Source organism: Chaetodon trifascialis (genome assembly GCF_039877785.1).
Source record: "Chaetodon trifascialis isolate fChaTrf1 chromosome 24 unlocalized genomic scaffold, fChaTrf1.hap1 SUPER_24_unloc_1, whole genome shotgun sequence".
NCBI classification, from domain to species: domain Eukaryota; kingdom Metazoa; phylum Chordata; class Actinopteri; order Chaetodontiformes; family Chaetodontidae; genus Chaetodon; species Chaetodon trifascialis.
This window is the reverse complement of record NW_027255838.1, coordinates 243,808-315,896: the sequence shown is the minus strand read 5'-3', so window position 1 is coordinate 315,896 and position 72,089 is coordinate 243,808. Positions and strand designations below refer to the sequence as shown.

Sequence of the window (72,089 nt, the reverse complement as noted above, 5' to 3'; positions counted from 1 at the left end):
TGCCGTTTGTGCTGAAGCTAAGCTAACGACAGCTTGAGTAAAAAACACCTGAAACGAGTTACTTTACCTTCAGCTGGAGTTTCAGAGGAGAAAACAAACTGTGACACACCGAAGGCAGGAAGTGAAAGTAAACTTTGAACACTCGTCCAACTGGACAAACCAGTTTACACCAATAGAAGTGATCAAACTGGCCGACCAGCCTGAGCTTGCAGGTCTGTTTGAAGCTGCTTCGTTGGTTTGGGACACTGCAGCTGCAAAGACAGCTGGTCTGGCTGCTTCTGATGATGATCGCAGTCAGACGACTTGACAGAGTCGGTCAGTGGGTCATTTTAGCTGTTTAGCAGCAAAAGGAACGACGCTGCAGACGTCAGATGGAGTCAATGGACTTCATGATATGAACCAAAGATGAACAAAACAATGAACAGCTGTAACAGACCCTCTGCTCTTCAACTGCTGTGACCGTCTGTGAGCTTCTCAGATTTGAGTGTGTATTTTCATCAGAAACCAACACCTGCTGTGTTTTGTGTGTAAAACGGCTGAAATGCTGCTTTACTGTCACTCTACAAGTGATTGAAGTTTACAGCTTTGTGAGATTTGGGGTCTCATCAAACACTCTTGTGGACCAGTGTTGTCAGGACGGACGCATGTTAGCGCCATGGTGTCTTTGTCCATTGGAATTCATTTCTGTGTTAATGACTCAGGATGATGAGACATCTTTGCTCTTTCTTGTCTATTACCTCTGAAAGAACATTTCTGCACCCCGAGTGACAAAAAGCACCTTTATATCCAGGTACAACAGTGCACCTGCTGCAAAGGTGCTGAACTGTTAGCCAATGAGCTACAGCTGGAGCCACGTGCCATGTTGAGCCTATAGGAGGCAAATGTTTGCTTACATTCAGAGACTAAATGCATTGAAAGAACAATGAAACTGAATCCTTTTTTACATGCGAACCGATCAGTTTCAGTGGATTTCAATGAGGGTGTCGCTCTGCTGGGAAACTTGTAGCACGTCACAAAAAGCAAAAGGTGGAAGGAGCCATTCGCTAATCAACAAGCGCAACAAAACTCCACTTCACAGCGTGGTTTCACACACGCAACAAAACTGAGCCGAAAGCACACCGACGACACGCAAACTCCTGATTCACATGTAAGGTTAGAGTCAGCGTTTCAGCTCTGACGCTGGAGGCATCGGGCTTTGAGACGTTCATCAGTCACTTCTGAAGGCCAGACACACATGTGGAGCACTGATTAACAGATTTAAAGAGGAAGCTTCAAATTCAGAGCCTAACATGCAGAAAATGAACACCATTCAGCTTCAGAACTCACAGACAGGATATCAATTCTGCATCAGACACATTCAGGAAATTCAAATGTGGGATGCATTTCGACTCCTTCCAGGAATTCCATCAAAGAAAAACCATGAATTGAGAAATTAGAGCTTGAAAACAATCAGTTAATGAGTTACTTCACTGCAGTTTTACTGGCAGCAAATCAGGATTTGTCAGTGTGACGCTGGAGCCTCCTGGGTTCCAAGGTTGTTCACTATGGTGACAGACGGGAAGGAGAGAGACGTCATACTTTTCCTGGCAACCAGGAACATTGACGTGAACGGGGAACTCTGATTTGACTATGGAGTAACTCAGAAATTTTTTGGTGGAGAGGGCTCAGGCCTGGCTTGGCTCCCTTAAATTTTGGACTGCCACCTTCAGACTTCAGCCCCACGATCAGAGTGCTTTTCGATGTGTTGAAAAATTGTAAATGATTCATTCATTGCATCCTAGTGACACTGGCATTGACAGCTGTCTGTGCAGCTTCTCGTCTGCGCTGTCTGCAGACAAAGGCTATTTATGTCGAAATGGTAACTCATATCAAAATAACAGCAACACAGTGTGACAGAAGACAAATTTCTCTACGTTTTTATTTATAAGATGTTGAAAGACATTTAGTGAACAGAGCTGAAGCGAGAGCGCGGGTCACGTGACAGGCGGTCGCTCTCAAGTGCAGTGTTAAAAATATTGTAGAAAAAAAATAACTAGACAATTTCCCCCTGAGAAATTTTGAAAGGGCCACGGGGGCTTCTGCCGGACAATGCGAACAGCTGCTAATGCTAAGCTAACATTAGCATGTCAAATAACACATTAAAAAGATCTGAAACACCATTAGAATGCATTCAAGAATCATTTTACCATAGGTTAGCATGTTAGCATTAGCATGTTAATCATTAGCATGTTAGCACAACAACCCGACATCAAAACTTAAACCTCCATACACCAACAAGTTAATAGGACCTAAGGATCTTACGTCACTAAGATCTACATCTCAGCAGTAATAGGGTAGGCTGTAGCTGGTTATCAAGCCACTGCAGAGCTTGATGTTGAACTGCAGCTGAAGCTACATATGAGGCTCAGAGGTTGCCACGGCAACTTGAACCGTTTGCCATCGTTTTCCCTCCCAGGCAGACTGACGCTGTGGAGCGAGGATTTTTCATTTCAGAGTTTCGTCTCCTCCGTCCTCACGTCTCTTCCTCGCATTCCTCTTTCATGTCCTCGCTGGGCGGAGCTAAGACGCGAGGAGAGGAAGCGAGTGGAGGAGACGAGGAGACCAATTTACCCAATGAAAAGCACCCAAAATGGTAGCTCCTTTCTCCCACTATGACCAATGATGTCATCCAATCAGACACAGGTGCACACGCACACACATCTGCTCTCAGTGCAGCAGACACACATGCATTCAGACAGAAAAAGCCATTTTCTGCCTCTGCACTGCTCTGACATTTGGGCTTATGCTGACAAAACGGTCGGTCCTATCAATAAAAAACACAGACCGTCATCGCTGTCAGGACTTCCTGAACAAATCGGTGTGATTTTGGTGTTTCCACAGTCAATATTTCGCAGACCCTTGCGAGTTTAAAACAGGGGTCCGTTCAGCTTCTCTCAGAAAATCTTTGTATTGGAGTCAATGAGGAGCAGAGACAGATGTGGCCGCACTTAGAGGCTGATAATTCCAATTCTGTAAGTCTCTCAGATTTTTTGAGCACATTGTGAGAGACAGAAGAAATTTGTCTACAAACCTGGAAAAAATCATGCGTGTAGAGCGTAAATTGTGGCTGGGAGGAGTGCGAAAAGAGAAAAAAATCAGGAGTAATTTTAGGCTTTCTCCCACTCTGGCAGTTGGTCTCCTCCACTCTAGCCTGAACATTCCGTGCAATACACACCCATTATAATCTCCAGCGGTCGCCATGGTGACGGGCCCCTTTGGGTCTGTGAGAGTCTGAGAAAGGTCTGAATTTGGCCTCTGCGCACCCCTCGAACAAACGCTTCTCACGCAAACAACAAAACTCCTATTGCCCAAATGTCTTCACCATCAGAGCTACAAGGCTTTGCTGTACACGCTGATCACTTTCTTTTTTCGCTGGGGTCCAAAAAGCGGATTTTAGAGTGAGTTAAATAATGTCTGGCTTCTGTCTTTCCTGTTTTTGATTTGTATTGGACCTTATGGGCCAGGTCAGAGGTACTCTCCTCGCTCAGAGGCTCACAAGTCAAACATCGGAAGTCCTATTGTTTGGCCAGGAACATTGTGAGAATCAGCACAAGCGGCACTACAACCTTGGAAAATTTCACACGCATAGAGTGAAATTTGTGCTTTGGAGGAGCGTGGAAAAACAAAAATTCACACACTTTTCAGAGCGTCTCTCCACTCTGGCAGTTAATCTCCTCCACTCTAGCACGAATATTCCGTGCAATACACACCCATTATAATCTCCAAATTTCTCCCAAAACAATCATGGTCATTGAACAGCGACTGATCAAAAACTATATGAGCTATCAAAACGCGGATTAAGACACCAATGCAGGAGACTTGTGTCTACGTTTTAAAGTTGGAATGGCGTCTCTGGGTGAACGTATGCCAGAGCAGTAGTCCTTTGAAAAAGGTCTATTTTTTTCACTTTGTTCGCCTCTTCCCATTCATTTCTTATGGGAAATTCTCTTCCTCACATTCCTCTTTCACGTCCTCGCTGGGCGGAGCTAAGACGCGAGGAGAGGAAGCGAGTGGAGGAGACGAGGAGACCAATTTAACTTACAATATAACCAGTTGAATGGTAGCAACCCATATTCATAAAGAACATAACATGGAATCACAACATACCATATCATTGTCCACACCTCATATATTTGTTAGAGGCCTATATCCACAAAGCCATAATTCAAGCTGTGCATTAATTTAGGACATATGAAGTAGATAATGTATTAAGTTGAATTTAGATCACCATTAGACACTGGACTGTTTAACTGTGGCTACTCTTCCTGGAGTACTTGCTTTTCAGTTTTAATCAAATTGGAGGACAAAAATTAATAAATTTGGACACCTCTTTATTTTAATTTCACAGCTTTATTTTTGTTTTCTAATCTCAGTAAAACCAGATGCAACCATTTGTTTTGACACAAACATGACTTCAACATGAAATGTTTCATCCTGTGTTGATTAACAAACATGTATTGATATTGTGTAACAAACTGTAACTGAAAGTGGAACATTAATAATGGGAAAAAAAGAATAGAGGAGGGGTGGGTGTCTGTGTCTGTGCCTGTATCTGTCTGTCTGTGTTTGTCTGTCTGTCTGTGTTTGTCAGTATCTGTCTGGTCTGTCTGTGTTTTTTGCACATCACAGTGGCATTTTTCTTTATTGCAGTTACAACAGCAACTTCCTGTTGCCCATGCTCTGAAAAATGTCAATGACTTCACTGAAGTTCATTGGAATGTTCTTCTCAACTGCCAGTAAAAGAAGCTCTGACAACCCCTCCTCTGTGCAAAGAATGCAAAGTTTTGTTTTCACCAGCTTCAGTTTTGAGAAAGAACGTTCCACTCAGTTGGGGGGTCCAGGCCCACTGATGCAGCCTTCTCTGGAGCCTGTTTATACATGTTCTCAAACTCCTCCTCTGTTCTGCTGTGGGCCAGATCTGATCTCCAGACACAGGAAGAATTCAAAGTTGATGCTCTTGAGAAGAATCATTGCATCACCTGCTGAAGAGTCTGGTGGGTCTTGCTGTCTCATTTCCTCAAGAAGCTGCATGACAGCTGGGAGGACCTTCCTCAGAGTGCGAAGGGCAGTTTCTCTGCAGGCCCACCGCGGTTCTGACAGCTTCTGCAGCTCCAGTGGACGCTGATCAGGGTACATCGTCTTCTGCATTTCAATAAATGCTGTGTTGTTTGGATGAGTTGGCCACAAAAGTATAAAGCTTTTCAACTAAGTTGAAAAAGCTGACAAAACAGATGTTCGACTTTGCACTTTCAGCTAACAGCAGATTAAGGCAATGTGCCTGACAGCGTACATTCAAGGCCTTTGGATTTCTTTTCAGAATTCTTGACTGAAGTCCCTTAAAGCGTCCGCTCATGTTTGCAGCACCATCATACCCTCGACCTCGGATGTTTTCCAACTTCAGATCATTTTCTTCCAGTAGAGCGATCACTACCTTTTCAAGAGCATCTCCACTTGTGGTATTACACCTGAAGAAAGCGCTCCTTGATTTGCATGTTATGCGCGTACCTGATAACAAAAGAAACCTGTTCAGTGTGTGCAGCATCTGTGGTTTCATCCATGAGCATTGAAAAGGTTTCGCTCTCTTGGGTTTCTTTTTGGATTACTCGTTTGACTGACGTGGCCAAAGCTTTGATCGTATCATTCTGACTTCTGTTGGAGAGGAATGACACAAGAGGTCTTTTACCAGGTCCCTGCTTCTCTTTTATGGATTCCAGGTGTAATTTAATTACACTGTCATATTTGGGAAAAGTGTGTCAGGCTTGTTTGTTTGTTTGTGTTTGTTTCTCTTGTCATGGGCAAAGTGCATTAGAGAGATATCGTGTCATTTTACTGTCAAGCTGTTTTTTCCTGTGTTTCTAGAGGCAATGAGGCATTTTACTAAAACTATGCAATATGCATATTCACATAACTTTGGACTATCACAGTATAAATACAACAATAATAGAAGAATTTGAGTTTTGATTTTCTCAACCTCTCATTTAAACATATCAGTATTTGTTTGTTTATAACATTTACACACAAATTAGATATAATATGCATACAAATTATATAACTGAACGTTGCTGTCTTGCGCAAAGTCGACAGTCAAACTGAATAAAAGCACAAAAATATTTAAATTTTAACTATTTTTTACTTTATTAATTTAGCACTAGGAATAATAAAGGGCAGATTATGAATGGATTAAATTCGTGGCTATACAGTACAATTTTTGAAAAGCTATGAAATGTCACTGTGTGTGTGTTTTATGTGCATCAGATTGTAGTTTAACGATCATATTTCATTCTGCAGAGAGGAGAGGAGGTTAAAGAAAAACAAAAGGAGCTGCGTGAGGCTGTGAAAGGCAGAGGATCCCTCGCCAGCTGGATGACAAAGAGCACAAGAGGTAAGAAAACACAAGTACCAGCTATTTACATCGCAGAGGTATTCAGTTAGAGAAAACAGCAATTTAAAAAACCATTTCAATGTTGTTGTTCTGTTACATTGTCTATCATTATGTATGGTGGGTTAACTATTGATTAGGTGTAAGAGGTGTTAATTAGATTAATCCAAGAACAAATTGTGCCTTGTTTCCAGATGGGGAGTGAGTGAGTGAGTGAGTGAGTGAGTGAGTGAGTGAGTGAGTGAGTGAGTGAGTGAGTGAGTGAGTGGTCAGATGAGGAGATGGAAGGAGAGAAAGAGGAGGACACTGTGCTCAGAGAAATGAGAGTTTGCTGGGAACAGAAAGCCAGGAGGAGACAGAGGCTGAAGGAAAGGGGTCAGAGGTCACTGAGGAGCCCACACACAATGCTGAGGTAGAGGGAGCAGCTAGCAGGAGACAGAGGGTGGAGTGAGAGAGGGAGAGCCTGAAGTACAGATTACACTAAATGTCGAGGTAGAGGGAGCAGCTAGCAGGAGGAGACTGACACCAGAGGGAGGCAAACATTCTCACCTACTTGGACTTACCCACCCAAATGATTCTGCCCGTGTCCTGCAATTAAACATCAAATATGATGAGGCCTTCATTCAGTTGTGCAGCAGTACTGGACCCTGTCAACCAGTGCTCTCATCCTTTCCAAAAAAAAGAGGAGGGGCGGTCATTTCAAAAGAAATGGTATGAGAACAACGCATGGCTGGAGTACTCTGACTTGCATCCTTTTCCTTGGTAAGTTGACAGTTAATGTAATGCAAACGACACACATGATCTTCTCATTCTATTTCTGTCCGTCACACACATACAGGATGATGTCTTCTTTTTTAAGGATTTGACCAAGTTCACAGGCTTTCTTTATTCAGCACTGCTTTGTCTGGAAAACAGTGATAATCAGATCAATCAACCATGTCAATTATTTCTCCTTCTCTCTCCCTCATTCTTCATCCCTCTTAAGTTTTCAGTTTCTACACTGGTATTTTTATCTTGAAGACTGACCAATAATTAAATCTCTCTCTCTCTTTCTCTCAAACATACATACACAGAGTTCAAAGTTCATTCAGGAGTTCAGCTACATTCATCCTGTTGGACTGCTATTCTTTCTCTTTCTTTTTTCTTCCTTCCTGAAACACACAGGTACACCCAATAGGATGAATTCTGCTTAAAGATCCATGACTGTGAGTGTGTGGAGTGCACTTTTTTGTAGTTAATAAATTAGACTTTTTGGAAGTATTTAAAGTGCACAGTTGGTTTACACATTCAAGAGACCGAAAAGCCCGAAAAGGTGTGCGTTATCGAATGTGGTGGGCCGGTCTGGTCCAAAATGCCAGGGCCGATTTTTTTTCTGGTCCCAGTCCGTCCCTGAAGCCAGAGAATGCTTGATTCACAGTAACTAACAGTCAGTTAAAGTGATCTCAGGTTTTAAAGCTCACTAAAGACGCTTCCTGGAGCCCAGATGAACACGCCCTCAACTTACAGTAATCTGAGGTCAGCATGTATTTTATCTTTATTTGCTCAATAAAACATGAACTTGATGATAACTGATGTCAGAGTCAGTTAGATCTGGTTAAAGTTTCTCTCTCAGGCCTCTCTGGCTGTTTGGACTTTACTTTCATTCTCTCTGGACGTTGTGGAGCAGATTGTTTTCTCTGTCTCAGCCTCCGGCTGAAGGTAAAGAATCAACTCTGAAATGTTTTACTCGCTAGCACAAGCTGTCGTTAGCTTAGCTTCAGCACAAACAGCATCGATCTGCAGCTCCGTCCATCGTTTCTCCAAACTCTGAGTTGAACTGTGAACTCTGGACGAAGGAGGTGAAAGCGGCTCCGTTAAAAACATCGGCCATGTTGTGTGGATGTTTGTGAGTGTAAACGCTGGAATAAGAGCAGAAGCAGAGCGAGCTGATCCTCAATAGTTGATGTGGAGACAGCAGGAAGGAGCATTCAGAGGCTGTGAGGAGCTGGAAGCTTTTATTTCTCAGTTCAGTCTGTAACTGTGTCACTAAATGAGCTGTCAGAGCTCTGAACTCTCCTCCAACAGCAACGAGTGTCGCTGCTTTTTCTCACTTTGTGCTTCAATGTGATCAAGAATCAAATCAAAGATTCCTCTTTTAATATGACCTGAGAGGGCTTGATCGAGACAGGCTTTTATTTTGAAAGGATCTCTCAGTGGGGGAAAGTAACTAGTTTATTCAAGTTTTGTAATTCAGTACAGTCTGGAAGTACTTGTACTTTACTTGAATATTTCTGCTATTTTATGTTTCTCCTCCATAAATATTTGACTTTGACTTCATTTTGTTTTCAAATTAAGACTTTAATCAAAATGAATGATCAGTTCATTAAACTTCCTAAAAGTTGATAAAACAGTTAAAAGTTGCTCCACGACCTGCTCCAACATTGAAGTACTCGTTACCCACCAGTGATACAGTAATACAGTAATCTCAGTGTGCAAGGAGCCGCTCTGATGGACTTTGTTCTCGCAGGTGAAATCTAATATTTGTTGCTGCCACATTAGTTTGTGTGAAGTGAAGCTTCATTTTTTATCTCAGTTGAATCATCGCGCTGCCTCTGTGGACTTTGGCTCCTTATCAAGGTTCAACGTTCAGCTTCATTGTCTTTATAACAGGATCGACCAATGAAATGCAGTTATAGCTCCTCCACACTGAACACACAGAGCACAGATACAAATATATTCAAAGATTTAACATGAGAACAAAACACTGAAACAGAGCAAAGTTTAGAAAAATGTTCATATTCATACACTGACAAGTACATATATACACAGATGATCATGTACTATGTGCAGTATGAGTGTAATATACAAGTTCTACTGCAAAACCTGAGACAGTGGGAATGAGGGCAGTGCAAAGGTGAGCAATAAAAAAATAATTTACAATCTAAAACCTCTGAAATATCCGACCTCATCTGCAAATCTAAGCCCCCCACATGCCTGCTGGACCCTATCCCCACAACCCTGGTCAAATCCTGCCTCTCCTCTCTGCTTCCCCTCATCTCTGCCATTATCCACTCTTCACTGTCCGCCGGTATTGTCCCCTCTGCCTTCAAAACTGCTGCTGTCACGCCAATTCTGAAAAAACCTGGTTCAGATCCCAACGACTTCAATAATCTCTGCCCTATCTCCAACTTACCTTTCATCTCCAAAATTCTTGAAAAAATAGTCTCCTCCCAACTCCATGCACATCTCACTCTGAACAGTTTGTATGAACCCTTCCAGTCTGGTTTCCGTCCACGTCACAGCACAGAAACTGCACTTATCAAAATTACCAATGATCTCCTCACTGCAGCTGACACCGGTTCACTCTCCATCCTCATCCTCCTCAACCTGAGTGCAGCCTTTGACACCATCTCACACCCCATCCTCCTCAGTAGACTCTCCTCAATTGGCATCACCCACACCCCCCTTCAACGGTTCCATTCCTACCTCACAGACCGCACTCAGTTCATACAACTCAAGTCTTTCTCCTCCGACCCCTCCCCAGTCACCATAGGTGTGCCCCAGGGCTCTGTCCTGGGGCCCCTCCTCTTCATAACCTACCTCCTCCCCCTCGGCCATATCTTCCGTAAATTTAACATTTATTTCCACTGCTTCGCGGATGACACCCAGCTCTACCTCTCCTGCAAACCAAACTTCACACTCCCACCCCCCTCCCTCACCTCCTGCCTTTCTGAAAAAAAAATCATGGTTCACCTCTAACTTTCTAAAATTAAATAGCAATAAAACTGAATTCCTACTCATTGGCACCAAATCCACCCTATCTAAAGTTGACACCTTCTCTCTTTCCATCGACAGCTCCTTAGTCTTCCCCTCCCCCCAGGTTAAGAGCCTGGGTGTCATCCTCGATAGCACACTCTCCTTTCAATCTCACATTAATAACACCACCCGGGCTACTTACTTTCACCTTCGCTCCATCAATCGTCTCCGCCCGTCCCTCACCACCGCCATCCTTGTCCATCGCCTTGTCACCTCCCGCCTTGACTATTGTAATTCTCTCCTCTTCGGCCTACCTCAAAAGTCCCTTCATAAACTTCAGCTGGTTCAGAACTCTGCTGCCCGGATCATCACCAAAACCCCCTCATCACACCACATCACCCCTGTCCTTCAGCAACTTCACTGGCTCCCGGTAAATCAAAGAATCACTTACAAAATCCTTCTGTACACCTACAAGGCCATCCATAACCTCGCCCCTCCTTACCTCTCCAACCTTCTGCACGTTGTCACTCCATCCCGTGCCCTCAGATCTTCCTCCTCCCTCCATCTCACTGTACCCGCTGCCCATCTTAGCGGCTGAAAGCTCTGCTCCCCATGGAAGCAGAGCTTTCAGCCGCTCTGCTCCCCAACTCTGGAACTCACTGCCACCTGACCTCCGTAACTCTGCCACCCTGCCCATCTTCAAATCCAAACTCAAAACTCATCTATTCAGACTTGCCTACTCTCTATAAACTGCTTCACACGGTCCCCCCTCCCTATTTATTGTATCTTGTTTTTTATCTTGTATTTTATATCATTGTTTATATATTTTCTGTACAGCGACCTTGGGTGTCCTGAAAGGCGCTTTCAAATAAAATGTATTATTATCATTATTATTATTAAAACCTGTCGAACGTGTAGCGCTGAGGTCCATCACAATCATTTGGGTGACACTTCTGATCCCATATAAAAATACTGTGACCTTCAGAAGAATGGCTCAGTTTCTCAATGGAAATTTTAATTGGCCATGTTAGGGATAAGGTCGAAATGAACAATACATAAGCACAGAATAAATATCTGTAATATTGGACATGATATTTGCACAGATGTAGTGGATATTACCAAAATATTAAACAGAAATAACGAAGTAGTGCAAAAACAGTAGGTTTGTGAAACAGTAGCTTTCCTTCTTACAGACTGGATGCAGCAGTCTGTTACTGAAGGAGCTGCTGAAGCCCCCCACTGTCTCATGCAGGGGGTGGGATGGGTTGTCCATGATCGATGTCAGCCTGGCTAACATCCTTCTCTCACCCACCTCCTCCATGGTGTCCAGAGGACAGGAACAAACTGGTCAGAAGAGCTGGCTCAGTCCTGAGCCAGCTCTTCTGACCAGTTTGTTCAGTCTTTTCCTGTCCCTCTCTGAGCTCCCACAGCCCCACAGACCACTGCACAGAAAACGGCAGATACAACCACAGAGTCATGAAATGTTTTGAACAGTGTCCTCCAAACTCCAAAGGACCTCAGTCTTCTGAGCAGGTGCAGACAAGTTTGTCCCCTCATGTACAAGACGTCCGTGTTGTTTGTCCAGTCCAGTTTGTTGTTGAGGTTTTTGTACTGGCCCACAATCTAAATGTCCAAACCCTGGATGTTCACTGATGGAGTCTGTGGCACCTTCCTGTGGAGGTCTGTCACCATCTCCTTTGTCTTGCTGGCGTTTGTGTGCAGGTGGTTCAGTCCACACCAGTTGACGAAGTTGGTTACAACCTCCCTGTATTGTGATACACGTTCAACGATGGATGAATCATTGGAGAACGTCTGGATGTGGCAGCTGTTGGTGTTGTGTCTGAAGTCTGATGTGTAGAGGTTGAAGAGAAAGTGGACAGCACTGTCCCCTGTGGAGCCCCCGTGCTGCAAATTACCACATCGGACACACACTCATGAAACCTCACATACTGTGGTCTGTTGGTGAGGTAGTTGATGGTCCATGCAGCCAGGTGGCAGTCTACGCCAGCTCCTCCCAGTTTGCCCCTGAGCAGTGATGGTTGGATTGTGTTGAAAGCACTGGAGAAGTCGTAGAACATGACCTTCATCATGCTCCTAGCATGCCTCAGTTGAGGAAGACATTGATGGAACTGTTGAGTGAGGTGGTGGGAGGGGTATGTAGTGATGTGGAGCGGAGGAGGGTTAAGTGGTGTGAGGAGGCTGCTGCTGGTCACAGCATCAGATCTGGTTTCTGGTGGGTGGGGGATGGAACGGGGGTAGAATCAAGTCTGCTGAAAAACAGATTCAGTTCATTTATCCGTTCCCGGTCTCCAGACCCTCTTCTTCTCATTCAGTAGGACTTTCAGTTCTGGGACACTCAGGGTTCGTTGTTTGGGAAACACTGTACCTTCCTGATAGGCACCGTCAGTCCAGTGTTCTCTTGTCTCTGGTGGGACACTTTCCAGACTGTGTGAAAGTGGGGAGAGTGGAGGACAGATAAGTGTGACTGAAGTCACCAGAGATGAAGAGGAGGGCCTGGGGGTGTGATGTCTGCAGCTGTGAGACAGTGTGTAGCAGCTTGCATGCTGCTGCTGCATCAGCTGACGGAGGGATGTACACCATTACTGTGACATGGGAGAACTCTGTCAGGAGATGATATGGCTGAATGCTAACAGCTAGCAGCTCTATGGCGCTCAGGCAGAACTGCTCCTTCACAATGACGTGCCCTTCATTGCACCATCTGTTGCTCACAAATGCTGCCGTCCGCCTGCTGACTGGAAAGAAAAGACGTGAGCACATTAGTCCTGTCCTTGCATCTTTAATTTTAGGATCCAGTTTAAAGTTTTATTAATTGTTTTTAAATGTGGAAATGGTTTGGCACCACCTTATTGATCAGAGCTTGTACAGCTGCACACCACTGCTAGGGCGCTAAGGTCGTCAAACCAGCTGCTCCTGGCAGCGCCTCGGTCCAGGCTCTCCACTCGTGGAGACAGAGCCTTCTCAGTGGCGGCCCTGAAGCGGTGGATTGACAGTCCATTGAGCACTTTCAAACACTCCTAAAAACACATCTTTTCTCTTTGGTGTTCACTCCTAGCAAGGCGAACAATCTTGGCCTTCTATGTCTCTCTCTTTTTACTCTCTTTTTACTTTCTTTTATTCTAAATTTGTTTGATATTGACTTCTTAATACACCTTGTATTGTTTTATTTCTTATAGTGTTTATGATATATTGTGATTTTAGGACTGTACAGCACTTTGGTCGACTGAGGTCGTTTTTAAATGTGCTTTATAAATAAATCGTGACTTGACTTGACAAACAATGCTTTACCCCCACTTTCCCTCTCTTAACACACTCCGTCACTTTTCTGTCTGCTCTCATAAGTTGAAATCTGTCAGCCATGTCTCCATGAAGTACACAATTAAACACTCCCGGTACTCCCTCTGCAGTCTGGTTAGCAACGTTAGCTCTTCCACCTGATTGGAGAGAGATCTCACTTTTCCTACAATAAGAAATGGTTTGGATGGTTTGTACAATCTCTTCTTGTCATGATGCTTCGCTCCAGCTCTGCAGCCCCTCTTCCTTATTTCCAGTCCTTCCACTGGGAGTACCAGCAGTGTTGCATAATGCCAACAAGTGTTTGTTTGTGTAATCAGTAAATCTGTGGCTGAATGGATCTCTGAATGTACTTTTAAAAAGTCCAAGAAACCGTAGAGAGAAAATCACTCGTCTCACCAGTTTTACATCCATATGTGAACATGAGCAACCGAGACCAGTGATGGAAAAAAAAAACACAGTCAAAGAAAGAAAAGAGGTCAGAGCTGCTGTAACTAGCTACCACTTCTTTATCTTGAAATTAAAAACAAGGATCAATTTGACATAAAGAAACTTTCAGTAATGTTGAATTTACTGAATATTCCTCAAACTGAAGCTTCCTGTCAGATTCAGTCAGTGTGTGTCAGTGGATGTCAACGCTTGTCCAGGCATCAAGTGTGTGTTCACTTCACTGCAGCTTCATGGCGCCATCTAGTGGACTGATAGAAGTACAGCAGCTCGGCCTCACACTGCTGTCTGACTGCATTCAGCTGACACTGATGTGAGAGACGAGATAACAGCCAATCAGAGGAGGAGCAGCTGATATTTGGACAGGAGAAACCATGAAAGGATGATTTCAGCTGATGTGCACATGAATGATTTGTGTTTCCTCTCCAGATCAAAGTGTGTGTGAGCTGACGTGAGTTCAGCAGCATGAATTGGTGTGAGGACAGAGAGGAGGGAGTCCGTCCCTCTAAAACCAGTCTGTGTGGGGACGATGACGTCCAGACCGAAGCTCAGAGGTGAGACGAGGATCTCTGACTGTCCAGGACTCGTCTCCATGTCAGAGCACTCAAATCTGTCCACCGTCATTATTCACACTCAAAGCTCTGTGTGTGTTGTGTTGAAGGCCAGAGCAGCAGGACCCACCAGACTCTGCTGGACCTGGACCCGAACCTGGACCTGGACCCAGCTGTGTGTGGAGCAACCAGTCAAAGGGTCATCTCTTTGACTTTAAACAGCAACATGTCTCTGACAGACAGTGAGTTGTTCTCAGTGTTGAAGTCGTGTTGGACAATTTGACCTGAAATGTCCATATGTCCTCCTCATGTTGTCCACTGCCGATGTTTGTCCTCATTAAATCCAGTCTGACCAGTTGTCCTTCTAATGTTCATGTTGTCCTAGAATGATGATGAAGGTTAGAGCTAGATTAGTGTTAAAGGACATTTGTCCAGTCTGTCCCTAAACAGCACTGACATGTCCACATGTGGACACTGAAAGCTGAGGATAATGGTGGTCTTCCTGTGTGTCTGACAGGATCTATGGCAGAAAACCCTCTGCTGGACCTGAACCTGAATCTGGACCTGAATCCAGCTGTGTGTCCTTCAGGAGTGACCGGTCAAAGGATCTCCCCACTTCTTTTAAACAGCAACATGTCTCTGACAGACAGTAAGTTGTTCTCAGTGTGACACTCATGTTGGACAATTTGACCTGAAATGTCCATATGTCCTCCTCATATTGTCCACTGCTGATGTTTGTCCTTATTAAATTCAGTCTGACCAGTTGTCATTCTGATGTTCATGTTGTCCTAGAATGATGATGAAGGTTAGAGCTAGATGAGTGTTAAAGGACATTTGTCCAGTCTGTCCCTAAACAGCACTGACATGTCCACATGTGGACACTGAAAGCTGAGGATAATGGTGGTCTTACTGTGTGTCTGACAGGATCTATGGGAGACAAACCTCTGCTGGACCTGAACCCAGCTGTGTGTCCTTTAAGAGCGACCGGTCAAAGGATCTCCCCATTTCTTTTAAACAGCAACATGTCTCTGACAGACAGTAAGTTGTTCTCTGTATTAAAATCGTGTTGGACAATTTGACCTTTATTTTCAGCATCGTTCTTCTTCTCATTCGTTTCTATCCTCACATGTGGAAGCTGCCCAGTATAACCAGTCTTCAGCTCTTGACTCCAGTTGAACATTTCCTCCACACACACGTTCTGACTGATGACTGCATGAGTATGAAACAGTGACTTGATTGAGGCTAACAGATGCTAACGAAGGCTAACCCTGATTCCACTGAGTTCCTCCATCAAATCAACATGTTGTGCTTTTCAGTCATGTGACAACACAAACACAAACATGTCAGTGATAACAGCTGGACTGAGATCAGCTGCTGTGAAACACAGAGTGAAGCAACACAGAGAGTGTGAGGAAACACACAGTCTGTTTGTGACTGATGCTGCTGATGGATTCACAAAGTCAAGAACAACACTGACATGGCGCCTCACATCAGGCTGGAGTTGTGCCTCTGTGAAGACGTCTGATGCAGAGAAGGGTGTTATGGGTAACTAAAGGCTGCAGGAGCTCAGAGAGGAGACAAAGCTCAAAGATGTGTTGTGTGTCCAAAAAGTGGACGAGAAGAAATGTTGTCCAAGAATAAAAGAAAGAGCCAGAACAAGTTGTATGAGCAACAGCTGCAGCTGTTTCCTTCATGTCGTCCAGAGAAGAACGTTCCAGCTTTCATGTGAAACACAGCTGGATGTGAAATCAGCCTCAGCTTTGCTTTGATCCAGTATTCTCTGCTTCTCTCTTTGCTTTGCTCATGTTTCACTCACTTTATTGGGACTCACTGCCAGTTTGTGCTGGACAGGCAGCATCCAGTTAGCTTGTGTGAGCTGTGTGATGCTGTCCACAGTATTATAGGATCAATGAGAACTGGAGGGACTCAACCAGACAATGTTGGAATCAACACTTCAGCTCAAAGGACCTTCAGCTGGTGTTTGTCCCTGTGTGGACGGACATGATGTGAGCTAATTCTTCATGATTCCTCCACAGAGTCCACCAGGAGAGCTCAGAGGTTCCCAGTGGTCAGTCTGCCCAGCAGCATCAGACTCACCTGGAATCCATATTTCTGGTCTGTACATGCACAACAGCTGCTTTCACATCTGTTCTGTCCACAATAATGTCCACGCTGCACTTTTTATACCAGTGGACCATCAGTCTGTCCAACATGGATCTGATGTTTGCTTCCATGATTTCACTTTGTGTCATTCATATCATCTTCTGTTCCAGCTGCTGGAGGAGAACATTGTCTCTTTTGTGAGGAACGAGCTGAAGAAGATCAAGACGGCTCTGAGCTCAGATTACCCAGAATGCTTAGAGAGTCAGGGGGAGGTTGAGGATGAGGATGCAGAGCAGAGGAGGAGCAGCAGAGAGGCATTTGTGAAGATCACGCTGCACTTCCTGAGGAGAATGAAGGAGGAGGAGCTGGCTGAGCATCTGCAGAGCAGTAAGAGGATTTCTCTAAAGGTTTAACTGCTGGATCAATGAGCATTCACTGATGTCCAACAGATGGACCAAAATATGTTCAGACAAGGACATTAAATTCTCATCTGAACTTTATCAATCACTCATTGATTTATTTGTTGTGTCTTCATTCAGAACATCTTGCTGCTGTTTGTGGGCGTAAACTTAAATGTAACCTGAAGGAGAAGTTCCAGTGTGTGTTTGAGGGGATCGCTAAAGCAGGAACGCGGACCCTCCTGAATCAGATCTACACAGAGCTCTTCATCACAGAGGGAGGGACAGGACAGGTCAATGATGAACATGAGGTCAGACAGATTGAAACAGCATCCAGGAAACCACACGGACCAGAAACCACAATCAGACAAGAAGACATCTTTAAAGCCTCACCTGGACGAGATGAACCAATCAGAACAGTGATGACAAAGGGAGTGGCTGGCATTGGGAAGACGGTCTTAACACAGAAGTTCACTCTGGACTGGGCTGAAGACAAAGCCCACCAGGACATACAGTTAACGTTCCCATTCACTTTCAGAGAGCTGAATGTGCTGAGAGAGAAAAAGTTCAGCTTGGTGGAACTTGTTCATCACTTCTTTCCTGAAACTAAAGAAGCAGGAATCTGCAGGTTTGAAGAGTTCAGGGTTTTGTTCATCCTTGACGGTCTGGATGAGTGTCGACTTCCTCTGGACTTCACCAACAATGAGATCCTGACTGATGCTACAAAGTCCACCTCAGTGGATGTGCTGCTGACAAACCTCATCAGGAGGAACCTGCTTCCCTCTGCTTGCCTCTGGATAACCACACGACCTGCAGCAGCCAATCAGATCCCTCCTGAGTGTGTTGACATGGTGACAGAGGTCAGAGGGTTCACTGACCCACAGAAGGAGGAGTACTTCAGGAAGAGGTTCAGAGACAAGAAGCAGGCCAGCAGAATCATCTCCCACATCAAGACATCACGAAGCCTCCACATCATGTGCCACATCCCGGTCTTCTGCTGGATCACTGCTACAGTTCTGGAGGATGTGATGAAGACCAGAGAGGAAGGACAGCTGCCCAAGACCCTGACTCAGATGTACATCCACTTCCTGGTGGTTCAGTCCAAAGTGAAGTACATCAAATATGATGGAGGAGCTGAGTCAGATCCTCAGTGGACTCCAGAGAGCAGGAAGATGATTGAGTCTCTGGGAAAACTGGCTTTTGAGCAGCTGCAGAAAGGAAACCTGATCTTCTACCAATCAGACCTGACAGAGTGTGGCATCGATGTCAGAGCAGCCTCAGTGTACTCAGGAGTATTCACACAGGTCTTCAAAGAGGAGAGAGGACTGTACCAGGACAAGGTGTTCTGCTTCGTCCATCTGAGTGTTCAGGAGTTTCTGGCTGCTCTTCATGTCCATCTGACCTTCATCAAGTCTGGAGTCAATCTGCTGTCAGAAGAACAAACAACCTACCATGAATCTGCAGAGACACACTTCTACCAGAGTGCAGTGGACAAGGCCTCACAGAGTCCAAATGGACACCTGGACTTGTTCCTCCGATTCCTCCTGGGTCTTTCTGTGCAGACCAATCAGAGTCTGCTACGAGGCCTGCTGACACAGACAGGAAGTGGCTCAGAAACCAATCGGGTAACAGTCAAGTACATCAAGAAGAAGATTGAAGAGACTCCCTCTGCAGAGAAAAGCATCAATCTGTTCCACTGTCTGAATGAACTGAATGATCGTTCTCTGGTGGATCAGATCCAACAGTCTCTGAGTTCAGGAAGTCTCTCCGCAGATGAACTGTCTCCTGCTCAGTGGTCAGCTCTGGTCTTCATCTTACTGTCATCAGAAAAAGATCTGGATGTGTTTGACCTGAAGAAATTCTCTGCTTCAGAGGAGGCTCTTCTGAGGCTACTGCCAGTGGTCAAAGCCTCCAACAAAGCTGTGTAAGTACAGAGATAGTGAGGTTTCTTCATCAATAAATACTCTGATATCTAACTGACTGTTAGATATCAACACGTTTATGATGGAACAGCAAAGATTTGAACACATGCTGAGAAGAGACTCAACATATTAAAATAAATGTTCTTTTTCTTCTTGTTCTTCAGACTGAGTAGCTGTAACCTCTCAGGGAGAAGCTGTGAAGCTCTATCCTCAGTCCTCAGATCCCAGTCCTCCAGTCTGAGAGAGCTGGACCTGAGTAACAACAACCTGCAGGATTCAGGAGTGAAGCTGCTGTGTGCTGGACTGGAGAGTCCACTCTGTACACTGGAAACTCTCAGGTCAGATCAAGTTACTGTTTGTGTTGACAGATTGAAGTTAGCTCTGTACATTTAGAGATTCATTTAGTTTAAACAGTCTCTCTCATGTCAGGATTTGAGTCTTTCAGTCTGGTTTCTTTATTTTCAGATCTCTGACTGAGATTGATCATTTTGAGTTTGTGAAATGATGATCAGAAATAATTTCCCAGCCTGCAGTTGTAGATCATCTTTTCTGTGCAAATTGCGAAAAATGTGCGAAAAATGTGTGCACGTGTCTGAATGTGTGAATTTAAAAATCCCCTCAAATTCAAGTTTGCAGATGTGTCACAAAGTTTTGTCGCTGCAGAAATATTTTGCATATCTGTAATTAAAATCTGTGCAGGAATATTTTCTACAGTGAGGTTTCACAAAGTGCAGCATGGCTCATTAAATCTGATGAATTTACTGATCAGAATGCTGAGTCATGGGAAACATGAATCCTGAAAGACTATGAGTCAGCAGTTTGAGTCCAGCACAGAGGCTGTCTCATGTGAAGCTCAGTGGGATGAAGGACAAAACAAATTGGACCAAGCCAGGCTTCCTTTGTGTGAGCTGCCTCAACTAAACATGAACTCTAGGCAGAGGTCACGGTATCACAATGGTGGTTATCAACTTCCTCTGTGAACTCAGGTTTCCTTCATCAGGCTCTGTGCACTTTCCCATAAAAAGAGACGTTTGCTTCATCATTTGAATCTTTGTCACCACAAAAAGGACCAATCATGTCCCCTGTCCTTCAGTCCAGAGGGACAGGTTGTTATCATGGAGAGCTTTGGAGAATGTAAAAAATAAAAGAGGAAAATCAAGACTGTTGTTGCACATAAGACGAGAGAGGACTGCTGGCAGAAAACCGCTGATCCTTTCAATCATTCACTTCATACATTCGTTTCAGCACTCAGTCACTCTCAGAGCCTCCTGTTTATTTCTAACTGCACATTCGAGAGTCTGAAACTTTAAACTTCATCCAGCAGGTTTAAATATGACACTCAGGAAGTGGATTCAGGTCTGACACTGTCCCCTCATGGAGGACACATGACTGTGTTGCTACAGACATGAAGACAATGAATGAACATTTACAACACGTTTATGATGGAACAGCAAAGATTTGAACACATGCTGAGAAGAGACTCAACATTTTAAAATAAATGTTCTTTTTCTTCTTGTTCTTCAGACTGAGTAGCTGTAACCTCTCAGAGAGAAGCTGTGAAGCTCTGTCCTCAGTCCTCAGATCCCAGTCCTCCAGTCTGAGAGAGCTGGATCTGAGTGACAACAACCTGCAGGATTCAGGAGTGAAGCTGCTGTCTGCTGGACTGGAGAGTCCACACTGTGCACTGGAAACTCTCAGGTCAGATCAAGTTACTGTTTGTTGTCAAAGCGTTGACGTAACCACAGAAGTCCACACATCCATTCATTCAGACATTCATTGATTGGCAGATGTTTTCTCTCAATGTACCTTTTATGAATGAAGTCTGGCTGAGATGGAAATCCTCATTTATGTTTTGTTGTCATGTGACTTTGATTAGTGGACATCACTTTACTCCTGATTCAGTCATGATTAATTAGCACAAAGGTGTCGCTGAGGACCTCAGGAAGTGAAGTGTTGAGTGTGAAGTTGACCTGAAAGACAGAAACTGTTGAGAATTATTATGTGTTGTAACTCCTCCCACGTGATGCTGCTCAGCCTATCAGATTTCTGCATTCTGACAGCAATGATTGGACAGACAGCAGGACCCTCAGATGATCTTCCATGTGTATTGTTGTGTGTGTTTTCAGGCTGTCAGGCTGTCTGATCACAAAGAAAGGCTGTGCTTCTCTGGCCTCAGCTCTGACCTCCAACCCCTCCCATCTGAGAGAGCTGGACCTGAGCTACAATCATCCAGGAGACTCAGGAGTGAAGCTGCTGTCTGCTGGACTGGAGGATCCTCACTGCAGACTGGACACTCTCAGGTATGAAGAGGCTGCTGCAGCCATAGTCAGTCAGTGTGAAAGAGGAGGAAGAGCTGGAAACATGTGGTCTGTCTTTTTGCTTGATGGTGGATGTGAGTGAGACATGAACAGTCAGACAAGTAGGAAACCTTTGTCCTTTGTTCACAACATAAACACTGGTTGAACATGAAAAGGACATATTGTGTTGGAGGTCTCAAGGAGAACATCTCCAGGAACAAACATGATGATGACCACCGGCGCAGTAGTATTTTCAACCGGCACAGGCAGGCGCACGGCGCACTTGGTATTTTGGTAAACCGAGGCGTACAGAGGTGCGCCAGGATGGGCGTTATGGCGCAGTAGGGGGGAGGTGTCAGCATAAGGAGAATTTTTGACCATTTCGGTCTGCGCCGCCGGCGTAAATTGCGCTGAAAGCTCGCCACCTCAGACCTGGTCAACTCTGTGCGGCGCAAGTGGATTTTCGTAAACTGGTGAAGTCGTGCGCTCACGTCACCAACACCTCACAGGCAGGTTTCCACAGTGTCTGGCATTTCACTGCGATCAATTATTAGCAACAGCCGTAGTTCAACGCAACTATCTGAGTCAGCGCATACAGTCAGACCTAAATTTATATATTTTGATCCATATCTCATCTGACCACATCGAAAGCGCGTTCGGCACGCGTAATGGTCACTCAACCTGACTGAATGTACACAGGTGACACAGGGATGTCTGGTGAACTGTGACTCAAATTGCCTGGTGACAAACGTGTATGCCACTTTCCCCGAGTCGGCATGTGACTCGTTCATCGTGGCGAATTCTAGCATCCCGACAGTTTTTCAGGGGGGACACCCCTCTGGATGGGTGGCTGCTAGGTGATAACGGCTATCCACTGAAAATGTGATTGATGACGGCATATATCACACTGTCAACAAGACAGCAGCGTGGTTTTAACGGTGTTTTCAGCAGTGCTCGGTCAGTCATCGAACGCACACTGCGATCAATAATTAGCAACAGCCACGATTCAATGCAACTATCTGAGTCAGCACATACAAGCGCGTTCGGCACGTGTAATGGTCATTCACCCTGACTGAATGTACACAGGTGAAACAGGGATGCGAACTAATCGGTTAACGTCACTGTGCCAACCAGAAACAGCCGTGGCATCCCACAGAGCAGATATACTGCATCTGTCTCAGAGCGCTGAGAGACAGAGAGAGACAGACACATGGAAAAAACGTAAGTGATGATGCTGTCCGCTATTACCCACGTCATTTCATTCCAAATACAAATGTAATCATAGTAATGCTTAACATTATCTACAAAGATGGAGTACATCATTGCTTTGAGGAGGAGGAGGAGGAGGAGGAGGATTTACCATCTAAGGACCTCATATTTAGACATCAGAATCAGAATCAGAAATCCTTTATTTATCTCCGAGGGGAAATTGTTTTTGTTGCAGTGCTCCTTACAAGAATAGAATTAGAATAAAATTAGAAAAGAAAGAAAAGAGAGAGAACTAAATATATAAAAAACAAATATAAAAACAAAATATTTATATTGAAAATATATATAAACAAAATATAGAACAGAATATAAAACTATCTATCTATCTATCTATCTATCTATCTATCTATCTATCTATCTATCTATCTATCTATCTATCTATCTATCTATCTACTGAGAAAAACTAAACAGTATATACAAACGGATGTCAGGAGATATGAGTGACGTCAGTCTCCTGGAAACTTGCCATGCGCCTGGCCAGCGGCGTTCTTAAAGGTGAGGCGAGGAGCTGCTGTGATTGGTGAAGATTTGACTCGGCTGTGTCAAACCCACTCCACGCCTTCTCCCCTCCCTCTTTCCGAGTTGCGCCGCTGGGTGGGGACTGAGATGAGAAGGAGGTGGAGATGCGTCTGTGGCGCAGCGCACGAAAATACCAAAGTCTGCGCCGCCACGCCCCATCGGCGCAGCGGACCTGACTATGCGCCGCGCCGGCGGAGTCGAAAATAGAGCCCGTCAAGTGGCTCTTCTTGTTCTGGTGAACTTCAGGAAGTTTGACATGAAAAGATTTCCACACAACAGAGTCGTGATGACTCGTCTCAGATGTTGAATTCATTGACAGTTTTCACACTTGTAATGAAGACATGAAGCATGGTCACATGTGGGACATGACGAGGACAAGCGTGTCCAACAATAAATGATTAAAGCTCTGCTGGTTTGTTGAGTGAAGACAAAGTGTAAGGGAAATTCTCCTTGTTGCTTGTTGAGAGTTGCTAATTCTCTGAAGAATTAGAGACTCGGTGTGATGAATCAGGTCTCTTTAATATATGCAGCATGGAGGGAAGACTCATGCAGAGTGTTCTCTCCAGATCTCCACAATGTCTTGGCTTTTATACTTTTCAACAAAAGGACAGATGGTTATCACACACACACCTGGTAATCATAAACCTTCCTTCAAAGACAACGACCATTTGGGGGAGTTCATTCATCCGTTTCTTTAGGGTTTGTACTATACCATAAACTCCTCAGGTACAGTGAATTGTACCTTTACCTTCCCCCTCTATCCAGTGTCCCCCACTGAATGTCCTTTGATGTTCTTTCTCCCCTCAGTGACAAAGGGCCATAAAGAGTTTTACAATTCATACTGTAGACTGATTCCCAGGATTAGTAAGTCATCTAATTCCTACAAAAGTCAGACTGATTATTGATCATCACAGGTGGGAGAGCAAGAGAGCGATCAATGAGTGAAGCAGCTCAGAATAGAAGTCAGCAACAGATTGAAATGAGGAAATGAGCTGATGAAGGCAGATTTAATGATGAGAGAGAATCAGTGTCGCTGTCAGTGTCTGAGCAGAGCTGAAGAGGGAGAAGCAGGCCGCATCAACATGTTGTGTTTGTGTGTGTGAGAGTGATGTAACGTCCATGTTTGCATGCTGAAAGAGGAGGTGCTGCTCTGACCCCCCTCCTCCTTTCAGGGTGGAGCCTGCTGGAGTCCGATGGTTGAGACCAGGTCTGAGGAAGTGTAAGTGTGTCTTTCATTTGACTGATGACAACAAAGCAGAGCACATTCAGCCATCTTCAAACTGTGACATCACTCATTCACTCTCTGATGTCATCATCAAACTGTCCATCAATCAACAGCTGATCGATCAATAACTGCAGCTGTTTTCTTCTTCTTCTCTCCATCAGATTCCTGTGAACTCAAACTGGACACAAACACAGTGAACAGATACATCAAACTGTCTGACAACAACAGGACGATGACATATGTGAGAGAGGATCAGTCATATCCTGATCATCCAGACAGGTTTGACCAGTGTCCTCAGCTGCTGTGTGGAACTGGTCTGACTGGTCGCTGTTACTGGGAGGTCGAGTGGAGAGGAGACGTTTATGTATCAGTGAATTACAGAAGAATCAGAAGGAAAGGAAACAGTGATGAGTGTTTGTTTGGAGCAAATGATCAGTCCTGGAGTCTGTTCTGCTCTGATGATGATGGTTACTCTGTCTGGCACAATAACAGTGAAACATCCATCTCCTTCTCCTCCTCCTCCTCCTCCTCCTCCTCCTCCTCCTCCTCCTCCTCCTCTGTCTCTCACAGAGTAGGAGTGTATGTGGACTGTCTTGCTGGCACTCTGTCCTTCTACAGAGTCTCCTCTGACTCACTGATCCACCTCCACACCTTCAACACCACATTCACTGAACCTCTTTATCCTGGCTTTGGACTCTGGTCTGGGTTCTGGTCTGGTTCCTCAGTGTCTCTGTGTCCTCTGTAGGAGGGACAGTCTCCTCCTGTTAGACAAACACTGCTGAACAGATCAGTTGAGTCTGTGCAGGATCTCAGTCACATCAGTCTTTCAGGTTATTGGAATAAATTGATCAATGAACTTTGTTGAAAGCGATTGAAAAGATTCCTCATTTACTTTGTGAACTTCTTCCACTTCCAGTCCTTTAAAGATGGAAGCTGTGATCATTAAAGTGTGGAAACGCTGTTGACTTGAACCTTCAGCTGTGTGTTGATTTCAATTCTGGATCTTGTTCCAGTCAAAGCTGAATGTTGCTGTGAGTGTTTGTTGTGTCTCTCAGATCAGGACTAGAGGTCCACCGATACGCTTTTTTCAGGGCTGATACAGATTATTAGAAATCAAGGAGACGGATAACCGTTAAAATATCAGATATCATCTTGATGGTTTCACTTCATGTTTTGTTTTCATGGTTCATTTCACTCAACAACATCGAGCTGAAGCAAGAATCAAGTGAGCACAAACTAATTACTGATGGCTGCCCTTACAGAAAAATTACATGAATGTCACATGTGCAAATCACATGTGGTCACATGTGATTATATGGACATGTGATTTTGCACATGTGAAATTTAACATGTGAAAACATCGTAAATCCACATGTGAAAAATGTGGAACACGTGATTTGCACATGTTAAACATGGGAAACATGTGGTTTTGGAACATTTTTCATGGTGTAACATGTGAAACCAATGTAAATTCCTGTGTGAAACCCATGTGATCACATGGGTTTCACATGTAATAACATGAGTTTCACATGTGATCAATGAGGGTGCACGATATGATCTGTCCATCCATACAAAGGCAGACTTCAAACCAGTTTTTAATATTCAGTTTAATAATTTTACAAGAAATAAAGTAGTTAAGACAAATTTAAGTGATACAAATACTGTTTATCTGCAAACATGCAATGAAAAGTGAGAGCAGAACTGTCCATAAAAAGGATCAAAATGCCCCTAAAAAATGTCTTCTGGGGAAAGGGTGTGTGTGTGTGTGTGTGTGTGTGTGTGTGTGTGTGTGTTGTCTCAGTCCTCTGGCTGTCCTCCAGCAGGCTCCCTGTTTTGGGATTGACAGACAAAATCAAAGATTAGGGCAGTATAAACACCAGTCTATTCTATCAAAGTAAAGCTTCATTTCTTTTCTATCTGGATTACTGGATTGGTTCTGTTATTTTCAAGTGATGACTGGTCTATGCAGACCCACAGCAGGCCCCTTAGAAGCCATCCAAAACTGGATTCTACGAATCAAAGTATCATCAACATTATCATATACAGTATAAAAATGTTACCCTGTTTCCCTCTCAGCTCGTCTGCTGGTGTCTTTTCATGTTTGTGTCATGCAGGCTTTGGTTTCAGTGTGTCCGATGGCTCCGTGAACTTTTTTGACATGGTCTGTAAGAAATGAAATGCTACTAAATTTACTCGGGGTTCACCAATTAATTCATGTTGTGTAAGATAGGTGTCAGTGAGGATGCTAATGAAAATAATTGAAAAAGAGCAACATCTTTGTGTGTTAACAAGCTGATACAATAGCATTTTTCCCAACCCCAACAATATTCAGGCATGCTTACCAAGTACTAGCTTCACTTTGCCTTTGTCAAGGCTCTGTCTTTTCTCCCCTCTAATCCCCTTTTTTCCTGTGATGGAGCACGTCGCCATTTCTTCCACAGTGAAGATGGAGTCCATTACAGTCCTGCTTTTTGTAGCCATCACACCTTTGAGCATAATCCAAGGCAGTTCGATTCATGAAATCCATTACAGACTCGTTCTGCAAAGATGAAGAAGTATTAGAATACATCCATGTACTCCTAGAATGCAAAAAAGTCCAGTTCTCAAAGGTGTGGCATTGGCATGGGTGCTGCTGAGAAAAAAAGATTTGAACTTTTTTTTTTACTGGTGTTCAGGTTGTGTGGCAAAGCTTATGTTTGCATCCCACATGTGCAGCTAGCTATTACTGAGTCTCTATAAGCAGTCTTAAAAATTTAGGAATTATTTGAAATCATCGTTTTGGCACAAATAGTCTATGTAGTATTACTGCGTGGTGATGAATGAGTGTGTGCTCAGTCCATTGAAAACAGGGCTAGAATTTATTTGTATTTTAAATATAACTAAATGTTGTTTCGAGAGCAGCAACAGTAACGTTTACCACAGCAAAGTTAAAAGTTAACAGCATATTTAGATAACGCAAAGCGTCATTGTAAACATGTAATATGTAAATATGTGGATTGAAGGGCATTGTATATTTCACTCTGAACTCTGCTGTCGCCGGGGTCATTTCACAGTGTCGTTTTGAATCTCATTCAAAAGGAGTTCTGCTCTCTAACATTTCTGTCAAGACGGGTTTTTAGCGTCACTCATGGCCTTGAGATACTTTTTAAAGCTACAGTAGAAAGGGTCGTTCTACACAATACGTGACTGTCAAAACAGGTCCAGACAACCACCGTACTGTTCCTCTTTGACACTAAAGTCACCTCTGGCTCGCTGGTGTTCAGTTCTGGGGGGGAGGGGAGCTGGCAACTAGCGTGCCATCACCAAACATTAATTAGAAGAAATGAAAAGACAGCAGAATTTAAGTATAGATGATCAATTCATTGCTTACAAGAGACCAAATATAATGCATGTATGGGAAACACCGCATGGTCCACAAATGAAATCACTTCTCCTGACTATGTAAGTGATACCTTTGTCTCTCCTATTTGGTTGTGAAGAGGGGCTGGGTGGCTGCGAGAAGGCACCGGGTGGCTGGGGGCAGGCTGAGCTGCCTGTATAGCGTCTTTCACAGTTTTTGTGATTGTATCTGCTAGCCAACAATTAAATCAAAGAGGGAACACTTACCTATTCAAAATCACTAATTGAGTTGTCACTTATTATAGTTGGAGCATTATTGTTATAATACTGTCATGGAAATAGGTTCAAGGTTACTGCAAGGGCTCCCCTCCATACTTACCCTCTTGCAGTTGAAGGTTCAACCTTTGCAACCGCCTGATCTCCTTATCCTTGTCATTTATCCTCTCCTCAAGCTCCTTTGGGTCATTTTTGTACTCCCTCTATCAGGAGAGAAAGAGAAGATAAAGAAAGAAGAGGCTTAATTGGATGGAGAACTTTGGCAGTATCTCGTGATATACTGTCAGCCCACTTCGCCTCTCTTGAACCAGGAGGTTCGTTGAAATTTGAACTGTTTGAAAAATTCTAAATGCCGAATTTTATAAAACACCCTACCAGTTAGTTATACATATGTGTTTATATATATATATATATTAGTGCTGTCAATCGATTAAAATATTTAATTGCAATTAATCGCAAATTAATCGCACATTTTTATTTATTCTAAATGTCCCATTAATTATCATTTTAATACTGTTATCAACATGGAAAAGTGGATAGGCTTGCTTTGTGCAAATGTTTTTTATTGAAAACAATGTGTAGTGTTATATTTCACAGTAACATTCTCACTTTGAGCAGTCATTCACATTTGAATGAATCAAATCTCACACATTTTAACGCTGTCAATAAACAGATGAGAAAAAAATAAATGCTTGGTTACAGAAAAGCCCCTTCAACAACCCTTTCTATGGGATCAAAACAGGATGATACAAGATAAAGTTACAAAGTGCACATCATTGTAAACTAGGACTCAGGCTATAGTGCAGTTAAACCATGGCTGAAACTTTCCTTTCTTAAGTTTCCTTTGAACATACAAGCAGTCAGACTATGATGCTCTTCTGTTTATTCACCAGAGGCTTATCAACGCAGCCTCTTATTTCTCTCCAGAAACAATGAACATTACTTGGCTATGGCTGCAGTAAGCTTGTTCTTAGTTGCGGTATCCATATGCCTCTGTCCAAACTTTGATCTTGTCAGTTGACCCATCGGGCAACTTTTTGAAACTAAACTTTCTATTCATCCATTTCGGCGTTTCGCGCTTGACATCCGCCTACACTTTCACAGCTAGCGAGCAGGCGAGACCAATATGCGTGGGGCGTGCCTATTGTTTTGTTTCCGGTTTACAATCAGATCCTGTAGTTTTTGTAACGTTACTAGCAGTGGCCACAGCTTATAAAAAAAGTCCAGTTCACTAGGTCACAAAGAACGTTAATCTCGCGATAAAAAAAATGACGCCGTTAAAATTGATTTGCGTTAACACCTTAATAACGCGATATTTTTGACAGCACTAATATACAGTAGAGGCTGATAATTCAAACTCTGTAAGTCTCTCAGATTTTTTGAGCGCGCTGTGAGAGACAGAACAAACTTGTATACAATCCTGGAAAAAATCATGAGTGTAGAGCGTAAATTGTGGCTGGGAGGAGTGTGAAAAGAGAAAAATCTGGAGTAATTTTAGGCTTTCTCCCACTCTGGCAGTTGGTCTCCTGCACTCTAGCCTGAACATTCCGTGCAATACACACCCATTATAATCTCCAGCGGTCGCCATGGTGACGGGCCCCTTTGGGTCTGTGAGGGTCTGAGAAATGTCTGAATTTGGCCTCTGCGCACCCCTCGAACAAACGCTTCTCACGCAAACAACAAAACTCCTATTGCCCAAATTTCTTCACCATCAGAGCTACAAGGCTTTGCTGCACACGCTGATCACTTTCTTTTTTCGCTGGGGTCCAAAAAGCTGATTTTAGAGCGAGTTTAAAAAATGTCTGGCTTCTGTCTTTCCTGTTTTTGATTTGTATTGGACGTTATGGGCCAGGTCAGAGGTACTCTCCTCGCTCAGAGGCTCACAAGTCAAACATCGTAAGTCCTATTGTTTGGCCAGGCACATTGTGAGAATCAGCACAAGTGGCACTACAACCTTGGGAAATTTCACACGCGTAGAGTGAAATTTGTGCTTTGGAGGAGCGTGGAAAGAGAAAATTTCACACACTTTTGAGAACGTCTCTCCACTCTGGCAGTTAATCTCCTCCACTCTAGCACGAACATTCCGTGCAATACACACCCATTATAATCTCCAAATTTCTCCCAAAATGATCATGGTCATTAAACAGCGACTGATCAAAAACTGTATGAGCTACCAAAACGTTATTTAATACACCAATACACGAGACTTGTGTCTACGTTTTAAAGTTGGAATGGCGTCTCTAGGTGAAGGTATGCCGGAGCAGTAGTCCTTTGAAAAAGGTCTAATTTTTTTCACTTTTTTCGCCTCTTCCCATTCAGTTCTTATGGGAAATTCTCTTCCTCACATTCCTCTTTCATGTCCTCGCTGGGCGGAGCTAAGACGCGAGGAGAGGAAGCGAGTGGAGGAGACGAGGAGACCAATTTACCCAATGAAAAGCACCCAAAATGGTAGCTCCTTTCTCCCACTCTGACCAATGATGTCATCCAATCAGACACAGGTGCACATGCACACACATCTGCTCTCAGTGCAGCAGACACACATGCATTCAGACAGAAAAAGCCATTTTCTGCCTCTGCACTGCTCTGACATTTGGGCTTACGCTGACAAAACGGTCGGTCTTATCAATAAAAAACACAGACCGTCATCGCTGTCAGGACTTCCTGAAGGATTCGGTGTGATTTCGGTTATTCCACAGTCAATATTTCGCAGACCCTTGCCAGTTTAAAACAGGGGTCCGTTCAGCTTCTCTCAGAAAATCTTTGTATTGGAGTCAATGAGGAGCAGAGACAGACGTGGCTGCACTTAGAGGCTGATAATTCCAATTCTGTAAGTCTCTCAGATTTTTTGAGCACATTGTGAGAGACAGAAGAAATTTGTCTACAAACCTGGAAAAAATCATGAATGTAGAGTGTAAATTGTGGCTGGGAGGAGTGTGGAAAGAGAAAAAATCTGGAGTATTTTTAGGCTTTCTCCCACTCTGACCGATGATGTAATCCAATCAGACACAGGTGCACACGCACACACATCTGCTCTCAGCCCAGCAGACACACATGCATTCGCCGAAGAATTTACAATGTTCAGACTCCTAATCAATTATGATGAGTGTTTTGTAATATTACATCAAGTTTGGTTCTTTGAACACACACACTGGTAATATATTAATGTATACACACATTCTTACTCTTGCAGCCTCAAACAGCACATTACAGTGGATATGGTATTGAAGTCTGTGCCACTAAAAACATAATATTAACAATGACTGAATTGTTGGAACCACTGCCATCATTTTTAGGGGAATTTAGCCTATTTTTCTTATTTAGTTTTGCCAAATCAATGTGTTTTAATTGTATGCTAAAACACACAGCTGCAAGCTCACAGCCATCAGGCTGCAAAGCTTCCAACACACCATATGACTTTACATAAAGCGTATCTGGGGGAACATGAATTATTAATATATGGGGTAAGGTTACTGTCAAAAGTTTTGTGCACGTGCACATAAAAATCGTGCACGTATTAAAAATGTGTGCGTGTTGGTGTATAGTTGTGCATAGCAGTGGCTCCTCCACCTCCTCCGCCACAGACCTGCTGCAGTCTGTTCCTGTTTTCTCTGGGGGCTGGTTTTCCCTACAGAGTGGAGGTAGGTGGGGGTTTGGTGGGGGTCTATCGCAAGACTGAATACAGTAGTAATTGTTGTCAATTTTTCTCCCCACAGGCATATGGATGGAAACCAGAAGCTGGTGAGGTGGAGGTTGGTCTTTCATGGATGTGTTGACGGCTTTAGCCGGACCATCATATACTTGCAGTGCCTCAGTAACAACAGGGCATCAAGTGTACTGGAACTGTTTTGTACTGGTGTACAGAGCTTTGGCCTTCCCTTCAGAGTACGCTGTGACCATGGCATGGAGAACACAGCAGTTGCCGGTATATGCTGGAGAGAAGGGGGTTAAACAGAGGCAGTGTCATTACTGGACGCAGTGTCCACAATCAGAGGATTGAACGGTTGTGGGCAGAGCTGAACAGAGTTGTCTCGTTCCACTTCAGTAACCTCTTCACCTTCATGGAAAATGAGGGCATCCTGGATTCTACAGATGAACTCCATCTGTTTTGTCTGCACTACATCGACTTGCCAAGAGTTCAGAGGGCGGCTGCAGAATTCTGAAATCAGTGGAACAATCATGGATTATCCACACAAGGAGGACAAACAGCTCTCCAGCTGTGGCAGAGAAGGCTTCTTAACAGTGCTGGAGCTGGTGCAATGCAGGACATTTTAGCAGGAAATGATACCTTGGAAATCAATGAAGACACCCCTCTACAGTTAGACACTGCAAACAATATTGTTGTTCCAGTAAACAACTTTAATGTAAATCAAACCGTTCTGAACAGAATTCCAGAGACAGTAGACCCACTGAGTGATGATGGTAACCACGGCAGACAATTATTTTCAGGCCTGGTGAATTTTCTTAGTGAACAGTAACAAAGCTGCTTGAGTACGAGAACACTGTGGATTGTACTGTAACAGATACATGATAAATGGCTGCATATAGTACTTTTATGCAAAGTGCTGAGCTAAACAGTTTATCTCACCACAGACTGAATAATGTAACCAACATTTAGATTTTTTTGCACTACTGGTGTTGTGGCTCTGTTTTCTGTTATATGTTTTTTGGTTTTGCTCACACTGACACACTCTCTCTCTTTCCCTCTCTCTCTCTCTCCCTCTCTCTCTCTCTCTCTCTCTCTCTCTCCCTCTCTCTCTCTCTCTCTCTCCCTCTGGTAGTGCGAGTGACGGGGGGCGGAGCGATCTCCAGGAGCGCTGATTCTCCTGGCACACCTGCAGCTTGTTCTAATCATCTGGCTTCATAAACCACCCTCTCGTAAGTCCCCAGTGTCAGATTATCCTCTATGCTTCCTGCACTTGCTACGCAGCTAGAGATCATCCGCCTCTTGTCACGAGCTAACCTCATTGTATTTTTTCTCTCGAGTTATTAGTTTATTCTGGTTGTCTTTTGTTACACTTTGTCCTGGCTTTTTCCCTATCAAGGTGATTTTCAGTTTGGAGTTTTAGTTGCTACTTTGTTGTGAGTATTTCTGTCGTTCTCACGAACTGATTTTCTGTTGTCACTTTGTAAATAAATTATTTTTTGTTGAACTCTGCTCCTGGGTCCTGGTTTCCATTGTCTGGCCGTAACAACTGGGCTTTTATTAAAAAAATAATAAATAAAAAAAAAATAAATAAAAATAACCTCCCGACCACTCCACTAGTCACATATATTAAAAATTTTAGTTAGTTGATCAAAAAAGAATGTGACAGAAAAAAGGTTTTCTATACAGCCTGTGAATGCATTGAAAAAAAAAAAAGTTCGGGCTCACGACTGAAAATGTTTTTTTTTTTTTTTGGTTTTTTCAAACTGTAATAGTTACCTGTAATATGTATGTGTATGTATGTATCGTATGTGTCACGCAGCGGCAACTTAAGGCAGTTGATGCAGGTGTTCATTGGCAAACAGCGTCTGGAGCTGACAGGCTGATCATGCAAGAAATCAACTGATGGTTGAGGGGAGATGGATGTCCAATACACGTCCAGATCATGGACAACTAAAACGTCTTTGTGCGACTCATTCTGGCTGTCTGTAGACGTCCAGAACCGGGTCAGGCTGGACATAGAGCTCTGAGCTCACGCAGAAACCTGAAATTTGACTTCAAAGTGTTCCTCGATACCGGTCGGTGAATCTTCTTTCATACATGTACACAGACAGTCAATCTGCTTGTATGTGAACGTGCAGGATAGCAGACCTCCACCTGCCCAGCAAGATCACGGGACTCTGCCGTTCACCTCAGGCGCACGAGGACATCGTTTGCATGAAACTGTGTCCAGGTAAGACTCATTATGGAAAAAGTACACATTTGAATAACACGCCTAAAACTCAGTGATAGTTTATGATCTATTTGTAAAATCTACGGAGAAATATAACTGTTTTTGACAGTGTGGCAGTCGCTTTCGTCCCGAAGTGAGGACTCCGACGGGACGCTGCGGGGCTCGCCGAATCCCAGTCAAAAATCCACTAATTTAAAGTTATCTCGCTTTTTCTCCAAAATCTGCGTCGGTCCGCGTGTTTTCGATCTGGGAAAGTAATCAGTAGGCTCTGTTGAGTAATTCGGCTTAAAAAATTACCATGAGAAGGTTTTTAAAGTGTTTTTTCAGTGCTTCATCAATTGCTTATTAGATCAGGTGAATCGAACTCCGTTCGTCTGTGGCTCATCGAAGCTATGGCTTGTTGGGTGCTTCCTGACATTAACGGATCATTAATGTCGCGTCTTAGCTGACATATTTCTGTTCTATATTTGTGTTATTTTGTATGGGGCAGCAATCTCTCCACACAATTGGCTGTTCAAGCTCAATTATAGGTAGGGTTGCCACCCGTCCCGTAAAATACGGAATCGTCCTTTAATTGACAATTAAATGTTGCGTCTTAGACGCGATTTGTTCCGTGCTTCCTGACATTCATGGATCATTAATGTAGCGTCTTAGCCAGGGACGGACTGACCATCTGGCATAGCGGGCATTTTCCCGGTGGGCCGACGTGCTATTTGGGCCGATAGTCGGCCACTTTTTATTTATTTGAAATATTGGTCTGACCAGCCCATAATACCAGACAGTCGATCAGCGGCCCCATCACATCGTTAAACACCAACCCCTTTCGCTTTGGTCCAGCCGGCATAAAAAAAAAAAAAAAAGTCTTGGATGATGTCTTTTTTTTTCAAGTTCACAGGCCTTCTTTATTCAGCACTGTCTGGAAAACAGTGATAATCAGATCAATCAACCATGTCTATTATTTCTCTTTCCCTCTCCCTCATTCATGTGTCATCATCCCTGTAACACCCGCCAATGTAATAATGCCCACAAACGTAATAAACCACCAACGTTATAAAAATATGCAGCTTTTAATGTAATAATCCTGCAAACGTAAAACATTTTCCACAAACGTAACAGCCGCTGCCTGCTACAAACGTAACACGCGATTTCCCACAAATGTAATAACTGTTACGTTTGTAGAGATTTATTACGTTTGTGGGGAAGTGAAAATCTTCAACTTTCAATGTTGTAATAACTTCCGACAAATGTAATAATGCAATGAATGATGGCTGTTGCTGCTGTTTGATTGTTGTTGTTCTTCCCTACTAATAGCCTACTGACCGTGGGTACGGAGTCCAGATGATGACTCTCTGCTCCGCGATCACAGAAATAAACCCAGGGTTTATTTCTCCATAACAATTTGACAATAAAACAACAATAAATATCCTAAATAAAATAGGCCTAAATCTATAAAAGATCGATCATCAATTAAGCATGAAATCTTTTTTTTTTTTTTCTTTAATCTGCTGCTTTGGCTTTGATCTCTTTGAAGATGTGGTACTCGGAATGTTGTGAGGTCACAACATTCCACACACCGGCTTTAAAAGCAGAGACAAACCCAGTTTAGTTATTATTAGTTTCAGCATTTCAACGGTGAATGGTGTACTTTTTGATGGTGGCAGACGACGAGCACGGATCAGTGTTGGGTCTCCAATCAACAACTTGGTGAGTAGTGAGGAGAAGTTTGGAAAGATTCAGGCTGGCTGTTTATCCATCTCCAGTTTTTATGCTAAGCTAAGCTAATTGGCTGCATACCCAAATGCCACATACGTCAAACTATTGTACTTGCGTTTCAGTCGTGGGTTTTGATTCATATTGGAAATGAGATGCTATTTTGTATAGATACAAATTATTGGAAGGGGTTTGATTTGTAAGTGTAAACAATGAATGGGCCTCAAAGGACTACAGACCTGTGGCACTGACCTCCCACATTATGAAGACTCTGGAGAGACTTGTCATGAGAAGAGCAGGTCCAGAGTTAATCACCTGCAGGCCATGCTGATGGCTGACGTGCTGACATGCTGAGGTAAGCGTATCATCTCACTTCCTCTTTCTGGTTGCTGCCTTAGGAGTAGCGTGCGTTCGTTGCTCTTGTTCCTCTGAGTGCAATTTGCTCTGTGTTTTGTTACAGCGGCCTTTTATCCGCACTCTAAAGTAACATTAGTTCTGCTCAAGCACCCATAAGTCTGTTTATTTAGCGACCGTCAATTTTATTTGTCTACGCGCTTGTCTGCTCTGCTAGCTACACCAGCTTAGCCTAGCAGCTAGCGATGGCTTCTCTGTGTCCCTCTCCAGCTCTCTCCTGCTTGGTGTGTCACATGTATAGCTATTCCTTTCCATTCTAGCACAAACTGTCACTTAGTGATTAAATATTTAGTTTGGTCTATTTCAGGCCGCGTTCAGAACTGGGTCAGAAGGTCAAATGTAGTCCGTATTAATTCACCTCTGCTATGGGTTAGCAAGGTCTGATTAACTTGAGCAATGGCTCATTTTAAACCTTAGATTCTGTTCTTTCAAATAAGTATAAGCTTTCCATTCTAACACAAACTGCTAGTTGGTAATTAAATATTTAGTTTGTTCAATATCTTGCCGCGTTCAGAACTGGGTCAGAAGGTCAAATCTTCTTTTCTGCTCCTGTTGTGCGGGAGCAGCCTCTCATGGTTTCACTTGTGTGTTGCAAGCCCCCTGTTCCGTGGTGCTACTTTCTTCTCAGTGTGGACGGCCATTGCACCGAAGTCGAGAAGAAAAGGCTTACAGCACCAGAAAAGGCTTACAGCACCTGGTATTCCCAGGCAGTCTCCCATCCAAGTACTAACCAGGCCAGACCCTGCTTAGCTTCCGAGATCAGACGAGATCGGACGTTGTTTTTTTTTTTTCTTTATTATGTAAAAAATATACAAATTATTTACACACATCATATCTTACATACTTTGCACATAGTGTACATATCAATACATCTTTTCCCATCTCCAAACACAAAAAAAAACAGCTGGCAAAATGTCTTATGTAACTTGACTTAATGTCTGACAAATTTAAATGCAAGGTCAATAACAGTGAGGCAGGTCATTGTACAAAATCCCCCCAACTCAGGACAGTGGTACATTTAATCCACCACATCGGCAAAGAGTCCATAAGCCGCCAACCTAAAACAAGATCACATAAAAAATAAATAAATAAATAAATAAATAAATAAAAAAAAAAAAAAAAAAAAAAATGTGAGACAGACTGCAGTCTGCCCTAATACAATGAAAATAACTCATACAATATTCTGTGATAACAAATCTTTAATCAAAATCAAATATCAGTGTCCTATCAGCCCCAATCTCAATAAATGTACTCCCTTCCACAAATCCAGTGACAAATTCCTCCTCCCCAACATAACTAAAAATCACCTTTATGTCCCTTTTTGTTATACTCTTGAACACTCTCCACACATCCACTCTCTTCTCTTCATAATGGGCTATATTCCTCCTCAGCTTGACAGCAAACCTTGCATGGCTCAATACATAGTTTAGCAAGTTCACATTGCATCCTTTCACCTTTCCAGTCACCCCAAACAACCACAGCTCTCTCCACTCCATTCTCTCCACCAGCCCTCCCACCCAACATCTGCTGATTAACTCTTTCATTTTCCCAAAATATTCCCCCAGCTCACCACATTCAACAAACTCGTGCACACATGTTTCTACTGCCACACTGCACACATCACATTCCCTCTTCACATTCGCATCAAACTTACTGATTATTAAATTATTAAACACTCTGTTGTGACGCAGAAGAAAATCAAAATTTTCACATTCACTACTGTTCCACTTCACTCTCAGATTCTCCCAAATTTTCTTTACATCCATATCAACCATTACCCTCTCCCATACTTTCTCTGCAGCCGGTCTCCTCACTTCTCTCCCCCTTAGGCATCTATACATCACTCTTGTTGTCACACTCATCAGACTCACTCTCCTCTCGCCTTCCCCCACATACAGTTCCATTTCACCTCCTTCCTCCACCACAGCCTCTCTCCCAATCATACTGAGCCATTCTCGCGGCATCCCATCCTTAATCTTTTCCATCACCCCTTCAGCCGTGCCCAACCACATATCATCACCCTTTTCCCTCACCTCATCTACCAGCACCTGAGCCCTCATAAACCCTGGTACGTACTCATAAACTAAATCCCTCACCAGCCTAAACCCTGCTCTCCATAACACCCTGTTATATATTGTGTTCCCTTCAGATGTGATTTTGGGATTTAGGAACACTGGTTGCTTCCACACCTGTTTCACATTCTTACAGTCATACTGCACACATTTCACAAACTCTCCCCAGGCTCCCAGTACTTCTTTGTAAAACTCAGACACTCCACTCAACATTCCTTTCTTCAGCTCCATAAACACTCCACTCTCACCACATCCACCACATTTGTTAATTGCCTCCTCTAAAAAAATCTTCCATATGTGATCTCTTCTATTCTTTAATAACCTCGCCATCATTTTCACCCTCAGTGCTTTCTTTTTCTTTTCTACATTAATCAGTTTCAACCCTCCATCCTTATACTCATTTTCCAACACCTCTCTAGCTATCCTGACTCCCCTCCCACCCCACAAGAACTCACTCACCATTTTCTCCACCTCCTTCACCACCCTCTCAGGCACATCTAGCACATTCATCACATACACAAGCTTACTCATTATCAGTGCATTCACAACCACCACCTTGCCTTTCAGCTTCAGCCCTCTAAGCTTCCAAAACCCTAACGTCTTCCTAATGCCATTCACTATCCCCTCAAACTGCATATCTCTCCCTTCTCTGTCCTCTATCCCCAAATTCACTCCCAACACCCTGAAATAGTCCTTCTTCTCTTTTAGTCCTATCTCCACCCTCCCTTCTCTCCCTCCACCTATATACATGATTTCTGACTTTTCTACATTTAGTTTTGCCCCTGATGCTCTCCCATACATCTCTACACTCTTCAATAGCTCCACCACACTTTCCTTATCTCTGACTGTAACCGTCGTGTCATCTGCGTATTGATATAACAAACTCACCCGTCCTCCTGGTAACTCTATGCCCTTGATGTTGTCATTACCCGCCAGCAGCGCCGCCAGCGGCTCTGCCGATAAAGAGTACAGCAGAGCTGACAACGGACACCCCTGCCTCACCGACCTCTCTAACCTGAATGTGTCTGTGACTAACCCATTTATTTTAACACAACTAACTGCCCTATCATACATCCTCCTAATCCACCCGACCAACCTATGCCCAAAACCCGCTTTTCCTAACACCCCGTATAAATATCCATGATCTACCCTATCAAATGCTTTATTTAAGTCTAAGCTTACAACTATCCCTCCTCCATCCCTCTTCATATAATCTATCGTGTCCCTTATGCTACATATTGTGTCCGCTATATCCCTACCTGGTATACTATAAGCCTGTGTGCATCCCACCACCGTCCCTATGACCCTCTTTATCCTGTTAGCTAACACTCTTGCTAGTATTTTATAATCACTGTTCAACATACTAATTGGTCTATAGTTTTCTAATCTATCCCTACTCCCTTTTTTATGTATAATACTAACTACTGCTGTCACCGTACTAACCGGCATTTCATTTTTCTCTTCAATCCATCTAAACAATTTATCCAACACTGGTAATAATTCTACTTTAAATTCTATGTAAAATTCGCCTATTAAGCCATCTAACCCTGGACTCTTGTTCCTTCCTAATCCACCTATCGCTGCCTCGATTTCTCCCGTCCCTATTTCTCCCTCACACATCTCCCTGTCCTCCTCACTGATCCTAGCTTTCATCTTATCCAATACCTGTCTCTTGCTCTCTTCCTCTACCTCCTCTTTCCTAAATAACTCCCTGTAAAAACTCTCCATTCTCTCAACTATCCCCACAAAATCTGTGATCTTCTCTCCATCCTTACCCTCCACCTGTTCTAAATAGCACTTCTTCTGCTTTGCCCTTTCTAACCCCAAGAAGAACCCTGTACATTTCTCTCCCTCGATCACATTTCTAGCTCTGCTTCTAACTATGGCTCCCTGGCACCTCTTCTGTTCGATCTCCTTCAGCTCATCTTTAATTCTAATATATTCTCCCAAATCGCGACCTTCCTCCTTATCTGCCCTCTCTGCCTCCTTAGCTAACTCTTCTCTTAACCTTCTCTCTCTCTCTCTCTCCACCCTATTCCTCCCTCTGCTGTATCCTATGCTCAATTTCTTTATCTCTTCCTTTACACTCTCCCACCACGTCCCTGTATCCTCCTCATACATACGCTCATTCTTCCTCCTCATTATACATTCTCTCACTTTATTTTTGTACCTTTCATCCTTCAACAATCCACCATTCAAACACCACACACCCCCACCTTTCCTCTTAAAACCTTGACCTAAACTAAAGCCCACCACCATGTGATCGCTCAGTGCAGTAACCTTATAATCTATCCTCCCGATCATATCAGCTGTTCCCTTTGTGCACAATACTAAATCAATCCTGCTCTGTTTTAACACCCCCTTCACCACCTGTCTTCTTGAAAAACACCTCCCTTCTGGATTCCTCTCTCTCCACACATCAATCAGCCCATTCACCCTCATAACTTCTTCCAAAGCCCTCCTGGATGAATCATTTTTAAAACAAACGCTTGCAGACGCATCCAACCTTCCACGCCACACATTAAAGTCACCCACTACCAAACAGTTCTCATCACACAACCCTCCCAGTGCCTCAAAAAAACTCCTCCTTTCTTTCTCCTCATTTGGTGCATACACATTCAACAGTCTGAACTCTTTACTCATATACTCAAAATTAATCCCTATCACTCTTCCATTCCCATCATCCACACACTCTCTGACGTTCTCAACCACTCCCCTTTTCACTAAAATTGCCACCCCCCTGGATTTTACACTCCCATTATTCACATACATCTCTCCCATCCATTCCTTCTCAATCTCTCTCATACATCCATCATCCCAGTGTGTTTCCTGTAAACATATGATGTCTGCCTCACACACCAGCAAGGTCTGCTGTCTCCTGTTGCTGTCTCTCAGCCCATTAGCATTGAGAGAAGAGATGCTAATCATAAAGGGAAAAAAAAATCCAGAAAAGAATTTCAAACATCATCATCACACTTTTTTTTAACTTTACCTTGTCTTTTATCTTTCCTCCCCAGTGGTCTTTTCCTGTTATCAGCCACCTCATCCATATCATCCCCCTCACTCCCTGTTATGTCAGAAACTTCCCACACCCACCCTCGTCCCCCTTCCTCAGTGTTCTCCCGTGACCCCCTATTTCCCCCTTTATTTCCCCTCTTAGTCCCACCATTGTTCCCTCCATTCTCCCCCCCTCGTCTCCTTCTCTCCATCATTTCACCTCTCTCCTCTCCTCCGTCCAGCTCTTTCACCACACCGTCCATGCTGCTACCGATCTCTTCCATTTCCATCTGTCCTCCGGCTCTCATCGGTGTCTCCTCCACTATCCTTTCGTCCTCTTCTTCTCCATCCTGCACTCCGTCCTCCTTCTCCTGGTCTCCGCTGCCACCTCCTCCCACATCGCTCTCCTCCGCTCCAGTCTGTTCACCGTCTTCTCCCTCATTGTTCGGCTCGGCTCCAGCTTCCTCACGTCCACCTCCTTCAGCCTGCCGCCCCCCCTCCTCTTCATCGGGCGTCTCTTCGCTCCCTCTCTCACATCCTCGCTGCTGCTCATCCACGTCGCACTCCCTTGCATAGTGTCCTTGTTTCCCACATCTTCTGCACAAAAAGTCTGGACACTCCCGCAGAATGTGTCCAGGTTGTAGACACATCCTACACACCTTCTGTTGACGGTCATGTATCACCCTAAAAAACTGTGCACCTGTCTCCGTGTGAAAGCGTGTTGAATATGGCAGTGATTTAACTGTGTCTGTGAACTGCACCTTAACATAACGTGTCCCCTCCACCACTCTTGTCCCTGGCCACATCCTCCTCCTGATGGGCGAAACTGCCTTCACCCCCCAGTCCAACAGTTTTTGATGTATTTCCTGGTCTGTGATATATACTGGCAGCCCTATGAACGAAACCACCATTTCATTGTTTGTGAGTTCCTTTGCCATCACCCTTGTGCTCTTAATTTTAAATCCATCCAGCAGTCTATCTTTCCCGTGTTGTTGATTCATAGTTATTTCATATTTGTTGATTCCTGTGTATCTGCAACCCTCTACCAGTCCACAAATGTCCTGTGTAGCTCTTAATAATTCCATTAGTGTGATTTTGTCCTCACCGATCAGCTCCACCACAACTGTCAGCTCCTTACTGTAGCGTGGCTCCGTTGCTTTATGTTGTTCCTTGTCTCGTGTGTCCATGTTGTCTTTCAGACTTTCCTTCTGCGTCCCCTCCGTCTCTGCTCTCTTTTCCTTCAGTTCCTCCGCTCTCTCACGCTCCAGTCTTTCGTCTCCTCTGTTTGTGTCACCATCCATTCTCCTTTCAGTGCCGTTCTTCAGTTCTTTGTTCAAAACCATGCGGTCTCTCAGGGACATTTACCGCAAAAAAAAGCACAAAATGAAAACTCCCCCCCGAACAGCAAAGGCTGCAGGGGGGTAACCAAAATTAAACTTATCAAAGAAATTGATAAGGAAAACTGCTCAAACACTCAGAAACTTTCACTCTGTCACGCTTCACTCCACCTGCTCTGCCGCACCTGATTGCAATCAAGGGTCGTTGTCAGGCTGGTATGGCCGTAAGCCACAAAGGCTGATGCGCACAAGCTTTTTATACATGTGCCCTCGCTATGTACACTCTGGGGTGTGAGGGCTCGCTCCTTTCACGTCTTTCCAAATGTCGAGGCCGCTTTTATTCTTCACTCCAACAAATCTGATTTCCAACGGAGACAAGTCAATCAATGGATATACTTTTCTTTGCACACACGGGCCTGATGGAGCAAAGTTCAATGTGCCCCCTAACCAACAGCTTACACGTGCTTCTTTCGGAGAAATTTGTTATCACCAGCATGAGCCATCCTTGCCAAGGCAATATTATTTGTCATAGTCTTTTTGTATGATATCACGTAGACACATATGTTGTTGATTTCCTTTTTTATGCTGTTTTATTGTCTGTTGGGATGCGTGGATTCACCTCTGCCCTTCTTGAGGAGGATACAGAGAGCTCTTATTACCGACGACATACTGCGCTTCTTTTCTGCTCCTGTTCTGCGGGAGCAGCCTCTCATGGTTTCACTTGTGTGTTGCAAGCCCCCTGTTCCGTGGTGCTACTTTCTTCTCAGTGTGGACGGCCATCGCACCGAAGTCGAGAAGAAAAGGCTTACAGCACCAGAAAAGGCTGACAGCACCTGGTATTCCCAGGCGGTCTCCCATCCAAGTACTAACCAGGCCCGACCCTGCTTAGCTTCCGAGATCGGACGAGATCGGGCGTTGTCAGGCTGGTATGGCCGTAAGCCACAAAGGCTGATGCGCACAAGCTTTTTATACATGTGCCCTCGCTATGTACAGTCTGGGGTGTGAGGGCTCGCTCCTTTCACGTCTTTCCAAATGTCGAGGCCGCTTTTATTCTTCACTCCAACAAATCTGATTTCCAACGGAGACAAGTCAATCAATGGATATACTTTTCTTTGCACACACGGGCCTGATGGAGCAAAGTTCAATGTGCCCCCTAACCAACAGCTTACACGTGCTTCTTTCGGAGAAATTTGTTATCACCAGCATGAGCCATCCTTGCCAAGGCAATATTATTTGTCATAGTCTTTTTGTATGATATCACGTAGACACATATGTTGTTGATTTCCTTTTTTATGCTGTTTTATTGTCTGTTGGGATGCGTGGATTCACCTCTGCCCTTCTTGAGGAGGATACAGAGAGCTCTTATTACCGACGACATACTGCGCTTCTTTTCTGCTCCTGTTCTGCGGGAGCAGCCTCTCATGGTTTCACTTGTGTGTTGCAAGCCCCCTGTTCCGTGGTGCTACTTTCTTCTCAGTGTGGACGGCCATCGCACCGAAGTCGAGAAGAAAAGGCTTACAGCACCAGAAAAGGCTTACAGCACCTGGTATTCCCAGGCGGTCTCCCATCCAAGTACTAACCAGGCCCGACCCTGCTTAGCTTCCGAGATCGGACGAGATCGGGCGTTGTCAGGCTGGTATGGCCGTAAGCCACAAAGGCTGATGCGCACAAGCTTTTTATACATGTGCCCTCGCTATGTACAGTCTGGGGTGTGAGGGCTTGCTCCTCTCACGTCTTTCCAAATGTCGAGGCCGCTTTTATTCTTCACTCCAACAAATCTGATGTCCAACGGAGACAAGTCAATCAATGGATATACTTTTCTTTGCACACACGGGCCTGATGGAGCAAAGTTCAATGTGCCCCCTAACCAACAGCTTACACGTGCTTCTTTCGGAGAAATTTGTTATCACCAGCATGAGCCATCCTTGCCAAGGCAATATTATTTGTCATAGTCTTTTTGTATGATATCACCTAGACACATATGTTGTTGATTTCCTTTTTTATGCTGTTTTATTGTCTGTTGGGATGCGTGGATTCACCTCTGCCCTTCTTGAGGAGGATACAGAGAGCTCTTATTACCGACGACATACTGCGCTTCTTTTCTGCTCCTGTTCTGCGGGAGCAGCCTCTCATGGTTTCACTTGTGTGTTGCAAGCCCCCTGTTCCGTGGTGCTACTTTCTTCTCAGTGTGGACGGCCATTGCACCGAAGTCGAGAAGAAAAGGCTTACAGCACCAGAAAAGGCTTACAGCACCTGGTATTCCCAGGCGGTCTCCCATCCAAGTACTAACCAGGCCCGACCCTGCTTAGCTTCCGAGATCGGACGAGATCGGGCGTTGTCAGGCTGGTATGGCCGTAAGCCACAAAGGCTGATGCGCACAAGCTTTTTATACATGTGCCCTCGCTATGTACACTCTGGGGTGTGAGGGCTCGCTCCTTTCACGTCTTTCCAAATGTCGAGGCCGCTTTTATTCTTCACTCCAACAAATCTGATTTCCAACGGAGACAAGTCAATCAATGGATATACTTTTCTTTGCACACACGGGCCTGATGGAGCAAAGTTCAATGTGCCCCCAACCAACAGCTTACACGTGCTTCTTTCGGAGAAATTTGTTATCACCAGCATGAGCCATCCTTGCCAAGGCAATATTATTTGTCATAGTCTTTTTGTATGATATCACGTAGACACATATGTTGTTGATTTCCTTTTTTATGCTGTTTTATTGTCTGTTGGGATGCGTGGATTCACCTCTGCCCTTCTTGAGGAGGATACAGAGAGCTCTTATTACCGACGACATAGTGCGCTTCTTTTCTGCTCCTGTTCTGCGGGAGCAGCCTCTCATGGTTTCACTTGTGTGTTGCAAGCCCCCTGTTCCGTGGTGCTACTTTCTTCTCAGTGTGGACGGCCATCGCACCGAAGTCGAGAAGAAAAGGCTTACAGCACCAGAAAAGGCTTACAGCACCTGGTATTCCCAGGTGTTATTGTTTCTTAGCAGTACTAATATTTTATTAACACCTGTATTTACAGCTACTGGAAGCAGTGTGTCCTAGCTCTCCAAACTCTGCCAGACACTGCAAGAGCAGCTGGAGAGCGACCCAAAGTATGTGTCAATCAAATAAAATATATATATCATTTATATTTTATATATACATAAATATAACAATATAATAATTATCTTTAATATATTAATTATTATATAGTATTTAATTTAATATGTATTTATTATTATTATAATTGTTATTATTATTATTATTATTATTATTATTATTATTATTATTATTATTATTTTTATTATTACTATTATTATTATAGTTGTCATCCAATCACATGATGGTTTCCTTTTAAAATGCCTGTGGAATCATCCAATGGTTGTTTGTGAAGTCAGCAGGCCAGCCTGAGTAGATCAACGTCGGTAGCATTCATGTGCTAATTAGAGATATTCGCACCTTTGCGAAGGCGCGATTAACCAAGCCCCCCGCCGACAGATGGTTTGTTTCCAACGATTTTCGGAGCCGGCAAAGTTCCCCGTAAACTTGCCGTAAATCGCCGAAAATCAACGAACTTCGCAGAGATTTACGGGTCGAAAATGTTCTTGTAATTTCCAAGCATTGAATGCCTCGTTCCCTCTCCTTTTCCATATAACTCCATCATCTGCTCATGAAGATGTCCGTATGGACCTGTCTGTATTACTGAATATCTCATTGATCATTGATCTGAAAACAAAAGTGGACTTATAATAGAGCCCTGAGCAGTTCCATTCTCTACTATGTATTTCCACTGTAAGTGTTTCCCCTCTCACTGACGTCATCCTATCTGTTAAAGAAACTTAATCCACCTGTACATTTCCCCCTTATGCCCATATGGTACAGTCTGATTAGCAGCCCCTCCCTCCACATGGTGTCTCAGGCTTTGTCCACATGGAAAAACAGCCACTACATTCTCTTTATTTCCCTGAGCTTTCCTCATTTCATGTTGTAAACACAGAGCGGGATCGACAGGACTCCTTCCTTTCCTGAATCCTGTGAGGATTTTCCTCGGTCAAAACTAATATTTCAGGACTCCAGGTGCAGAGCAAAGACAGAGACAATGTCACAAAACACAAACTAGATTTATTACAAAAAGGAGGAACAGAAGGCGAACTCAAACTGAGTGGAGATAACCAAAAACACCACGCTGGAACTGAGGCTGAGAGGCACACCGAGCGGGACTGAGCACTGAAAGAAAGAGCAGAACAAAGAGAAGTCCAAAAACCCACTGGATAAGTCCCAGGACAAAAGGCTTTTCTTAGAAGTTACTCACACTGAGACAGGACGGACACACGGTCCAGATCAGGACGAACTGGCAACCACAAGACCAGAGAGCGTCCCCTAAATGCTGCCAGCAATCAGCTCCAACACGCCTCAGGTGTGCAGGTAATGAGGTCGTCATGGGGGAAGGACCGCCCATTCTCAGACAGACAGGGGAGACAGACCAACAGACAAAGAACACTGGGGACAAAGGAAGGGAAGGGACACTGGGAGAAGACACATCCTAACAAATCCCCTCTGATAGCATTTTATTTCTCCCTCCTTTCTAAATAACAGAGCAGCCTTTCGTTCATCCATAATTTGACCAACATGTGATGTTCGGGCTCTCGCTCTGTAACTCTGCCAAACTTGGATCCTGACCTGGTTCACAGACAGGAACAGTTATGGACTCTTTCCACTCATCTGGCAACTTCCCGTCTTCCCACATCCTGTTATATAATTTCAGTCACATCTTTTGACTTTGGTCACTGAGATTATTGAACATACAGGAACTTATTTGATCTTTTCTCGGAGTTGTCTTTCCAGATTTTTTAAGGCGTTATTCAGCTCTGTCATTGAAAACTGCAGCTTCACTGTATTTTCATCCTCCTCTTCATCCTGTACAGTCTCCATGTTTCTTCATATTGTCCCTCCTCTACCTCTCTTTTCTTCATCCCTCACTCAAATTTGCTGTGCTGTGCACTTTAACAGAAGTCTTTGCTCATAGTTCTGCTTTTCCTCATTATTTCTGACCATTTTCTGATCACTGTTCATTATTGGCTGTCCACACTCTTTCCTATTGGCTGACATTGTTTTCATCACAGCCCACACTCTATCCAATGGAGTCCTCCTTCCAATGACTCAACACCTCCTCCAACACTCTTCTCGTCTTCCTTATTACTCTCCTCACTCCTGCTCGTTGCTTCTTGTAAACGATTAAATTGTGAACAGAAAGATTTTTTAAAGGATTTGTTTGGAGCCTTTATTGCTTTGGTGCGTTCGCTTGATTCAAATCTCCACACCAGATTGCTTTCCCTCTCCAATCATCTCAGATGGATTCCATCTTTTCTTTGTCTGATTGCTGACAGGGATTCTAAAATGAATGATCTTCATACTTCCTGCCTTCATCCACACCTCAGTGACGACGACCTCTGACTCTTGTGCCGTCACTGTTTGCCTGAATTTCATACCTTGTCTAATGAAACCACCATTTCCACCAGGTCTGTCTTTCCCAATGCTGGAGGATCCTTTCAGAATAAAGTCCAGAGTTGGTTTGAGCCGTGTTTCCTGGTTTTGCTGCTGATTCCCTGATATCTCCTTTAACTCTTGTCCATTAGCAAAGAGACTTCTAGCATTGCGTTGCAGAATGAGCGTTATGGAATAAGTTGCTGCCTGCTGGCTGACGTCTCCTCTCCTTGACTGAGGTCTGGATGTATTTTTTCCCAACATACAGTACGGCCATACCAGCCTGACAACGCCTGCGTAGTGTCCTGTCAGTGGGGGTGTGTCAGATCGTTAGTGTGCTCCTATTTTTCTCTCCACTTGTGCATATAGAATTTATATATAGAAATATATTTTTTCCAGAGTCATTTTTTCGCTGAGCTTCGGTTGTTTTAAGTTTTAAAACCCGGCCCCCAACAGTCTCTGGCTGTTTGGGGGACACGGCGACATTTTTTTGTGAATGGAGTGTGTTTTACGCGCAAATATGATGGCTGAAACAAAGGGACTGCTGAGTGGACCAGAAAAAGGAAATGCAGACAATGGAAAGGAAAATAGGAGAATATATGAAAGAAAACACACTGTGTTGGTCGAGATGGACGGAGAAGAAAGAGGAACCATGATGGAGCTGCTGAGAAAAGTTAAGGAGGAGTGTGGAGAAGTGATCGGGTGCCGATATAAAACGCCGAGAATATATGAGCTGACAATGCGCGACGGAGTTGGCCGTGATAAAGTGATGGACGGATTTAAAATTAGAAACACCACCGTAACAGCGAAAGGACTGAGTGATGATGAGCTGGTAGTCTCATTTATAAACCTACCAACCTACACAGAGGACGAGGAGATTTTGGAAAACTGAGGGAGTGGGGAGAAAAGGCGCTCTCCCCCATTAAGAGACGCATGTGGCAGCAAAGCCTTGTAGCTCTGATGGTGAAGAAATTTGGGCAATAGGAGTTTTGCTGTTTGCGTGAGAAGCGTTTGTTCGAGGGGTGCGCAGAGGCCAAATTCAGACCTTTCTCAGACTCTCACAGACCCAAAGGGGCCCGTCACCATGGCGACCGCTGGAGATTATAATGGGTGTGTATTGCACGGAATGTTCAGGCTAGAGTGGAGGAGACCAACTGCCAGAGTGGGAGAAAGCCTAAAATTACTCCAGATTTTTTCTCTTTCACCACTCCTCCCAGCCACAATTTACGCTCTACACGCATGATTTTTTCCAGGTTTGTAGACAAATTTCTTCTGTCTCTCACAATGTGCTCAAAAAATCTGAGAGACTTACAGAATTGGAATTATCAGCCTCTAAGTGCGGCCACATCTGTCTCTGCTCCTCATTGACTCCAATACAAAGATTTTCTGAGAGAAGCTGAACGGACCCCTGTTTTAAACTCGCAAGGGTCTGCGAAATATTGACTGTGGAAACACCGAAATCACACCGATTTGTTCAGGAAGTCCTGACAGCGATGACGGTCTGTGTTTTTTATTGATAGGACCGACCGTTTTGTCAGCATAAGCCCAAATGTCAGAGCAGTGCAGAGGCAGAAAATGGCTTTTTCTGTCTGAATGCATGTGTGTCTGCTGCACTGAGAGCAGATGTGTGTGCGTGTGCACCTGTGTCTGATTGGATGACATCATTGGTCAGAGTGGGAGAAAGGAGCTACCATTTTGGGTGCTTTTCATTGGGTAAATTGGTCTCCTCGTCTCCTCCACTCGCTTCCTCTCCTCGCGTCTTAGCTCCGCCCAGCGAGGACATGAAAGAGGAATGCGAGGAAGAGACGTGAGGACGGAGGAGACGAAACTCTGAAATGAAAAATCCTCGCTCCACAGCGTCAGTCTGCCTGGGAGGGAAAACGATGGCAAACGGTTCAAGTTGCCGTGGCAACCTCTGAGCCTCATATGTAGCTTCAGCTGCAGTTCATCATCAAGCTCTGCAGTGGCTTGATAACCAGCTACAGCCTACCCTATTACTGGTGAGTTGTCAATGTTAGTGACCCGTTAGCAGCAGCCACAATGCTAACATGCTAATGCTATCATGAGGTCCTATTAACTTGTTGGTGTATGGAGGTTTAAGTTTTGATGTCGGGTTGTTGTGCTAACATGCTAATGATTAACATGCTAATGCTAACATGCTAACCTATGGTAAAATGATTCTTGAATGCATTCTAATGGTGTTTCAGATCTTTTTAATGTGTTATTTGACATGCTAATGTTAGCTTAGCATTAGCAGCTGTTCGCATTGTCCGGCAGTAGCCCCCGTGGCCCTTTCAAAATTTCTCAGGGGGAAATTGTCTAGTTATTTTTTTTCTACAATATTTTTAACACTGCAGTTGAGCGCGACCGCCTGTCACGTGACCCACGCTCTCGCTTCAGCTCTGTTCACCAAATGTCTTTCAACATCTTATATTTCCCTCATTGTTCAACCTTCATGTACAACGTCTAAATAAAAACGTAGAGAAATTTGTCTTCTGTCACACTGTGTTGCTGTTATTTTGATATGAGTTACCATTTCGACATAAATAGCCTTTGTCTGCAGACAGCGCAGACGAGAAGCTGCACAGACAGCTGTCAATGCCAATGTCACTAGGATGCAATGAATGAATCATTTACAATTTTTCAACACATCGAAAAGCACTCTGATCGTGGGGCTGAAGTCTGAAGGTGGCAGTCCAAAATTTAAGGGAGCCAAGCCAGGCCTGAGCCCTCTCCACCAAAAAATTTCTGAGTTACTCCATAGTCAAATCAGAGTTCCCCATTCACGTCAATGTTCCTGGTTGCCAGGAAAAGTATGACGTCTCTCTCCTTCCCGTCTGTCACCATAGTGAACAACCTTGGAACCCAGGAGGCTCCAGCGTCACACTGACAAATCCTGATTTGCTGCCAGTAAAACTGCAGTGAAGTAACTCATTAACTGATTGTTTTCAAGCTCTAATTTCTCAATTCATGGTTTTTCTTTGATGGAATTCCTGGAAGGAGTCAAAATGCATCCCACATTTGAATTTCCTGAATGTGTCTGATGCAGAATTGATATCCTGTCTGTGAGTTCTGAAGCTGAATGGTGTTCATTTTCTGCATGTTAGGCTCTGAATTTGAAGCTTCCTCTTTAAATCTGTTAATCAGTGCTCCACATGTGTGTCTGGCCTTCAGAAGTGACTGATGAACATCTCAAAGCCCGATGCCTCCAGCGTCAGAGCTGAAACGCTGACTCTAACCTTACATGTGAATCAGGAGTTTGCGTGTCGTCGGTGTGCTTTCGGCTCAGTTTTGTTGCGTGTGTGAAACCACGCTGTGAAGTGGAGTTTTGTTGCGCTCGTCGATTAGCGAATGGCTCCTTCCACCTTTTGCTTTTTGTGACGTGCTACAAGTTTCCCAGCAGAGCGACGCCCTCATTGAAATCCAAAAAAAAAAAAAAAAAGATTCAGTTTCATTGTTCTTTCATTGCATTTAGTCTCTGAATGTAAGCGAACATTTGCCTCATATAGGCTCAACATGGCGCGTGGCTCCAGCTGTAGCTCATTGGCTAACAGTTCAGCACCTTTGCAGCAGGTGCACTGTTGTACCTGGATATAAAGGTGCTTTTTGTCACTCGGGGTGCAGAAATGTTCTTTCAGATGTAACAGACAAGAAAGAGCAAAGATGTCTCATCATCCTGAGTCATTAACACAGAAATGAATTCCAATGGACAAAGACACCATGGCGCTAACATGCGTCCGTCCTGACAACACTGGACAAAAGTCCAATCTGATGGCCACAAGGGTGTTTGATGAGCCCCCGAATCTCACAAAGCTGTAAACTTCAATCACTTGTAGAGTGACAGTAAAGCGGCATTTCAGCCGTTATGCACACGAAACACAGCAGATGTTGGTGTCTGATGAAAATACACACTCAAATCTGAAGAGAGAAGCTCACAGACGGTCTCAGCAGTCGAAGAGCAGAGGGTCTGTTACAGCTGTTCATTGTTTTGTTCATCTTTGGTTCATATCATGAAGTCCATTGACTCCATCTGACGTCTGCAGCGCCGTCCCTTTTGCTGCTAAACAGCTAAAATGACCCACTGACCGACTCTGTCAAGTCGTCTGACTGCGATCATCATCAGAAGCAGCCAGACCAGCTGTCTTTGCAGCTGCAGTGTCCCAAACCAACGAAGCAGCTTCAAACATACCTGCAAGCTCAGGCTGGTCGGCCAGTTTGACCACTTTTGTTGGTGTAAACTAGTTTCTCCAGTTGGACGAGTGTTCAAAGTTTACTTTCACTTCCTGCCTTCGGTGTGTCACAGTTTGTTTTCTCCTCTGAAGTTCCAGCTGAAGGTAAAGTAACTCGTTTCAGGTGTTTTTTACTCAAGCTGTCGTTAGCTTAGCTTCAGCACAAACGGCATCGATCTGCAGCTCCGTCCATCGTTTCTCTAAACTCTGAGTTTAACTGTGAACTCTGGACGAAGGAGGTGAAAGCAGCTCTGTTAAAAACATCGGCCATGTTGTGTGGATGTTTGTGAGTGTAAACGCTGGAATAAGAGCAGAAGCAGAGCGAGTTGATCCTCAATAGTTGATGTGGAGACAGCAGGAAGGAGCATTCAGAGGCTGTGAGGAGCTGAAAGCTTTTATTTCTCAGTTCAGTCTGTAACTGTGTCACTAAATGAGCTGTCAGAGCTCTGAACTCTCCTCCAACAGCAACGAGTGTCGCTGCTTTTTCTCACTTTGTGCTTCAATGTGATCAAGAATCAAATCAAAGATTCCTCTTTTAATATGACCTGAGAGGGCTTGATTGAGACAGGCTTTTATTTTGAAAGGATCTCTCAGTGGTGGAAAGTAACGAGTTTAGTCAAGTACTGTAACTGAGTACAGTCTGGAAGTACTTGTACTTTACTTGAATATTTGTGCCATTTTCTGTTTCTCCTGTGTAAATATTTGACTTTCTCCTTCACTTATCGAGGATCATTGAGGCGTAAAGAAACTTTCAGTCATGTTGAATTTACTGAATCTTCCACAAACTGAAGCTTCTTGTCAGATTCAGTCAGTGTGTGTCAGTGATGTCAACGCTCATCCAGGCATCAAGTGTGTGTTCACTTCACTGCAGCTTCATGGCGCCATCTAGTGGACTGATAGAAGTACAGCAGCTCGGCCTCACGCTGCTGTCTGACTGCATTCAGCTGACACTGATATGAGAGACGAGAAACAGCCAATCAGAGGAGGAGCAGCTGATATTTGACAGGAGAAACCATGAAAGGATGATTTCAGCTGATGTGCACATGAATGATTTGTGTTTCCTCTCCAGATCAAAGTGTGTGTGAGCTGACGTGAGTTCAGCAGCATGAATCGGTGTGAGGACAGAGAGGAGGGAGTCCGTCCCTCTAAAACCAGTCCGTGTGGGGACGATGACGTCCAGACCGAAGCTCAGAGGTGAGACGAGGATCTCTGACTGTCCAGGACTCGTCTCCATGTCAGAGCACTCAAATCTGTCCACCATCATTATTCACACTCAAAGCTCTGTGTGTGTTGTGTTGAAGGCCAGAGCAGCAGGACCCACCAGACTCTGCTGGACCTGGACCTGGACCTGGACCTGGACCTGGTCCTGGACCTGGACCTGGACCCAGCCGTGTGTCCTTCAGGAGTGACCGGTCAAAGGATTTCTTTATTGACTTTAAACAGCAACATGTCTCTGACAGACAGTAAGTTGTTCTCAGTACTAAACTCGTGTTGGACAATTTGACCTGAGATGTCCATATATCATCCTCATGTTGTCCACTGCTGTTTGTCCTTATTAAATCCAGTCTGACCAGTTGTCCTTCTAATGTTCATGTTGTCCTAGAATGATGATGAAGGTTTGAGCTAGATTAGTGTTAAAGGACATTTGTCCAGTCTGTCCCTAAACAGCACTGACATGTCCACATGTGGACACTGAAAGCTGAGGATAATATGAGGCTTTAGCACAAATCCAGTGGGGACCTTCCAAAGTGTCTTTACCATTAAACGTCCTCTTTGAATGTTGGACTAAATGCTTCAGCGACCATCGTCTCTAAATAACAGTCAGGATATTTGTGCTGAGTCTCGTGATGCAAACGTTAGAAAACAGACCAACAGAGTCGCTGCTGATGGACTCCACAGTTTAGTTTTTTGCCTGTCAATCACAATAAAATCTGCCCAGAAATCAGTTTGTTGAGTTCTGCTTTGGTCCAAGATTTGATAGACAAATGAAGCGATGATCCACAGACTGAAATCATTCAGCTTCATGTTTGATTGAACTTTGGTGTGTCGATCCTTTTCTTGTTGATAGCTGCTAGTTTCTCCAGCAGCTTCTGAGTGTGAAGAAGAAAAAGTCCATTTCCATCCCTGGTGGTCTTCCTCTGTGTCTGACAGGACCTATGGGAGACCAGCCTCTGCTGGACCTGGATCTGAATCTGAATCTGGATATGGACCCAGCTGTGTGTCCTTGAAGAGGAGGCAGTCGTTTGGTCGCCTCAGTGACTCGAAAGATTGACCGTCTGCTGCAAAGAGGTAACTGTTAATAACATTAAAATATTACAGATTCTTGATTTTTATCCAGAAAAGTTTTAAACCTGTTTTAAAAAACTTGTTTATTTTCAGTGTCGTTCTTCTTCTCATTCGTTTCTATCCTCACATGTGGAAGCTGCCCAGTATAACCAGTCTTCAGCTCGTGACTCCAGTTGAACATTTCCTCCACACACACGTTCTGACTGATGACTGCATGAGTATGAAACAGTGACTTGATTGAGGCTAACAGATGCTAACGAAGGCTAACCCTGATTCCACTGAGTTCCTCCATCAAATCAACATGTTGTGCTTTTCAGTCATGTGACAACACAAACACAAACATGTCAGTGATAACAGCTGGACTGAGATCAGCTGCTGTGAAACACAGAGTGAAGCAACACAGAGAGTGTGAGGAAACACACAGTCTGCTTGTGACTGATGCTGCTGATGGATTCACAAAGTCAAGAACAACACTGACGGCGGCATCATGGCGCCTCACATCAGGCTGGAGTTGTGCCTCTGTGAAGACGTCTGATGCAGAGAAGGGTGTTATGGGTAACTAAAGGCTGCAGGAGCTCAGAGAGGAGACAAAGCTCAAAGATGTGTTGTGTGTCCAACAAGTGGACGAGAAGAAATACATGTTGTCCAAGAATAAAAGAAAGAGCCAGAACAAGTTGTATGAGAAACAGCTGCAGCTGTTTCCTTCATGTCGTCCAGAGAAGAACGTTCCAGCTTTCATGTGAAACACAGCTGGATGTGAAATCAGCCTCAGCTTTGCTTTGATCCAGTATTCTCTGCTTCTCTCTTTGCTTTGCTCAGGTTTCACTCACTTTATTGAGACTCACTGCCAGTTTGTGCTGGACAGGTAGCATCCAGTTAGCTTGTGTGAGCTGTGTGATGCTGTCCACAGTATTATAGGGTCAATGAGAACTGGAGGGACTCAACCAGACAAGCTGCTCAACCAACACAGTAAAGTGAAAGCTGCACAGAAATGCAGGCTGGACTGTTGATTCACGGTGGGATCAGCAGTACGAGCGACACTTTAACGTCAGCGGAAACCATCTGATTCAATGTTGGAATCAACACTTCAGCTCAAAGGACCTTCAGCTGGTGTTTGTCTCTGTGTGGACGGACATGATGTGAGCTAATTCTTCATGATTCGTCCACAGAGTCCACCAGGAGAGCTCAGAGGTTCCCAGTGGTCAGTCTGCCCAGCAGCATCAGACTCAGCTGGACTCCATATTTCTGGTCTGTACATGTACAACAGCTGCTTTCACATCTGTTCTGTCCACAATAATGTCCACGCTGCACTTTTTAGACCAGCGGACCGTCAGTCTGTCCAACATGGATCTGATGTTTGCTTCCATGATTTCACTTTGTGTCATTCATATCATCTTCTGTTCCAGCTGCTGGAGGAGAACATTGTCTCTTTTGTGAGGAACGAGCTGAAGAAGATCAAGACAGTTCTGAGCTCAGATTACCCAGAATGCTCAGAGAATCAGGGGGAGGATGAGGATGAGGATGCAGAGCAGAGGAGGAACAGCAGAGAGGCATTTGTGAAGATCACGCTGCACTTCCTGAGGAGAATGAAAGAGGAGGAGCTGGCTGAGCGTCTGCAGAGCAGTAAGAGGATTTCTCTAAAGGTTTAACTGCTGGATCAATGGACATTCACTGATGTCCAACAGATGGACCAAAATATGTTCAGACAAGGACATTAAATTCTCATCTGAACTTTATCAATCACTTATTGATTTATTTGTTGTGTCTTCATTCAGAACATTTTGCTCCAGTTTGTCGGCGTAAACTTAAATGTAACCTGAAGGAGAAGTTCCAGTGTGTGTTTGAGGGGATCGCTAAAGCAGGAAAGCGGACCCTCCTGAATCAGATCTACACACAGCTCTTCATCACAGAGGGAGGGACTGGACAGGTCAATGATGAACATGAGGTCAGACAGATTGAAACAGCATCCAGGAAACCACACGGACCAGAAACCACAATCAGACAAGAAGACATCTTTAAAACCTCACCTGGACGAGATGAACCAATCAGAACAGTGATGACAAAGGGAGTGGCTGGCATTGGGAAGACGGTCTTAACACAGAAGTTCACTCTGGACTGGGCTGAAGACAAAGCCCACCAGGACATACAGTTCATGTTTCCATTGACTTTCAGAGAGCTGAATGTGCTGAGAGAGAAAAAGTTCAGCTTGGTGGAACTTGTTCATCACTTCTTTCCTGAAACCAAAGAAGCAGGAATCTGCAGGTTTGAAGAGTTCAGGGTTTTGTTTATCCTTGACGGTCTGGATGAGTGTCGACTTCCTCTGGACTTCACCAACAATAAGATCCTGACTGATGCTACAAAGTCCACCTCAGTGGATGTGCTGCTGACAAACCTCATCAGGAGGAAACTGCTTCCCTCTGCTCGCCTCTGGATAACCACACGACCTGCAGCAGCCAATCAGATCCCTCCTGGGTGTGTTGACATGGTGACAGAGGTCAGAGGGTTCACTGATGAACAGAAGGAGGAGTACTTCAGGAAGAGGTTCAGAGACAAGAAGCACGCCAACAGAATCATCTCCCACATCAAGACATCACGAAGCCTCCACATCATGTGCCACATCCCGGTCTTCTGCTGGATCACTGCTACAGTTTTGGAGGATGTGATGAAGACCAGAGAGGAAGGGCAGCTGCCCAAGACCCTGACTCAGATGTACATCCACTTCCTGGTGGTTCAGTCCAAAGTGAAGACCATCAAGTATGATGGAGGAGCTGAGTCAGATCCTCAGTGGACTCCAGAGAGCAGGAAGATGATTGAGTCTCTGGGAAAACTGGCTTTTGAGCAGCTGCAGAAAGGAAACCTGATCTTCTACCAATCAGACCTGACAGAGTGTGGCATCGATGTCAGAGCAGCCTCAGTGTACTCAGGAGTGTTCACACAGATCTTCAAAGAGGAGAGAGGACTGTACCAGGACAAGGTGTTCTGCTTCGTCCATCTGAGTGTTCAGGAGTTTCTGGCTGCTCTTCATGTCCATCTGACCTTCATCAAGTCTGGAGTCAATCTGCTGTTAGAAGAACAAACAACCTACCATGAATCTGCAGAGACACACTTCTACCAGAGTGCAGTGGACAAGGCCTCACAGAGTCCAAATGGACACCTGGACTTGTTCCTCCGATTCCTCCTGGGTCTTTCCCTGCAGACCAATCAGAGTCTGCTACGAGGCCTGCTGACACAGACAGGAAGTGGCTCAGAAACCAATCAGGTAACAGTCGAGTACATCAAGAAGAAGATTGAAGAGACTCCCTCTGCAGAGAAAAGCATCAATCTGTTCCACTGTCTGAATGAACTGAATGATCGTTCTCTGGTGGAGCAGATCCAACAGTCTCTGAGTTCAGGAAGTCTCTCCACAGATAAACTGTCTCCTGCTCAGTGGTCAGCTCTGGTCTTCGTCTTACTGTCATCAGGAAAAGATCTGGATGTGTTTGACCTGAAGAAATTCTTTGCTTCAGAGGAGGCTCTTCTGAGGCTGCTGCCAGTGGTCAAAGCCTCCAACAAAGCTGTGTAAGTACAGAGATAGTGAGGTTTCTTCATCAATAAATACTCTGATATCTAACTGACTGTTAGATATCAACACGTTTATGATGGAACAGCAAAGATTTGAACACATGCTGAGAAGAGACTCAACATATTAAAATAAATGTTCTTTTTCTTCTTGTTCTTCAGACTGAGTGGCTGTAACCTCTCAGAGAGAAGCTGTGAAGCTCTGTCCTCAGTCCTCAGATCCCAGTCCTCCAGTCTGAGAGAGCTGGACCTGAGTAACAACAACCTGCAGGATTCAGGAGTGAAGCTGCTGTGTGCTGGACTGGAGAGTCCACTCTGTACACTGGAAACTCTCAGGTCAGATCAAGTTACTGTTTGTGTTGACAGATTGACGTTAGTTTTGTACATTTAGAGATTCATTTAGTTTAAACAGTCTCTCTCATGTCAGGATTTAAATCTTTCAGTTTGTTTTCTTTATTTTCAGATCTCTGACTGAGATTGATCATTTTGAGTTTGTGAAATGATGATCAGAAATAATTTCCCAGCCTGCAGCTGTAGATCATCTCTTCTGTGCAAATCAGAAAAATGTGTGCACGTGTCTGAATGTGTGAATTTAAAAAAACCCTCAAATTCAAGTTTGCAGATGTGTCACAAAGTTTTGTCGCTGCAGAAATATTTTGCATATCTGTAATTAAAATCTGTGCAGGAATATTTTCTATAGTGAGGTTTCACAAAGTGCAGCATGGCTCATTAAATCTGATGAATTTACTGTTGATCAGAGTGCTGAGTCATGGGAAACATGAATCCTGAAGCACTATGAGTCAGCAGTTTGAGTCCAGCACAGAGGCTGTCTCATGTGAAGCTCAGTGGGATGAAGGACAAAACAAATTGGACCAAGCCAGGCTTCCTTTGTGTGAGCTGCCTCAACTAAACATTAACTCCAGGCAGAGATAACGGCATCACGACGGTGGTTATCAGCTTCCTCTGTTACTCAGGTGTTCTTCATCAGGCTCTGTGCACTTTCCCATAAAAAGAGACGTTTGCTTCATCATTTGAATCTTTGTCACCACAAAAAGGACCAATCATGTCCCCTGTCCTTCAGTCCAGAGGGACAGGTTGTTATCATGGAGAGCTTTGGAGAATGTAAAAAATAAAAGAGGAAAATCAAGACTGTTGCTGCACATAAGACGAGAGAGGACTGCTGGCAGAAAACTGCTGATCCTTTCAATCATTCACTTCATATCTTTGTTTCAGCACTCAGTCACTCTCAGAGCCTCCTGTTTATTTCTAACTGCACATTCGAGAGTCTGAAACTTTAAACTTCATCCAGCAGGTTTAAACATGACACTCAGGAAGTGGATTCAGGTCTGACACTGTCCCCTCATGGAGGACACATGACTGTGTTGCTACAGACATGAAGACAATGAATGAACATCTACAACACGTTTATGGTGGAACAACAAAGATTTGAACACATGCTGAGAAGAGACTCAACATTTTAAAATAAATGTTCTTTTTCTTCTTGTTCTTCAGACTGAGTAGCTGTAACCTCTCAGAGAGAAGCTGTGAAGCTCTGTCCTCAGTCCTCAGATCCCAGTCCTCCAGTCTGGAAACTGTTGAGAATTATTATATGTTGTAACTCCTCCCACGTGATGCTGCTCAGCCTATCAGATCTCTGCATTCTGAGAGCAACGATTGGACAGACAGCAGGACCCTCAGATGATCTTCCATGTGTGTTATTGTGTGTGTTTTCAGGCTGTCAGGCTGTCTGATCACAGAGGAAGGCTGTGCTTCTCTGGCCTCAGCTCTGAGATCCAACCCCTCCCATCTGAGAGAGCTGGACCTGAGCTACAATCATCCAGGAGACTCAGGAGTGAAGCTGCTGTCTGCTGGACTGCAGGATCCTCACTGCAGACTGGACACTCTCAGGTATGAAGAGGCTGCTGCAGCCACAGTCAGTCAGTGTGAAAGAGGAGGAAGAGCTGGAAACATGTTGTCTGTCTTTTTGCTTGATGGTGGACATGAGTGAGACATGAACAGTCAGACATGTAGGAAATCTTTGTTCTTTGATCACAACATAAACACTGGTTGAACATGAAAAGGACATATTGTGTTGGAGGTCTCAAGGAGAACATCTCCAGGAACAAACATGATGATGACCACCGGCGCAGTAGTATTTTCAACCGGCGCAGGCAGGCACACGGCGCACTTGGTATTTTGGTAAACCGAGGCGTACAGAGGTGCGCCAGGATGGGCGTTATGGCGCAGTAGGGGGGAGGTGTCAGCATAAGGAGAATTTTTGACCATTTCGGTCTGCGCCGGCGGCGTAAATTGCGCTGAAAGCTCGCCACCTCAGACCTGGTCAACTCTGTGCGGCGCAAGTGGATTTTCGTAAACTGGTGAAGTCGTGCGCTCACGTCACCAACACCTCACAGGCAGGTTTCCACAGTGTCTGGCATTTCACTGCAATCAATTATTAGCAACAGCCGTAGTTCAATGCAACTATCTGAGTCAGCGCATACAGTCAGACCTAAATTTATATATTTTGATCCGTCTCTTGTGACCACATCGAAAGCGCGTTCGGCACGCGTAATGGTCACTCAACCTGACCGATTGTACACAGGTGACACAGGGATGTCTGGTGATCTGTGACCATATTGCCTGGTGACAAACGTGTATGCCACTTTCCCCGAGTCGGCATGTGACTCGTTCATCGTGGCGAATTCTAGCATCCCTACAGTTTTTCAGGGGGACACCCCTCTGGATGGGTGGCTGCTAGGTGATAACGGCTATCCACTGAAAATGTGATTGATGACGGCATATATCACACTGTCAACAAGACGGCAGCGTGGTTTTAACGGTGTTTTCAGCAGTGCTCAGTCAGTCATCGAACGCACACTGCGATCAATAATTAGCAACAGCCACGATTCAATGCAACTATCTGAGTCAGCAGCTCCTACAGAGCAGATATCCTGCATCTATCTCAGAGCGCTGAGAGACAGAGAGAGACAGACACATGGAAAAACATGTGATGATCGCTGTCCGCTGTTACCCACGTCATTTCATTCCAAATACAAATGTTATCATAGTAATGCTTAACGTTATCTACAAAGATGGAGTACATCATTGCTTTGAGGAGGAGGAGGAGGATGAGGAGGAGGAGGAGGAGGCCGAGGATTTACCATCTAAGGACCTCATATTTAGACATCAGAATCAGAATTCCTTTATTTATCTCCGAGGGGAAATTGTTTTTGTTGCAGTGCTCCTTACAAGAATAGAATTAGAATAAAATTAGAAAAGAAAGAAAAGAGAGAGAACTATATATATAAAAAGCAAATATAAAAACTAAATATTCATATTGAGAATATATATATAAACAAAATATAGAACAGAATATAATCAATATATATATATATATATATATATATATATATATATATATATATATATATATATATATATACTGAGAAAAAATAAACAGTATATACAAACGCATGTCAGGAGATATGAGTGACGTCAGTCTCCTGGAAACTTGCGCCTGGCCAGCAGCGTTCTTAAAGGTGAGGCGAGGAGCTGCTGTGATTGGTGAAGATTTGACTCGGCTGTGTCAAACCCACTCCACGCCTTCTCCCCTCCCTCTTTCTGAGTTGTGCCGCTGGGTGGGACTGAGATGAGAAGGAGGAGGAGATGCGTCGGCGGCGCAGCGCACGAAAATACCAAAGTCTGCGCCGCCACGCCCCATCGGCACAGCGGACCTGACTTTGCGCCGGCGGCGGAGTCGAAAATAGAGCCCGTCAAGTGGCTCTTCTTGTTCTGGTGAACTTCAGGAAGTTTGACATGAAAAGATTTCCACACAACAGAGTCGTGATGACTCGTCTCAGATGTTGAATTCATTGACAGTTTTCACACTTGTAATGAAGACATGAAGCACGGTCACATATGGGACATGACGAGGACAAGCGTGTCCAACAATCAATGATTAAAGCTCTGCTGGTTTGTTGAGTGAAGACAAAGTCAGACTGATTATTGATCATCACAGGTGGGAGAGCAAGAGAGCGATCAATGAGTGAAGCAGCTCAGAATAGAAGTCAGCAACAGATTGAAATGAGGAAATGAGCTGATGAAGGCAGATTTAATGATGAGAGAGAATCAGTGTCGCTGTCAGTGTCTGAGCAGAGCTGAAGAGGGAGAAGCAGGCCGCATCAACATGTTGTGTTTGTGTGTGTGAGAGTGATGTAACGTCCATGTTTGCATGCTGAAAGAGGAGGTGCTGCTCTGACCCCCCTCCTCCTTTCAGGGTGGAGCCTGCTGGAGTCCGATGGTTGAGACCAGGTCTGAGGAAGTGTAAGTGTGTCTTTCATTTGACTGATGACAACAAAGCAGAGCACATTCAGCCATCTTCAAACTGTGACATCACTCATTCACATCTCTGATGTCATCATCAAACTGTCCATCAATCAACAGCTGATCGATCAATAACTGCAGCTGTTTTCTTCTTCTTCTCTCCATCAGATTCCTGTGAACCCAAACTGGACACAAACACAGTGAACAGAAACATCAAACTGTCTGACAACAACAGGACGATGACGTATGTGAGAGAGGATCAGTCATATCCTGATCATCCAGACAGGTTTGACTGGTGTCCTCAGCTGCTGTGTGGAACTGGTCTGACTGGTCGCTGTTACTGGGAGGTCGAGTGGAGAGGAAACGTTTATGTGTCAGTGAGTTACAGAAGAATCAGAATGAAAGGAGACAGTAAAGAGTGTTTGTTTGGAGGAAATGATCATTCCTGGAGACTGGACTGCTCTGATGATTTTTACTCTGTCTGTCACAATAACAGAGAAACACCCATCTCCTCCTCCTCCTCCTCCTCCTCCTCCTCTTCCTCCTCTGTCTCTCACAGAGTAGGAGTGTATGTGGACTGTCCTGCTGGCACTCTGTCCTTCTACAGAGTCTCCTCTGACTCACTGATCCACCTCCACACCTTCAACACCACATTCACTGAACCTCTTTATCCTGGCTTTGGGTTCTGGCTTGCTTCCTCAGTGTCTCTGTGTCCTCTGTAGGAGGGACAGTCTCCTCCTGTTAGACAAACACTGCTGAACAGATCAGTTGAGTCTGTGCAGGATCTCAGTCACATCAGTCTTTCAGGTTATTGGAATAAATTGATCAATGAACTTTGTTGAAAATGATTGAAAAGATTCCTCATTTACTTTGTAAACTTCTTCCACTTCCAGTCCTTTAAAGATGGACGCTGTGATCATTAAAGTGTGGAAACTGTTGACTTGAACCTTCAGCTGTGTGTTGATTTCAGTTGTGGATCTTGTTGCAGTCAAAGCTGAATGTTGCTGTGAGTGTTTTATGGTCTTTCTTCAGGTCAGGACTGCTGACCGGACTCAGCTGAAAGATACGAGACACGTTTCTGATGCTGTCGTCCATAAAGAAACAGTTTTTCCACTTTGGTGTAGAAGAACTCAGCGGGTCTTCACAGAGCCGTGACTGGAACCACATCCGACACCTTTGGGATTAACTGGAGCGCCGACTGTGAGCCAGGCCTGATCGCCGACATCAGCGTTGGACCTCAGTGATGCTCTGGTGTCCGATCGGGATCAAACAGCAGCTTCAACATCTGCTGCAAAGGCTGAGCGCAGAAGACTGGAGGCTGATGTGCAGCACAGTCATGAACACGGTGTCACAGTCACGTTAATCACACACTGAGTGAAAGTTCGGCCGTCCACATACTTTTGGCCACAGTGTGACAAACAGCCAAAGCGCAGACTGAGATGAAGCTGAAACACACCAACAAACGCTGGTTTTCCTGCAAAATCTCTGCTCAATATTCAGAAACTTCCTCTAAAATTCAACCTTCTCTCCATGTTTCCCACAAAATATTTCACATTTTCACCGTTTTCCTGCAGCGTCGTACTGACTGAGTCTCTGTGTGTTTCTGTGTGTGTTTCTGTGTTGTTGTGTATTGTGGTGTGACTCTGTCCTCCACACGTTTAAAATATGTCACTTTTTCTTCTTAAATTCTGACTTTTTGTTTGCTCCATCGTCACTTTCAGCCTCCTGAACACACAAACACACGCTGAGTCTCTTCCTCTTTCATCACATTCATGAAATCAGATGAACTTTTGTTCCGTTTCATTCAAACTTTACTGGAAACTGGTTTCATTCAGTCACAGCTGAAATCACTGAGTCGTCTGTTGCTGCTGAATTATTGAACCAAGCTGCATTTAAATCATCAAGTTGGTCCATTTGGTCTTTATTTCAAGTTTCTGTTCAATAATTGGATCTGAAAAATGTCAAATTTCATCTTAAAACTGCAAAACTTTGCTCAAAAATTCAGTCGATCAATCAGCTGAACCTTCATTAACTTCATCCAAATGTTCCAAAGAAGACACGATGTTCATCCAAACGGGCTGTTTCTGCTGCTGTTTGATGTCTGAATGTTGAATTCAGACAAAAGGTCTTCATGTTTTATTTTGAAGGCTTGAATCAGCTGCTTTGTTTTGAAGTTCAGTCAGATGTTCAACATGAAGTGGAAACCGAAACATGTGAAAGGTGTGAAAGTGGAGAAGTATTTCCCAGACAAAGAGCTGCTGATGGAGTCAGCCAGGTCAAACAGGAAGTGCAGAGGGAAAGGAGGTCTGTCTGAACAGGAAGTGCACAGGCTGAGGACATTTGGACAGGAAGTCAGACAAGAAGTGAACAGAGATGATGGAGAGGACACAGAATAATGTCTTTGTTCTGTTGACTCTGTGTTCATGGTGGTCAGTTTCAATAATAGGTGACCCCTTGTCGGTGAGTGTCCTTCCTCCTCAGACCTCCTGAAGGGATGCGGGGGGCAAAGGTCAGCTGCAGGTCTGTTCTCCTGCAGGATGATGCTGAGGAAGACTCTGATGATGAGGATGAGATGAGAATATATGCAGCTAAAAGCAACGAGAAGCCAGCGAAACACCAAAAACATCTTCCTGATAAAAGAACCAAAAGCAAAAGGAGTAAAAGTGAGATGTTTCTGAGAAACGGTCCACTAGAGGGCACAACTCTGCAGATTAAATCCAGGTCTCAGCGAGAAGGAGGAAATCCAGATGAAGGCGAGCTGAGAGTCGACGGAGAGCGGGAGAGATAAACCCAACAAACAAACATAAAAAATGAGCTGGTGGATTTGACTTAATCTGGACTGTGACTGGAGCAGGATGGCAAGTAGCAGTGGTGGTGGATCGGATGATGATGATGATGATGATGATGATGATGATGATGATGATGATGATGATGATGATGATGGGTTGGACTCCAGACTCAGAGAAAGAAAGCAGGGAACGGGAGAGGAACGCCTACAAACAAACAAACAAACAAACGCTGTCTTACAGACGATGAAGAGCGACATGATGTGAGGAACAAACTCATGATGGAGGAGAACAAGATTATTGTGAAGCTGAAAGCAGGGCGTGATATTTCACCTGTGAGTCCGATCACTCGAACGAACGGTTTGAAGAGAGACGAAGCACCTCCATTACAAAGTGTGAGCGAGAAAGAAGCAGCAGAGAGGAAAGCAGTGGGAGGGGAAGCGGCGTCAGAGGACTGATATCAGGAAAAGCTGCAGGAGAGAAGCTGGCAGAGGTGAAGAAGCTGATCAAAGGAGGAAATGTGGCAGCAATAAAAGGCTGCAGGCGTTCAGGAACGATGAGAAAACTGACAGCACATCAGCAGGACAGAGTTCAAAGAGCAGACTGTCCCTGATCAGGTCATGGTGGGACACATGAGCTTCAGGGTTGGAGCGTACCTCCACCTGCACTCAGACACTTCACATGTCAAAGATATGGACACGGTGCCACGGCGTGCAGAGGGAAGCAGAGGTGTGGAAGGTGTGAGGGAGCACGCTGATGGAGAATGTGGGATAACACAGCAGCTAAACGCTGTGATCGTGGAGGAAATCACACAGCAGCATATGGAGGCTGCAGAGTGAAGAAACAGAGTGAAATCCAGCAGGTGAGAGCAGAACAGAGAGTGACTGATGCAGAGGCCGTGAAGATGGTTGGCGAGGAAAACAGGAAGGAGAACAGACCTACGGCTCAACACCAGGAAGAAAGTCCACGCATCATCAGACACGACTGACCACTGACTGACTGGTTCTGTTCTTGGCATTAACTGCTCAGAACAAGCACGAAGAGGAAGTGAAAAGATCGAGATCACTGTGAAAGCAGCAGCAAAGTGTTTGAACATGAAAGATTGATGTTGGGAAAAAATACATCCAGACCTCAGTCAAGGAGAGGAGACGTCAGCCAGCAGGCAGCAACTTATTCCATAACGCTCATTCTGCAACGCAATGCTAGAAGTCTCTTTGCTAATGGACAAGAGTTAAAGGAGATATCAGGGAACCAGCAGCAAAACCAGGAAACACGGCTCAAACCAACTCTGGACTTTATTCTGAAAGGATCCTCCAGCATTGGGAAAGACAGACCTGGTGGAAATGGTGGTTTCATTAGACAAGGTATGAAATTCAGGCAAACAGTGACGGCACGAGAGTCAGAGGTCGTCGTCACTGAGGTGTGGATGAAGGCAGGAAGTATGAAGATCATTCATTTTATAATCCCTGTCAGCAATCAGACAAAGAAAAGATGGAATCCATCTGAGATGATTGGAGAGGGAAAGTAATCTGGTGTGGAGATTTGAATCAAGCGAACGCACCAAAGCAATAAAGGCTCCAAACAAATCCTTTAAAAAATCTTTCTGTTCACAATTTAATCGTTTACAAGAAGCAACAAGCAGGAGTGAGGAGAGTAATAAGGAAGACAAGAAGAGAGTGTTGGAGGAGGTGTTGAGTCATTGGAAGGAGGACTCCATTGGATAGAGTGTGGGCTGTGATGAAAACAATGTCAGCCAATAGGAAAGAGTGTGGACAGCCAATAATGAACAGTGATCAGAAAATGGTCAGAAATAATGAGGAAAAGCAGAACTATGAGCAAAGACTTCTGTTAAAGTGCACAGCACAGCAAATTTGAGTGAGGGATGAAGAAAAGAGAGGTAGAGGAGGGACAATATGAAGAAACATGGAGACTGTACAGGATGAAGAGGAGGATGAAAATACAGTGAAGCTGCAGTTTTCAATGACAGAGCTGAATAACGCCTTAAAAAATCTGGAAAGACAACTCCGAGAAAAGATCAAATAAGTTCCTGTACGTTCAATAATCTCAGTGACCAAAGTCAAAAGATGTGACTGAAATTATATAACAGGATGTGGGAAGACGGGAAGTTGCCAGATGAGTGGAAAGAGTCCATAACTGTTCCTGTCTGTGAACCAGGTCAGGATCCAAGTTTGGCAGAGTTACAGAGCGAGAGCCCGAACATCACATGTTGGTCAAATTCTGGATGAACGAAAGGCTGCTCTGTTATTTAGAAAGGAGGGAGAAATAAAATGCTATCAGAGGGGATTTGTTAGGATGTGTCTTTTCCCAGTGTCCCTTCCCTTCCTTTGTCCCCAGTGTTCTTTGTCTGTTGGTCTGTCTCCCCTGTCTGTCTGAGAATGGGCGGTCCTTCCCCCATGACGACCTCATTACCTGCACACCTGAGGCGTGTTGGAGCTGATTGCTGGCAGCATTTAGGGGACGCTCTCTGGTTTTGTGGTTGCCAGTTCGTCCTGATCTGGACCGTGTGTCCGTCCTGTCTCAGTGTGAGTAACTTCTAAGAAAAGCCTTTTGTCCTGGGACTTATCCAGTGGGTTTTTGGACTTCTCTTTGTTCTGCTCTTTCTTTCAGTGCTCAGTCCCGCTCGGTGTGCCTCTCAGCCTCAGTTCCAGCGTGGTGTTTTTGGTTATCTCCACTCAGTTTGAGTTCGCCTTCTGTTCCTCCTTTTTGTAATAAATCTAGTTTGTGTTTTGCGACATTGTCTCTGTCTTTGCTCTGCACCTCGAGTCCTGAAATATTAGTTTTGACCGAGGAAAATCCTCACAGGATTCAGGAAAGGAAGGAGTCCTGTCCATCCCGCTCTGTGTTTACAACATGAAATGAGGAAAGCTCAGGGAAATAAAGAGAATGTAGTGGCTGTTTTTCCATGTGGACAAAGCCTGAGACACGATGTGGAGGGAGGGGCTGCTAATCAGACTGTACCATATGGGCATAAGGGGGAAATGTACAGGTGGATTAAGCTTCTTTAACAGACAGGATGACGTCAGTGAGAGGGGAAACACTTACAGTGGAAATACATAGTAGAGAATGGAACTGCTCAGGGCTCCATTATAAGTCCACTTTTGTTTTCTGATCAATGATCAATGAGATATTCAGTAATACAGACAGGTCCATACGGACATCTTTATGAGCAGATGATGGAGTTTTGTGGAAAAGGAGAGGGAACGAGGCATTCAATGCTTGGAAATTGCAAGAACAAACTAGACAATTTCCCCCTGGGAAATTATGAAAGGGCCACGGGGGCTACTGCCGGACAGCTGCTAATGCTAAGCTAACATTAGCATGTCAAATAAGACATTAAAAACATCTGAACCATCATTAGAATGCCTTTAACAATCATTTTAGCCAAGGATAGCATGTTAGCATTAGCATGCTAACATTAGCATGTCAAATAACACATTAAAAACATCTGAACCATCATTAGAATGCATTCAAGAATCATTTTAACACAGGTTAGCATGTCAGCATTAGCATACTAATCATTAGCATATTAGCACAACAACCCGACATCAAAAGTTAAACCTCCATGCACCAACAAGTTCATAGGATCTCATATTAGCATTAGCATGTTAGCATTGTGGCTAATGCTAACAGGCCAACATCACTCATTACCTCACTTACACTTACACCTCACCAGTAATAGGCTAGGCTGTGGCTCATTGTCAAGCCACTGCGTAGCTGCAGCTGAAGCTACATATCTGTGTGTATGTGGGAGAGGAGTGCTGAGAGAAGTACTGAGGCTCAGAGGTTGCCATGGCAACTTGAGGTGGCCTGATCAATGATGTCACCCACTCAGACACAGGTGCAGGCACACATGCATTCAGAGGGAGAAAAAGTGATTTTCTGCCTCTGCACTGGTCTGACATTTGGGTTTATGCTCACCAAACGGTAGCTCCTATCAGAAAAAAACACAGACCGTCATTGTTGTCAGGACTTCCTGAACGATTCGGTGTGATTTCGGTGTTTCTGAAGTCAATATTTCACAGACACTTGAGAGTTTAAAACAGGGGTCCGTTCTGCTTCTCTCAGAAAATCTTTGTATTGGAGTCAATGAGGAGCAGAGACAGAAACGTCTGAATTTGGCCTCTGCGCACCCCCCGAACAAACGCTTCTCACGCGAACACCAAAACTCCTATTCCCGAAATTTTCTGTTTTTTCCGGCTTTTTCTGTCTGAATGCATGTGTGTCTGCTGCACTGAGAGCAGATGTGTGTGCGTGTGCACCTGTGTCTGATTGGATGACATCATTGGTCACACTCAAAAAAAGAATTCATTGGATGAACGTAATTTTACCTTGTCACCTATATTCCATCTAAAGAAATCATGTTAAGTCAGTCTATCTTGTTTGTGTTGGTTCGTTTCAAGTAATTTAAGTTTGTACAACACAATTCAACATGTTACATGAAATAATACAGGTTTTGTGTGTGACACTAATGTAAATCATGTTGGATAAACTAATACAGGTTTTGTCTGTTATACTAATATCTTGTTTTAGTGTTGTTTTCACTTTACACTTAGTGTAAGCATTATGTTTAATTAAATTACCAAAGATCCGCTAACATACATAAAGTACATGCAAAAACATTTACAATTTTTATTTGACATTTGGGTGCAACATAGAACTGACACCCGATCTTTATTGTCTTTGATGCATCTCCACAGTATGCCACAGTACAACGCTGACCAAAACAGTGTCTGAAGACCTTCCACAGCACAAAAAATAAACCAAAAAGCAATTTTCTCCAGGACTTTAACCAAGTGATGCATTTGGGAATGCTGTATTAGGAGTTCCACATTTACAGTCTTGCAAAAATATGTGCACTTCTGACATTTAAGTTTAACATTCAACATGTAACTTTTTTTTTCAACCATGTCAAAAATGCCTGTAGAATATTTTACAAACAAAATTATTGCGACTCAGTAAAGAAACAACCTTCAAACAATGTGAACAATGCAATATGATGTGTGCATAACTATAAAAATATGCATGTTATTGTTTTAAACACTGAATTATTACAATCAACAGGTGAAATTTTTTTTTTTTTTTTTTAAAGTCAGAAATGGTGAAAAATTACTGTAAAAGCAATGTCAGAAAATTTCAACTTTAGGAGCCCAACGTGCAAGTGTGACTGCTCCACTCACAGAAAAAGTTCTTGAAAACCAGCATGAATACAACTGCTCCAGCCACAACTGTCCATCCAGTAATACCAGTCTCGGTGTGTGTTCATCTGTCATCATCCACACGTGTCATCTCCATCCACACACACAGAGGAGACTTTTCAACGACAATCTTAATCTCAGTCCATTGTTCAAACTAAATTGTCTGTTGGAACATTTTCCTTCTGCTGAACTTTCAAAAGCAGAAAATCTGCATTGGCAGAGATTTGGACAAATGCCATGCTTGTATCAGGCTTCAGCAAGTTTATTCACCCTATCAGCTTGTTTTTCAGGAACTGTACTTGATGACAACCTCTGCCCATCCAGCTTCAGCAGAGTCTTCTGCAGGACTTCAAAAGTGCATTTTAGCTCGGGTGGGTACCTCAGGTTCAGACAGTATATCAGTCCAAATAACAGAGCGCAGGCAATCGCAGTGTCCCCCAAATCACTGAGGACCTGCACACCTTCAATCAGGACACCAATGTCCTCTGGATCATTTCCAGGCTCTGCACCCTCATTCTGTCTGATGTACACTCCCATCACAGTTTGCTCCATTAAAGTGTTGGCCTCAGTGTCTGTGCTCTGTGGAGTAAAATATGACAATTATACATTTGATAGGAGTCTCGGCAAAGTGTGGAAATACAATTTTATGAAGAAAAGAAGTACAAATGAAGTAAATTCATTCATTTGTACAGTTGGAGTTGTACAGATGCGTACATTACAAAAAAGGTACAGAGTAAAATCTGAGGTGGGAAAGTCTGGCCTAGCTTTATACTAAATATATTAAATGGTTAGGAATATTGTTTTAAGACATTTAAGACATGAATTCAGCCAATTCTATGTCGAGTTTTCAACCTTGCGAAAATGTTTAAAAATAGCAGATAATGAAAAACGGGCAAAGCAAAATGTACTTCAGTTGTACAGAGTTTTAATGTTTAAATATGTTTTAATCACACATAATTTTTGATTCAAATTTCATACAGCAGATAAATATGTGCTTTCTCTGACTGGCTCCTTTGTCACACCTCGTGTATGTAACTCACCATATATTCCTTGATGAGTGTCTCGTGGTCTTCGTTCAGGTAGACGCACAATGACTTGAGGATGCATGCTCGTCTTGTATGTGTTGTGTCATCCTGCGGAAAAAAGGGAGCTTTCGCTTACATACACAGAGATTTATACTCATGCAATTATCATGACAGGGACATCAAAAGTATTTCATAAGCATAGGTCTACCCAAATTAATACAAACCTTGGAAATGGCCACCATTATCTGTCTAATTTTTTTCCAGCTTTCCCTTTAAAGAGCTCCATCATGCAGAGAGTGTTGGTCAAGCTCAGCAAAGAATGCAGACAGCAGAGGTTCAGCAGATATCCACACGAACTCGTCCATCTGAAAAACATCAACAATACACTCACCTTATTTGAACATCACAACAATATACAGCACAAGAAGGATGAACAGTGAATTACTACTGTAGCTGTTCAATCGTGATATTAAGGGTGGGAGAAAAAAAATCAATTCAGGATAGTATCGCAATATTTTTGTTTTACGATTTCATATTTTTATGAAGATTAAAATGCTTCAGAGTTTCAGCCTATGTGCAGGAGGCAGAGCTAAGCTTCAGGACAGCTGAGAAACTGGGGACAGAGACAAGGAAGGAGGACAGAGAAGAGGGAGGAGGACAGAGAAGAGGGAGGAGGACAGAGAAGAGGAAGGAGGACAGAGAAGAGGAAGGAGGACAGAGAAGAGGGAAGAGGACAGAGAAGAGGGAGGAGGACAGAGAAGAGGAAGGAGGACAGAGAAGAGGGAGGAGGACAGAGAAGAGGGAGGAGGACAGAGAAGAGGAAGGAGGACAAAGAAGAGGGAGGAGGACAGAGAAGAGGAAGGAGGACAGAGAAGAGGAAGGAGGACAGAGAAGAGGGAAGAGGACAGAGAAGAGGGAGGAGGACAGAGAAGAGGAAGGAGGACAGAGAAGAGGAAGGAGGACAGAGAAGAGGGAGGA

General features: G+C 44.1%; 2 protein-coding genes, 3 non-coding genes and 1 pseudogene across 5 annotated transcripts in view; 2 read left to right on the top strand and 4 right to left on the bottom strand.

Moving 5' to 3' along the window:
• Positions 1–112, bottom strand: part of LOC139328092 (NLR family CARD domain-containing protein 3-like) — a 15,958-nt gene extending 15,846 nt beyond the window's left edge. The window contains exon 1 of the mRNA XM_070958188.1: positions 68–112. The gene's annotated coding sequence lies outside the window, so the exon portion shown is untranslated. The remainder of the gene's footprint in view (positions 1–67) is intronic.
• Positions 113–14,069: 13,957 nt separating this feature from the next.
• Positions 14,070–25,443, top strand: LOC139328091 (NLR family CARD domain-containing protein 3-like). The gene is made up of 12 exons (XM_070958187.1): positions 14,070–14,466; positions 14,574–14,705; positions 14,981–15,112; positions 15,388–15,501; positions 16,500–16,578; positions 16,737–16,953; positions 17,106–18,888; positions 19,051–19,224; positions 20,411–20,584; positions 21,013–21,186; positions 24,144–24,190; positions 24,358–25,443. Exons 1-12 carry the CDS (start codon positions 14,378–14,380, stop codon positions 24,939–24,941), a joined length of 3,699 nt encoding a protein of 1,232 aa, XP_070814288.1. The 5' UTR covers positions 14,070–14,377; the 3' UTR covers positions 24,942–25,443.
• A 17,595-nt stretch (positions 25,444–43,038) lies between these two features.
• LOC139328317 (5S ribosomal RNA) lies at positions 43,039–43,157 on the bottom strand. Its single transcript, XR_011601901.1, has one exon. It is a non-coding gene; the product is annotated as a 5S ribosomal RNA (ribosomal RNA).
• A 591-nt stretch (positions 43,158–43,748) lies between these two features.
• On the bottom strand, positions 43,749–43,867 carry LOC139328262 (5S ribosomal RNA). Its single transcript, XR_011601847.1, has one exon. It is a non-coding gene; the product is annotated as a 5S ribosomal RNA (ribosomal RNA).
• A 591-nt stretch (positions 43,868–44,458) lies between these two features.
• On the bottom strand, positions 44,459–44,577 carry LOC139328249 (5S ribosomal RNA). Its single transcript, XR_011601836.1, has one exon. It is a non-coding gene; the product is annotated as a 5S ribosomal RNA (ribosomal RNA).
• Positions 44,578–51,973: 7,396 nt separating this feature from the next.
• Positions 51,974–62,978, top strand: LOC139328097 (protein NLRC3-like; annotated as a pseudogene).
• The last annotated feature ends 9,111 nt before the right edge of the window (positions 62,979–72,089 follow it).

Coding starts and splice junctions, on each gene's coding strand:
- LOC139328091 (XM_070958187.1), top strand. CDS start 14,378: ATGAATTGGTGTGAGGACAGAGAGGAGGGAGTCCGTCCCTCTAAAACC. Junction 14,467..14,573: donor GTCCAGACCGAAGCTCAGAG/GTGAGACGAGGA, acceptor GTTGTGTTGAAG/GCCAGAGCAGCAGGACCCAC. Junction 14,706..14,980: donor CAACATGTCTCTGACAGACA/GTGAGTTGTTCT, acceptor TGTGTCTGACAG/GATCTATGGCAGAAAACCCT.